Genomic DNA, 70,814 nt, shown 5'->3' with positions numbered 1-70,814 from the left:
ATAGCAAAACAGGGCCAAAAATAACTTCTCATCCAAGGAGCAAAAATGGGAGAGCTGTGCGAGTGACGGAGCCGCGCGGGAGCCTCCAGCCAGCCCCAGCGAGCAGCCCTCAGCGGAGCCGCCTCTGCTGGCAACCCGCAGAGATCGTGGCGCTTCCCGTGAGTGCCAGCTGTTGGGGCAGTGACTGAAGTTCCCAGCTGTCGGCTTGTCCACCTTCGTCCCTCGCAGCGCCGATTTAACAGCGCACACAGGAATCTGAGCAGCAGGCACAAGTGGCATGCGTGGAGAGCAAGCAGTGTCCAGCACAGCTAACGGGGAGCCTCGTGGCTCGGAGCAGCTCAGTAAGTGAAGCATGAAACCAACTGTTCAGCTAAATTGTTCACTTTAGCTTGGATGATTAAACTTTCACCAGCAGCCAAAGTATCCTGTAGCCCTAGCAGGGATACGGACACATTAACGTTTCACGAGCTTCGCTTTAAATGAGCAATTTGCCATATAGCCTTAAACCATTAACATTCTTGTGAGTGGAAAATGTTCCAGCCTCCAAGGGGCTGGCGGGTTTCAAACGCTTTCTAGAGTTTGCTTTCTTACCCCCTACCCTAAAAGGAAGAATAGGAGAGGAAAGAACAGATGTGGAGGAATAAAACCCAGTACATCCCCAGCATTACTGAGCATGCAATGCGCAGCCTCTACCAGAGAGCAGGACTTGCTCTTAGTGGAAGAGCTGAGAGGAATGGGGTGGGGATAGGTGCCAGCCAGGAGCTGCTGTCCTGTTTCAGTTTCCTGCTCTGTTCTTGAGAGCTGGGTTCCTTGAGAGATGGGCTGATGTCCAAGCTGACCCTCCAGCCATGGACACATCCCTGTGCACGGCCAAAGTAGCTGCAACAGCAAATAAACAAGTACATGGCCAAAATGTGGGACCTACTTGTCTCTGCTGATTGAAGAGTTGGCGTCTGACAGCCAGGGCTCTGTTAGCTGTTGTAGCTGTAGCTGTATCCCCCCTCCAGTTTCTCTTCCAGCTTTCTCTGGGACTGAGCTCCTGGCCATCCTTCCCTTTGCAGGAGTTGATGTTCCCTTCATGGCACAGCCTGAATTAGGTGAGCCAGGTCAGCTTGGCAATGCTCTGCTGCTTTAAACTAACTCAGCTGCTCTTAATAACACAGAAGATGCTCAGCTCTCAGACAGCAATAATCTCTAAAAGGCAGGAGGAGGCTGTGGAGATGAGAAGTGAGGGCAAACCAGGAGAGCTGCCTCTCAGCACAATGCTGCTGGCTGGAAGCGGGCGAGTGCCCACAGCCTGGCCCTGCTGCAGATCGGAGTCCACAGGCTTGATGGGAGAAGAAAAGGAGAAGCAAAGCAGCTGGGACTGCTGGTCCAGCCCCTTCCTGCCTGACAGGAGTAGGTAGAAGAGGGCGATCATAGCAGCGGTTCTTGTACAAGTCAGCAGTCGCCTCCAAAACTCGTCCCACTGGTATTTCTCAAGTGCCAGATCCTGGCTGGGTTAGCACAGGTCACAGCTGACCTGTGCGGAGCTGTACTGCCATGCTGCCTGCTCTTATACATGGGGCTTCTATGGTTTATTTGATATTCCTTTCAAAAGCTTTACTTGTAGCTAGTTGGTTAAATCAACATCTCTGTTAGCACCTAGGATGGGTGAGGAGCTTCAGACTCGGCCCTGGCTTGCTTTCTTGCCTCTGCAAGGAGGGTGGGGTTGGGATGAGCACTGTGCTAAGCATGGTTGCTGCTGCCTTTCGAGGCCTTCGTGGTACTCTTCTGCTTTTCTCTTGTGGTGTCATTGCTCTGCAGTTCCCTATACTGTGGTAATTTTTGAGTTTTATTTTGGTACTTGTTAAATCAGTGATGATATTTTGTTCTACTCAAAGCCTTGTGCAGTGCGTGCCAGGGTCGTGTTAGCAATGTCTCCTCATCTGACTGCCACTTGCTCCAGGGAAACTCAGGGCTGCAAGGCAGTTTGCAAAGGGCTGTGCATATGGGGCCAGTGCAGCCATGGGCTGGTTTTTGGTGTTGTTTCAGGCAACAACCATAAGTGCAAACTCTAGACCAAAATGAATTATGTGATTCCTTCTGTATGATGCTAATGGTGAAGCTGATCTGGTTTGGAGACACAGAAGATGTAGACAAGAATGTTAATAAGGACTGGACTTGTAGGCTGCGGCAGAGCAGTTGCGCTGGATCTTAGACCAGAGTTACCTGCTTGGTTCTGCACACTCAGCTCCCTGTTGGAGAGGAAGAACATCCTCACACAGAGGAGCTAGAGCTGGTGACAGTGCGGAAAGCATTTGTCTCATGGGTATCTTTGGAGTCACTGCAAGGTAAAACCAAAGTATTTGAGGACAGAGTGTGAAGGTCTCTTAGAGAAGGACATAGCATGAAATGCATCTGCTAGCCAGCCCTGGGATTTGACATACAACCGGGCTGCCGGCAGGGCAGCCTCTGCATAGGCCTTCCTTTCTGCAACTTCTGTTGCATTTTGATGGTGTTTGCAGCTTTTAGAGCATACACCAAGGCTTGGGATTTCACTTCACAGGATGTGTTTGTGACTACGGGCCTTGAGGTTTGGTTGGGTTTTTGATGGTTTGTTTTGCCCTTGAATTGATTCAAGAGAGACACTATGTCTTTGGGCATGTTGAGTCTGAAGGTGGCAGCATGTGTTTCAAGGACCTGGAGCACAGAGGTACGGTAAACTCAGGACTAAGTCACCTTGAAAGGGCAGCTGTAAATGTGTTCAGGGTGATGCAGTTCCGAGCAGGATAAATGGTCTGGCAGCAGAGGTATGCCCAACATCAGAACGGTATGGAGGGAAAGGCACCGTGTCCCTTGGGCTGTAAGTGAAGGGCACTGGGTGACCTGCCTGATCCCCCTCCATGGCTTTGTATGCTGGGTGAGGTGGCTGCTGGATTGCAGATAGAGTGGTTGTATCTGCTGTGTGGCCTCATGGACCAGAGGAACGTGAGGCTGGGGTCAGATAAGTAAGTCTCACTGGTACAGGGAGTTTTATCCCACTTTTACACCAGTGGGTCCTCAGCTGACGTCTGCTCTGCCAGTAGGTAAGCGGGGAACAAAAAGGAATCTGGTTTGCGTGGGCACTTCTGCAACAGTTTCTGTGGTTTTAAATATCGTGTTGTATTACATCAGTCAGATGTGGGGTTAGAGCAGAAGGGAGGGGGGAAGAAAAGTGAGCAAAAATGAAGAGAAATGCCATCGTGTTCAGTACAAATGATTATACCTGGGGCTGAAGGGGGCAGGAGGAAAGAATGACAGACAAGTTTTTGACCAGCAGTTGAAAGGCAAACCCTAAAAAGAGCTGAGAGGAAACAGGAGGGAGTGATTCTGTAGTAAAGGGAAAAAAAGATTAAGATCTGACCTAGATACAAAGATCCCACCATTTGCTAGGTCAGGAGAGGTAACAAGGAGAGCAAGATGTTCCAAGGATCACTACAGAATTCCTCCTGGGCTTTGAGCCCCCCTCTGTGAGGCTCAGCGGGACACAAGGTATCTGCTGCACCACCTGGGTGCCGGTGGTGTCGAGCTCTGGGGAAGTGCCTTGTTCGCTGTGTCCCCATTCCTTGGCTCCTCACAGCATTGGATAAAAGCTGAGAGGTGGAGGATGATGTGTGTGAAGCGATAGGTGAGCATTAGATTCACCCACAAAAGACATGGTTTTGCTCAGCGTTCAGCTTAGCAGCAGCGTCTCAGCTTCCCCCGTGTGCAGGATTTGACCTCCTCAATTCTTTCTGGACACTTTTCCCCTGCCCTGTGAAGGGTCAGCTCTTGCTGTTGTCCTGAAACAGAGGTATGGAGCTCAGCCAAACAATGTAATCCAATGATAACCTGCCAGTAGGTGAAGGGTTTAAAAATATCGAGGCTGTTTTAGGAGAAATGGCAGAAGAATAGAACTAGGAGTAATAAAATGAAGTTGATAAAGGAAGAGTCACCCGAAAAGTCTCTTGGGAGGTCTGCTATGCTGAGGCATGGCCTTTTAGGATAAATGTGAGCCTTCCTATGAAACCATTCATAAATTATGTGAGCTGTTTGCTTTTAAAAGCTTTGTAGCAGAGACAGCCATCCATATCAAGTCACCTGTTAACTCCCAATATTTCCAGCCTCTTTTCTTTGCCTGCTGTGCCCGTACCCTGATTACAAGGCTTTCTTACACTGATGAGTTAAGCCTGGTTCCCCACGCGATCTGTGCCGGCAAGGCTTGCTCTCTGTGGAGTTTATTCACAAGAAATTTGACAAAAATATTTCTTGCTCTAAATTGAAGCTCTTTTACCTGAAGGTTGATGTCCTGTATTTGTATGTTGGACTTGAAGTAAATTTTAAAAAGTGCCCTAAAATACTGCCAAGTACTGATTTAATTTTTGAAAGCGACTTGGGCACCTCACTCGTGGGCAATTTGACCCATTTGAATTCGGGTCCATTTAAATTCTGAGCAAGGTTTGGATCATACATTCCTCCAGCCAGGCTTGGATCCCTGATTGTAACTGAATCCAGACCTTTGTACTGAAGCTCTCCAGTGTGAACTGTGAAGGAAGAACACCCACGTGGACTCTGTTGATAAAACCTTTGGGTACTTGTGTGAGATAATTAAGTAATGTTAGGTTTTTTTTTTTTTTTTTGTGTAAAAACGTATTTGACATTTGTTTTTTACTGGTCTTTAGAGACTGGCATTGAACACAAAAAACCCCACATGCAACATGAAAATAAATCTTTTATCTGTTGGCTTTCATAAACAAGGCACACAATGCTTTTTTCCACTCCACAATTTGAGAAAACATTGATTTGATCCATTTAAGTGATGAATGCCCACAGAATAAAACCTTTTTTTTTGTGGAATGATGACCTTGGGCAGATTAGAGCAGCTAGGTAAGAAATCCAGCAAGTATTTATCAAAAGCTTCTAAGACAGTGCAAACTCTAGCGAGTTCAAAAGCGAGAGACTTTTAGTCTTCATACAACTGACAGGGTCATAACGTTTCAAGAATGCCAGGAATCCGTGTGGCTGTTCCATTAAACACCCCTGATTAGTGAACGTGCTGATAAACTTCGAGAGTCAGAGGTCAACACTGTGGAGCCGAAGGTACCCCAGGTATCTGAAAATGTCTCCAGGATTCACGATCCTCTTGCCCGGTTAACCCCTTCCATCACTCCACCCATGGAGGCTCAAAATGGAGAGTGAGTGTCCTCGGCAGTGTCTTCCAGGCAATTCTGCAGAGATGTTAAGAGTTATTTTGAAAACGATGGAAAAATGACCTCAGGCACCTCCCATGGAAACGTTCTCGACAGCTGGCTGTTCTTTGATTTCAGCTCCAGCTCATAGTTAATATATGTCTAAAATACCATGTTGCCACTGGCTCATCCAGCCTCTCTCCCATCAACTTCAGGTGATACAATGATGGCAGCAGGCTGTGCATTAAAATACCTCCAGAGCTATCAAATTGCAAAGAGGAATGCAATTTCAAAATACTCAGACAGGAACAGTCGCACCACCCCGTCACCATGTAAAGCTCTCTGCTTTGTTCGGGTTTCCTTGTAAGAGCTGCAGCTATACTCCCGCCAAGTGCCTGCAATGAGAAATTGGGAAACCCGGCAAATACAGGCTCTGTGCCCGACTGTCGCTTTCCAGGACATTGGTTTATCTGCAGCACAGTCAGGAGGGTCCCAGGAAGGCTGAATTATCCCAGCAGGGTCCCAGTCCATTTTTCAGGCTATTGCCCTAACTGGCAAGCCCACCCCGATGCAGTGTGGATGTTGCTTCTGTCTCAATCTCCCAGCCAGCAGCACAGGGCTCAGAGTTTAACCAATCCTGCAATATATGGCTTTTCATTCCACGCTCTGATTATGAGCTGCTGGAGGTACTGAGGATTCATCTCCTCCGCTGAGGGCCACAGCGTGACCCCATCAGTTTCTTTGAAAATCAATAGGAAAATGTCGAGGAATGCAAAGGAAGCAGGAACAGTCAAAGTAAAGACAAGTGATGTCCTGTAATGGCAGTAATGATTCTGAAACACGCAAGGTCACAGATAATTAGGAACCTAATTCTCCTTTGAAAGAATCTGTCAAGTTACTTCCCTACCTCAAAAACAATTGCTGATTGATGTTATTTCTGGGCTAACAAACTCATTGAAGGTACTCTGAATGGAGGTTGTATGGCTCTTACTATCCAGGTGGGGTTAGGTAGTTGCAGCTGGAGAATAAAACCCAAGTAAGAGATTTTCATTGTTGTAGTAATGGTCTTAATGGGACCTGTTTCACAACGATGCTAACTCTGTTGCAAGTGAGAGCCACAGCACAGCAGTTCTGTTAATCAAATCCTGAAAGGTTTCTGTGGGAGAGATCTCCACATTTAAATTCTCCACTGTGCCGCAGATGTGAAGTGGGGAGAAAAGACAGGAGAACGGTGAAGCTGCACTGGGACCAGGCAAAGGCCTGCAGAAAGCCTAGGGCAGGTGGGGAAGCTGTGCAGGCATGAGCTCAAGCTTTAACAGACAAAAGCAAAATCTGGGGTCTCGTTCTCAGGGCTCTCAGTGTGTATCACAGCTAACCCATCAGGAAGGGTGTACGCTGCTCTCTAGGCTGCATCTGGTAGGACTTTGAAGCCAGTTTGTACCAATGTAGGCTCCACTGGGCTGTTCGGAGACACAGAGCCGGCGAGTTGGTAACTAACGCTGTCAGACTTCTTCTCTGCCACGTTTCTACCCTATTGCATCTTTTTGTTTGCTTTTTCACCTGTAATTGTAAAGAGTGAGGGAAGTGCTGGTCTCCTGGAGGAGAGAGGGAAAGGGTCTTATAATGCCCAGAGCGAGTGAGTTGACTGAGACGTGAGGCTCCTTTCCCCAGTCTCTGTGTGTGCCCGGTGCTGGCAGGACGGTCGATGGAGCTTGCGGCGAGGGAGCTGTGGCGTGGGTCCAGAGCCAAAGCAACTTCCAAACAGCAGAGATGCAAGGCAAATGTGGACTTCGGCACAAGCGTGGGTGTTAGCTCCAAATATATAACAAAATTGACTCACGGCTCAAAGGCCAGGGCCACAACCAGTGAAATAGCAACCCCACAACTCAAAGGCAAAAATTTGTTATTAGGGTAGGTGATGGACACAGGCAGAGCAAGGAAGAGGCTCTCATCGAAGTGTAATTTTAAGAACACAGTAATTCTGAACTAAGTTCTGAGAACTTTCTGGTTATAAGGTGTCTTCATTTTTTTCCAAGGTTCATTCTTCTGCTTTTCACAGCTGCTTCAATCTCAGCAAGGTCCTAGACTTGAGGGGAGATAGGAGGTTATCCCTGAGCAAAGAGCAGCCCAGCTATGGTTCTTTAGGTCATTTTAACTTCAGAGACGTGGAACAGAGAAAAGCTATAAGAAAGGACAGAACATAAAAATGCAATTAAGTGTTCAAGATCCTGAATTCGGCCCCATCCTGGTTTGAGTGAGATGTGAAATTCAGGCAAAGATGAGCTTTTGGCTGGTTCCATAGGGGATCAGCTGGCAGAGCCCTTGGCAGTGAGGGTTAAACCCAACTCAGAGCAGAAATCTCGATTTCCAAACCCAGTAAAAACTGATTCAACAGCCAGCTGAGATTTCTGCAAAGTGACAGCAAAGAATTTACCTCACCCCTAATTTACACAGCTCAGACACTTGGAAAGCAGACATGAGTAATTAGGTATACAGTAAACTTTACAAGACTGTCTAAACATGCCTCTATGGTTCTGAATAATAAAACACATATTTCCTCACATCCAGGTATCAATTTTAGCATTTTTCCCCCCAAGTTCTTTTATTATCTGTGTATCATTTGAACAAGAATTTAAAAACTGCAAACATTATTTATAAACATAATTATAACCAATACCCAGTGTAGGCATGGTCAGGGCGCATGCCAGCCTGTTCTGCCAGAACATTGTTGGGTTTCTGACAGGCCAGCTTGCATGTCTCTGTGTTGCCATATTATAGTTGGGAGAATAGTGTAGGTATAGGTGGGGGACATGGAGCAGAGACTCCACGAGTACCTTCACGTGATCTAGCTCATCTGGGCATTTATGAGCTTGGTCTTGGTGCCAGCACCACTTGAGGCAGTTTATAGGAGGGTAGGCAGCAGTAGCAGGTCCTCAGAGTGGAAAATGAGAAGCAGGACACAGTGCAGGGCAAGAGCAAAGCCAGGTCTCTCAGGTGAAATTCAACCACAGCTGGGAAAAACGTGCAGGAGTTGGGGAGCTAGCTCAGCTCTCAGAAAACTTGCGCATCAGCGTCCCTGTGGCAGTGACTTCCCTGACATGGTGTGAAGACAGCATTACCTCCCCGGGAGGACAAGCTTTCCAGGGATGCTGAAGCATGCTGAGTCTGCTGATGGTTGGTGATCTTAGGGTATGTCTACACCGAAGTGGTGAGATTGCAACTTATGCAGATCTTTCTGCTCAGATAGGCTCCCACATGGGCTGCACTACCCAGATCTCAGCTACTTGCTTGGAGACTGGGGCCTTGTGCGGCCACGGGTGGGTTGCTGTTAATTTGCAAGTAACCCCATGAAAGCAGCTGGGGTCTGTTCTCCTCCAGCCATACCCTCAGGCCTGCAGTACAATTACATGCGTGTGGGGCACAGGTTTCAGATGGTCAGCATCATGTTGCCTTTTTTTTTCCTGCTGTTTTGTTCTGTTATTGCAGACTGCATTTGGAGAGGAGCCATGTTAGCCTACCTGGACTGTGAATTGTTGTCCATGCCAAAACTGGGCTGGGTTATACAGCGGCTGGTACAAGACCAAACCTGAACACAATATGTGTGTTTAGATTCTCTTGTTCTGTCCCTGTGGATCAATGCCCATTCACACTGATCCCTTCTGCAAACCCTTCATCAATTTTAAGAAAGCCTTAAAGTGAGAAGAAGTGCTGCAAATGATAAATGGGCACTTTTAGCTCCACAGTCTCTTTACTCTAGTGTTTTTTCCCTATCATTTTAGTAGGTGAGCCTTTGTCCCTAACCAGTACTGCGTGGATTGGCAGATGTACGTTGGATATATATGGGACTGAAGCCTGGATATTTTCTGATATAGAGCTTTGGTTATCTGTAACTTTTCAATTTCTCTTTGATTAAGGGGCTGCTACCTAAGGGGAAAATTAAAGCCAAGATCGTATGGTATGTCATGTGTGTCCCCAACACCAGCAACTAATAATATCCCATTTCAGTCAGCATTCACATTCTTCTGTCCCTTCTGTTATTCAAATATATTTATTTTTAGTGCCTTATAAGGAGCACAAGCATGACTTGAACTGCAGCACAAAATACCGAGTGCTGTTATTTCTCTGTATGCGATCGACTCTATCTCCTGCTTCCCAGCACTGAAGTATCTGGAGCCCAGATTTGTAGTCATGATTTCAGGCACATTTTTGTGGCCTCATAGTTCTTGCTTAGTTTCAGAAGACAAGAAAAACTATTTTAACAATTCGACTTGCATTTTCATCATTTCTAATGTCTGTGGCATCCTTCCAGATGTGTTTCTGCCTGCCTGACCCTCCTGTCAATACTTATTAATTTCACGGCTATCTTTTCAAGTGTGTTTGGAAACAAACAGGAAAAAGTTACTCTAGGGTCAAGAATGAACCCAAGGAAGCGGAATAGGAATGATCACGCTCCCTGCACAATCATTTGTATTTCTGTAGGTTTTCCTATCTTGCTCTTACAAATACGGATCTGTCGACCATCCCTGCTTTAGCTGCTTAAATAACTGTACCCTGAAATAACCCAGGTGTTGAAAAACTTGGGGCTCCACAACCAGCAGCATCAGCGTACAGATGCTTTCCCAGCATTGTAGCATCCTTGGTTAAAGATGCTTATCAAGTCAGCGTAAAACAAAATCTAACTGCTGCTTTAAACCTAGAAACAAAACTTGCTTTTCTCTGAGAAAACCACAGAAGAGTCTCCTGGCTTTATTTAATATAAATATGTTTAATTTTGCCCCCGTCCACGCGTCCGCAGAGCAGCGTACGCGGCCTTCCGCGCTTCCAGACGGGAGCCTGAAGGAGCAGCGGGCAGGCCTGAGGAGAGCCGGGCGCGGGGAGCGGGGACGCGGCGCGGCTGAGGTGCGGGCCCGGGGCCAGGCCCCGCGCGGCCCCGGCCTGGCGCAGCCACCGCCGCCGTCCCGCCCGCGGGCCCCGCCGGGCGCCGCCTGCCCGCGCCGCCACTGCTCCCTAGCGGGGAGCTGCTGGGGCTGCGGGGCCTGGCTGGCGCCGGCAGGCTGCTCTGCTCGCCGACGGGCTGTATAAAAAAAAAAAAAAATAAAAAAAAAGGTAGCTAGTGGCACAGAAGGGCTGAGGGTGGCAGAGACCTCTGGTCCAACCGCTGCTCCAGTAGGGGCACCCAGAGCAGGGTGCCCAGCGCCGTGCCCAGGCAGCTCTGGGAGGTCTCAGAGGAAGGAGGTTCCGCAGCCTCTCTGGGCAGCCTGTGCCAGGGCTCTGGTACCCGCGTGGCACAGATGTGCTGCTGGTGGTCAGGTGGAACCTCACACCTTCCAGTTCATGCCCATCGCCTCTGCCCATCGTTATCGTCTGAGTAACATGCTGTAGGTGACCCTGCTTGAGCAAGGGGGGTTGGACCAGAGGATCTCTGGAGGTCCCTTCCAACATCAACCATTCTGTGATCTGGGTCTGCTCAGCGTTGACCTTGGAGACAGTGATGGGGCAGCCCAGCACACAGGCCTCCTGCTGCTGTGGTGGGAGCGGCCTCAGCACGGGAGGTGGAGAGGCAGAGTGAGAGGCCATGAGTGTGAGTGCCCAGGGCAGCACCAGAAGTCTCATACCTATGCTGATCTGTGGTTTGACCCTAAATGAGCAATAACGTGTTAATTCCCCACATTTGGCGTGCAGGCCACCTGTGTGTTGCACACGCATCTGGTTTGGCAGCGTGTGTCTCCTCAGCATGAAGGAGGCCAAACTGCTCGCATCTTGCAAAGCACCCAGGCTCCCGCAAGATGCCCTGTTCAGTGCAAGTCTGGTGACAAAACTGCTCAAAAAGTGTGGTAGCACTCTTTGGCTCCAAATCTGTGGCAATTAGCTGTTACAGAGATGTCACAGGAACCAGTGCCTGCCTGTTTGTGTGCGTACCCAGCTGGCATGGGGAGGTCTGCAAGGAGTGTTCACATCGAGCGTGTGCAGGTGGGAGACTGTGGAGCCGCAGTGTTTGCTTCTGGGGAGCGTGAGGGGGCTGGTACGTAGGTGTCTCTTAAAATAGCACATGGGCCAAGGAGAGCTGTGTACGTGGACTGCCTGGTCAGCAGGACTCCTTTGGCAGGGACGGTCTTGGTGTGTTTCGTTAAACCAGCTACACACGTGTGTGTACAGGGAAAGTGGAGCGCAGGGACCCTGAGCACCCAGTCCCTCAGCCCCGCTCAGGAGAGCCCCAGCTGCCCCTCACAGGTAAGCACAGGTTGGAGTTTGCACGTGGCATTGCGTGTTAAAGAAGAAAAGAGGCGTTGGATTTTGTACAGGGCTTTTAGTAGAGGAAAATGAAAAATATGTATCTGACATATCTGAAGACTCGGTTCCAACTCGCATCCTGATTATTCCAGCTGCTCCCCAGATGTCAAAGGGAACCAGGCACTGAAACAGACGAAGACATTTGTTTTAACAGGTTCTAACTTCAGTCATGGCAAAGAACAAAGAGCCTTGAGTTTGTCTCGACTTTTCTTCCACTAGTACCTTGCACATCTATTAACCGCCCACCAATCTATCCGCAGGTGAGCCGGTTCCTTTCACTCAGGGCGGCGATGGGCTGGCTGGGACCGGGCTCGGGGCCGCCGGGCCCCGCTGATCCCCCGCTCCGCCAGGAGTCGCTGCCGCGGGGGGCGGCCCTTTCCCTTCCTTCCCTTCCCCTTCCATCCCTTCCCTTCTCCTTCCCTTCCGGAGCCGTGCCCCGGCAGCGCAAGGGGGCTGTGGCCTCCCGTCCAGGTGCGGGGCGGCCCTCACGGTGCCTCAGCGCCCCCCGGGCCCTCAGCGCCCGCCGCCGCCATTTCCTGGCCCCGCTGCGTTCCCCGGCCCGGGGCACCGGAGCCCCGCGGAGCTGCGAGGTCCGTGTGAGTGGCCTTCGCGGTTATTTGTTGCTGGGCATGGTTTTGCAGCACACCCGCCCTGTGTTTTCTCCCCGCAGGCCGAGAGCGGGTTTCCCCCGTGAGCTGCGGGCTGTGGCTGCAGGAGGCTGCACCGAACCGCTGAGCGGTGTGGGGCTCGCCAGCCGAAGATGAAGACCGTGCTGATGGTCGCGGAGAAGCCTTCTCTGGCTCAGTCCATCGCCAAGATCCTCTCGAGGGGTAGGAGAGAAAATAAGTTGATTTCAGGCCTTCTGTTCTGCCAGATTTCACGGGAGGTGAAGTGAGGTTGAGAAGTACCCAGGTCGGCTACTTGGTTTTCTCTGGGGCAGCGCTCACCTGGGAACGGTGGCTTAGCACAGGTTGAGGTTCTGGAAATAACCCTATGGTGCTCTATTCTCTTTATTTTATTCTTTTTATTTTAACGTGCTAATGCCTGTTCAATTTGAGTAATGGAATCTTTGTAGCTGTAGCGTATGGTAGTGCACGTGCTTTCTGGAAAGTGCCAATCAAGCACCTAGTTTCTTTTCAGGGATTTTGAAGCTATGGTAAATGTGTTATAAATCATGTGGAGAACATAATGATTTAATTATTAACTGCGGTGATCGAGAAAACTGACTGTATTTGCATAAGGATTTCCTGGTGGGAGGGAAAAGTTAAAGGAGATTCTGAATAGTTTCAGTTAAAAATGAAGATCCCTAGAGAAGTTCTAAAGTGATAATTGACTAGAAAAAAGCCTTGATCAAAGAGTAGAATTTTGTGATCAGGAAGACCCTAGCTGTCAGACCTAGACAAAAGGGGATGTCGTTTCACAAGAAACAATGGCTATTTCAATAGGTTATTTTTGTTTGCATGTTTTAAATCCCATTGATAATTACCTTATTCTTACAGGAAACATGTCCTCTCGCAAAGGACTGAATGGTGCATGCTCTGTGCATGAGTACACTGGATCATTTATTGGACAGAGCGCCCATTTCAAGATGACATCTGTGTGTGGTCATGTCATGACTTTGGATTTCATAGGTATTTGTTCATGAAATGTTCTAACTGATATGATTTGTAAAATTGTTAAGGACTTAACTGTTTCCACGATCGCTGTTTTCTTCAGGAAGAGCATTAAAGAAAACTAGAGAGGAAGGGAGGGTGACAAGGTTGCTTGTGGTCAGCAGTTCCTGGCTTGTTTCTAGTTCTCTGGCTGACTTCTTGCATGACTGTAGGCATGCAATTTATCTCTTCAGTACCTGAATAACATTATTGGAAAAAGAAGGCAGATGAGGTCAGTTTATTAAGCATTAAAAATTTGCTACTGTCAATGAAAAGTAATTCAGGAATAGAGTCCAAAAGCATAATCTCTAAAGCACCATAGTGAGCTAGTACAAAATAGAAATGTGGTAAGGATCACGTGCAAGGAATCCTGTCACTAACTTGCTTTGAAGTGTTGAATTAATCACGTGAGTACTCTATTTCCTCTGATCCTAACTACCTCACAAGTTTTAAGGACTAAGTTCTGAGTTATTTACACAGTGCTTTAAAGAGGTACGGTGTCATGTAATTGCTAACCATTATCACCAACAAGTACTTTGGGAAATGGAAATGAACAAATGCAGCGATATGAGAAGGTGATGACACAGGATGCTCCATAGCATAACAAGGCTGAGACATAATAACTGGCCAAAAGTAATGAGTGGTAAAACAGTCTGCAGTGCGCACGTTTTATGTGTGCTGTGAAAACAAGGAAAAATAGACCCCCCCTCCACCCCCATCACGACCGGTTAATTGTACAAAGAGTTTTTTTAATAGCTCATGTTAAAATTTCTGAAAGGTGAATAGTATTTTGTTTTTCCTTCTATCATGTCTCAAAATTAGAGCTGCAATTCACACAAAAAGTTAAGGGGTCCCTAGATAACCAGTAAAGCAAGATGTATTAGGGCAGAAAGCTTTCCAAGACAAATTTTGAAAGCCGAGTGTTTTATGAAGTAATGTTTTGTTTTGCTTTTTTAAATATGTTTATAACTCAACTTAGCACACTTCTGCTTTTCAGGAAAATACAACAGTTGGGACAAGGTGGATCCAGCAGAACTTTTTAGTAAAGCTCCCACAGAAAAGAAGGAAGCTAATCCCAAACTGACAATGGTGAAGTTTTTACAGGTATGCTTTCTTATGAGGTGTATTTGAGATGCATCTTTCAGTTTTGTCATTCTTTTGTTTTATTTCCTCTGGAGCATATTTTCTTCACGGATATGTTGTCCTTATTCTTCCTCTGTTGAACACAAAGCGGTGAGATCTATTTTTATGATTCCAAGAAAAGTGAAATAAGTGAAACTATTCTGTGGTTCTGGAAAGCAATAAAAATTACTACTAATTTCCAAAAAATGGTGTAGCATTTTGCTGTGAATTAGCCTGGCTTTATTAAAAAAAAATCTTACAGTTTAGCTAGCACTATTTAAGAACTAGAAATGTAATCTTCTCCCAGCTCTTAGAGTGGATCAGTTACCTTCACTAATATAAGAAAGAGAGTCTGTTTTCACCATAGATAGTTTTCTATTGGAGGGTAATGTCAAAGGATTCCCTGTAGTTCAAAATACTTGCTACATACCTTCCCTCTACTAAGGTAAACAGGCCATCAGAAGGTACTGTTCCTCACATTGTAGGCTGTTGAATGTTTGATTTATTTATATTCTCCTACTTCCCTGAAGTGGGCAGCGTTTGGCAGTATGTTATACAATATTCTAGAGTTGTTCTAGAGTCAAAGGTAAACGAGTACATTCCCAAATGAGAGCTTTCTTCCCTGCAGAGAGCGGCTTTTTGTTAAAGATTAGATCTTTTTTTTAATTTCATTGTTCTTTATGCCTTCTGAAATCTTTGCCTTGTTGAATTGACACATGCCTTTGCTCTGTTTTCTTTTTTTTTTTGGCTGTCAGTATCTTGCTTCTCAAAATTTGGGATGTTGGATACATGTTTGGCTCGTAGCAGCACATGCAAGACCTAGCTTGTAAATGCTTTAAAATGTCTCTGATTATTGATCACTTCTCACATGTGCCTCTGAGAGGAAAGTGGCCATTTGGATGCCTTTTCAAAATAATAGTCTTTCTGGAAAGAGGTATTTGTAGTATAAGACTGATTTCTGTAAGATAAGTTTAGACTTCATGGTACCTTTACAAGCTAGGAAAAGGATTCTTGGGATTTTTATAGATATATATATATAGTAATATATATAATATAATAAATATATAGAATATGTATTTTTATATATATATATATATAACAAAAATAAAAATATATGTATTTTTAAATTATCTGGGAATTAAGACGCAGAAAGAGTAAGGAACTGTGCCCGAAGTTGCACACACAGACTGGGCCAGGAGTTTAGGAGACTTCCACTGTTGTAGAGCTGTGCTGATTTTTGTTCATATTCTGCAGAAAAGTATCTTGTAGGCAGGCTTCTGGTCCCATGAACCACAGCTTGCTTCTCTCTTCAACCACTGTTTAAGTACAACAGACTTCTTGTCACTTCTAATATATTCTTCCAACCCTTTTTGCACCAAATAATTTACCTTTAAAATAGAAATAAAAGCTATACAGTTAGTGAGAATTTTTTGAATTGCTGAAGAGCTGTGCTAATTTCTTTCACAGGTGGAGGGAAGAGGCTGTGATTGCATTGTCTTGTGGTTGGACTGTGATAAGGAAGGAGAAAACATCTGTTTTGAAGTAAGGTTTCTTTCTAAGATTCATAATACTGTAATATATTCGTTTGTGGCATACGGTACTACCATTATGTTCTGATGTACTGATATACAGTAAAATTTAAACTAAGTTGAATAAAGATTTAAAGGCATGGAGGGCCTTGGTGGAAATAAATGTTTTTGAGCTCTAATTTGTCAGTTAAAAAGTATAAACAATTTCATAGGTGTTGCTCATCTGAGGTGAATAAGAAGGTCTCTTAAATGTTCAAACATTCCAGTGCTTTAAGAATCAGACTGTTTCAAAGCTGGAGTAGTTATTTTGCCATCCTTATAAAACTTAATTTCTATCATACTTGGTTCATTAGGTGATTAAGACTCTTTTGAGCTTAGAGGCTGCTTTTAAGCAGCAAGAGTTTAAGCAGCTTAGTGGCTGCTTACAGCAGCAAGAGTTTGGACTCTGCCCACAAAAAGTATAGAACTAAAATTTTGCACAATGATTATTTTTTAAACATCCTATTCCCAGAAGTCTAAATGAAAGCTATTTTTTTGTCTTTTTTTTTTTTTTTAAAGAACCTCATTTTATCAAGTATTTAAGTTCTTTAAATACCACCGTTTCATAACTGTGCCCTGGTAATACATAGAAGTAAACTGGGATAGAAGCAGATACATACTTACCAAAAGATGCTGCAGCTGCACTGGTGGATTTATTTGCCCATAGTTAAGAATAGTGCTTCACTTCCGGCAGTTGCTGTTTAATAAATAAATCCTTCAATTTTGCTCATTCTTAATACACTTCTGAGAGTATGACAAATACTGTTCTTATCGGTTAATGTATTGCCATGACATCTTCCGAATGAAGAAAATAATTGTGTCAGCAAGCATTTTGTGGGGAGTGTGTGGGTTTTTTCTCCTCTAAAGAGAAGAAAATGACTTAAGCCCTTAGCTTTCAATTACTTACAAAATATGCTTCTGATCTTCGTTAGGTTCTTGATGCTGTTCTTCCTGTTATGAACAAACCTCGTAGCAGCGAAAGGACGATTTATAGAGCTAAATTCAGTTCCATTACTGACACAGACATCTGCAATGCCATGAATCATTTGGGAGAACCCAATCGCAATGAAGCTCTGTCAGTGGATGCCCGCCAGGAGCTGGACCTTAGAATTGGCTGTGCATTTACAAGGTGACAGCATAGATTACAGACGGTTTTGTGAAAGGTTCAGCAATACAGCACTGTCCACAAAATATGCCTTAGACCTGTAGTGGCTAATTCTGCTGAGCACCAAACCAAACAATTTTATGCATGGACAAATAAAAAGAAATTTAAAGAAAGTGTTATGGCTTTAACTGAGCTAAGATAAAGTACATCAGCAGCTATTATATACTCTTCCTTTATGACTTGCTCCCACATTTCTTTGTGAATAAACAAGATTCTGTGAGGCAAATGACTTCTTTAGCTTTAAGACTTGATGTTTCTGAGATTGTTTTTTTTTTTTTGACAAATACCTGAATGACTTAATAGATTATTCATTTATGTCTATAAAAGTTTGTGATTTTTTTTGCTTTTCGTGGGAATGAGGATAGTAATGTACTTGTTCCTGTATTTTTTTTCTTAGATTTCAGACTAAGTATTTTCAGGGGAAATATGGAAATTTAGACAGCTCTCTCATCTCCTTTGGGCCATGTCAGACGCCAACACTTGGATTCTGTGTTGAAAGGCATGACAAAATCCAGTCATTTAAGCCTGAGACTTACTGGGTGCTGCAAGCTAAAGTAAGCTTTACAATACTTGTTTGGTAAAAATATGTGTTCCTCATATACAAAGAAATGTGCTTATTTCCATTTTGTCCATTCATAAATTTGTAGCTGCTGACAAGAATTCACAATGCTTACAATTTACTTGTGTGCTTTTATTCAGTTCACGTGTGTCACCACTCTCTCTAGAACAGATTCCAGGATGTCAGTTTTTTGTATTAAAGTGGTTATTGTGTGCTGCTTATAAGAATTCTTCAGTGTTAACCAGCTAAGCTTAGACTCAGCCAGAAAGACTACTTGAAACGGTTTGCTTTTGTTCCCTGGGGTCCTTGGACTGACTGTGGTGTTAATTTGAATCCAAGAATTAATTAGGCTGCCAGCAAACATTGGCATTGCTGAGTATTGGAATTTTAAAGCAAATAAAATGCTCATTGTGTTAATTGGCAATTGAGTCCTCTGAATACTTTGGCAGCTTATGGCAGTTTTATAGCCTTACTGCTGTCCAAGCTCTCAGAGCAAACTAACATGATTTTACTGCTTGTGATGACAAGGATTGTTTAAACAAATAAAAGATAGATGGTAAAAAGTTGCCATTTTTAGATTTTAAAATAATAATAATAGAAAAGAAATCTAGCATCTACTCTCATCTGTTTTCTGATACATCTCATTCATGTGTGTCATGCCAGGAAGTATTTGGTGCCTGTTTTCAGAGTTTCATGCTCTCATATTGTCTGGTTCATATTTATTTTTGTATGTGGGACTTGAAACATGACCTAGTTACACTTTACTTTTAATACAAAGAATTAGTTTTGCTAGATCAAAATGATAAACTTTAAATTTCTGCCTGCTTTACCTCTTGCTATTCCTAGCACTAAAATAAGTGTGGTATTTCAATTAACTGCAAGAATAATTCTAGTCATTCTCATGGCTCCTGAACTCAACAAACTCTATCTTTCTCAGAAGTCCCTGGGAAAAAGAGTATAACTGCATGTTTGGAGCACTTGTGTTGCAGAATGGGTATTATTAGGGTTTACTTGCTGGATTGTTGTTGGAAATGTGCATTCTCACACTTTCGTTAATAGTGTTGGTGGCAATTAAATTTTTTTTGACCATTAGGTGAATCCTGAAAAAGAAAGTTCTCTCACTTTGGATTGGGATAGAGTGAGGGTGTTTGATCGTGAGATTGCTCAAATGTTCCTCAATATAACGAAGATGGCAAAAGAAGCAAAGGTACAAATTTGTATGAAGTGTTGATAGAGCACGTTTCACATTAATGAAATACTATTTAATATCTCATCTACTGCATTTTGTTTTCTGTTAAAGAGGGGTGTAGAATATCATCTGTATCTTCTTTTTTATTATTATTTATTCCATTCAACTTTATATAAGATAGAATAAAAGTCAAGAGATTCTTGATTGTAGTTCATATTATGCTACTGTGGTCATCTCAACAGAAAGCCCATTCTTAATATTGACTTTGGAAATGGTCATCATTCATGATAGGAAGTCTTCATTACTAAACCTGCTGAGAAATACAGTTCAGAACTCTCCAAGCAGACCTCTTATTTCCCATGAGACACTGTATAAATCAGAATTTAATTACTTATATGGCAATATTCCTGCAGTTAAATTTTTAATCATGTGTATGGTACAGTCTTTATAGCCAATTAACTTGTAATTCTGTTCTGTTCAATACTTGTTTGGCAGTGTGTTTGGATTTAAGTGTTTACAGCCATCAAGGTTCAAAGACTGCATGATGCTTTTAAAAATCTGGATCCTTATAGTTAGGACCATTACTTGGATTAAGCATTAAATCCTTGTAGCACCGACATATGTGCTGCTTAGTTAAATGAGAAGTAAAGATAGCAATAAGCTACCTTGCTGCATTTCCAGTTGCAGGTCTAATCACATAGCACAAAGGGACCTCAGGACTATAACTTTACAATTTGGTAAAACTGTCTCCAGTCAGATTTCCTAAAGTAGAAATATATTGGTGGTACTGCTCTAAGAAAAAACCCACAGATATGATGGCAACAGGTAATGTTAGGTATACCATGTGGTTCTAGTCACAGTGGAAATGATATATTAATCAGTTACCAAACTTCAAAACTTTTACTGGAAAAATACTATTTTCTAGGTAGAATCTGTGAGTAAAAAAGAGAAGGTGAAGCAGAGACCACTGGCTCTGAACACGGTAGAAATGCTACGAGTGGCCAGTGCTGCTTTAGGTATGTGTACAAGTTCAGATTTTCACACTGATATAAAGCAAAATACCTTGGCTTCTCAGCTGAAATAATCAAGCATATACATGTTTTGATAGCCTCGTTTCCCTATATTGTATCATTTTTGGGGAAGGAACAAGTTTAGAAAGCTTGTCAGAAGCGAAGTGCTGGGTAAGATCAAGGTGACAGAAGCCTTATAGAAAGGCCAAACTGATTTATTTAAATGCTTTGATAATGAATACTTTTGGACACAGCAAACAAAATGATCTACACATCACTCTGATTATGATTTCATTCTCTCCTATTCCATCTCAGGAATGGGTCCGCAACATGCCATGCAAATAGCAGAGCGTCTTTATATGCAGGGTTATATTAGCTACCCTCGAACAGAAACTACCCATTATCCAGAAAACTTTGACTTGAAAGGATGTTTGAGACAGCAAGCCAATAATCCCTACTGGGCAGAAACTGTGAGTATATGAAGCAAAACCTGTACTGTTCAACAGATTGTTCTCTAGTCAGTGTTTCAGAAATGTCTTACCTGGTATGTCTTAATCTAGATTTTTGCAAACAATAAATGTCTGTAATTGCTTTTATTTATGGACATTGTATTGTTACAAATTTGATCTGAAAAGTTTCTTAACCTGATGGTAGAGACCTGTTATCCACTTCAGTCAATTTTCTTTCTTGTCCTTCACCAGGTAAAAGCATTGCTATCAGAAGGCATTAATCGTCCAAGGAAAGGCCATGATGCAGGGGACCATCCTCCCATCACTCCAATGAAAGCTGCAACAGAAGCAGAATTGGGTATAGACAAATTGAATAGCATTAGAACACTATGATGAAACTGGTTCCTTGAGTTACAGGGGCTGGGTTGAAAATCCCTCGGTTTTAACATAAAATATAATTATCTGAATTTCAGGAACTGGAGAGAAAGCAGACTTAGTCTTAACTTTAATTTCTGATGACAATGAAGATCAGAGCTGGTCTGCTCTTCAGTAATTGATTCTCAGCACCCTAAAACTGTTGAGAACAAGGAGTAGTCAACACAGTATTTCTTACTTTCCTTTAGAGAAATTTGACCCACCGTAGTAGCTTCTAAGTATTGAAATTTGATTGTATGTTTTTGTTTGTAAATCAGACTTTAACTGCATTTTAAATTGGTCTGTATGGTTTGTGTTACTTATATTAAAATGTAAGATTTGATTCTATGCTGTAATCTCTGAAAAGAATTTAAAACTTAAAGTATAGTAAATGGATTGTGCTGTTCATTAGGAATAACTAATTGTTGTAGAAAACGGGTAAATTCTGATTTTCAGGAATCAGTGAAATAATCTCTGATAGAAAAACAAAGTACGTTAAAAGTTTGAGTAACTGTAAAGGTTATTAAATGGCCATGTAAGACTTTTATTATACACAGCAAGATGGAATATTGAAAGCACAAGAGTAAGAATTAGTTTCTGTTCGTAGCAGGATAACCTCCCTACTATTAGATTTTGATGGACTTTTAAATTTTATTTTCTTTCACGTACCAGTTTCTCCTGTGATAGCCACGGAAATCTGGTGCAAGTTTTAGTGCAAATTTTATGTAGAGCTGCAGGACTTGGTTTGTGGGACTAAGATTTTGTTTACCTTCAGGTGGAGATGGATGGCGACTATATGAGTATATAACTAGGCATTTTATTGCCACTGTGAGTGCTGATTGCAAGTACCTACAAACCACCATTTCTTTCAGTATCGGCCCTGAACGGTTTACCTGTATTGGAAAAGTGGTAACTTCACCAGGTAAGACTAACCAGGAAGAAAGTAGTCAGCTACAGATTATTATTTTTTCCCATATATTCATTGGATGGATATAAAAGTGAAGTTTTGGGGACAAGTAGAATTTTGAAGACTTTTTATTTTTTGGAGCTATTGAAGTCACAAGGACCAAACCTTTGTCTTCATTTCCATACTTCAATTACAGTAGAAAAAGTCTTATTTTTCATGTAGTAGTTTCAAGAGTTAATGCGACACTCGCCAGTGTAAAGACGGGTTTTTTTTGGACAGCAAATGTCTTTTGTGGTTTAGATTATGCAAAGATGGATTTCTTTTTTTCCACAAGTGTAAGAAACTCAGTTTCCAGTCAGTAGGAAGAGTGTAGTACCTCACCACTGAGATCTTCATGGCAAGCAGTCCCAGTAGTCTTTATTGCATTAATACAACTTCCTATTTGCATTTTCTTAACAAGCTCTTCCCATCCATTTGGTGAGACTTCTGGAACTGTGCTTTCATTCAAGGAAAGTTTTTTTGTTTTTTTTGTTTTTTTTACTCTCCATACATCATCGTGACGCAAGTCACCCACAAAACAGATTTGATGCGGTGTCGTGGGACATCTTGTCTTTTGATATAGTATTTCAAATATTGTCTGCGTGGTATGGCAAACAGTCTGTATGTATGGCAGTGTATGGCAAACTTTGATCTGTATAATGTAGCCCACGTTAAAATTAGAAACATATATCTTGACCTTTTGAAAGCTGTGAAGATAATCTCTCATTACTTTGTTTACCTCCAGGGTTCACAGAAATTATGCCTTGGCACAGCATACCATTAGAAGAGAGCCTTCCGCACTGTGAGAGAGGAGATCTTTTCCCAATTGGTGAAATAAAATTGCTGGAAAAGCAAACCAGTCCTCCTGATTACCTAACAGAAGCAGAACTTATCACTCTGATGGAAAAGCATGGCATTGGTACGAACTCACTTAAGTTACTTTATCCTGTAATGCGTCTATCAAGAGAGCAAAGGGTCTGAATCATTTCTCTGAGCTCTCTCTTGTCAGCAGTGACCTTTCAGTGTTCATTTGAATAGGTTCAGTAATGATCTTTTTCCCCTCGAACCACAGTAGCACCTCTTAGTGGATATTGGATTCTCTATTCCCCAATATTCCTTTCCCCTTCTTAATTCTTATGCCTAGTTTCTGGCCAAAGCAACGTTCTTTCATAATCCATCATTGTTACTTCTTTGTTAGAAAGAGCTGGTGTTGTGTGGAAGGATGCAACTCCTATTCTTAGGAATGATTTCCTGTCAGAACAGTGTGCTTCAGCTTTGCTGGCTCCAGTAGTCCTTCTGTATCTTATTACACAATTTATCACAATATTATTTTTCTTTTTCGATCTGACTTGCTTCCTTCAATACATTTTCATAAACAAGTCCAGTCGAGAAGAACATAGTCTAGAACTCCCATGTATTTTTCCAGAACAAGTGATTGTGAGAATAGCTATCTTTCTGTCACTAATTCCTTGGAAGAAATGAAAGGATTAAGGTTAAAATACATGTTTCAGACTTTCCAGAACTGCAAAGGAACATATGTGTTACTAGGTAGAGAAATTATCCGCTGGAAACAGGGTAGCAGTAAGAAAGTATATGCATTTTAAGCTAAGAAGTGCTGTAATATGATACAAAACCAGAGAAGTCAGAAATAAGTAACTTCTTGAAAGCTTCAATGGATGTATTGTCTTCCTTTGTGTGGCAGGAACTGATGCAAGTATTCCAGTCCACATCAACAACATTTGCCAGCGAAACTATGTCACAGTAGAGAGTGGTCGGAGACTAAAGCCTACAAATCTTGGAATTGTTCTGGTTCATGGTTATTACAAAATAGGTCAGTCAAATAGTCCTCCCCCCAAACCCATCCTCTTATATTTTGTCCCCTTCAATATGTCAAAGGCGGTTGTTGCTGTATAAGTAATGTTTCTGTCTGAAATGATGCATCTAGGAAAATATCACTGATTTGAAAAGCTATAATAGTTAAAACTTGTTTGTTTATTTTGATGTCACTTTAGTTTGGGCAGTTTCCTACTGTTTTTGGTATTTCATTACTGCTTCTCTGTTGCTGATATCTCTGTTTTTCTGGTAGATGCAGAATTAGTTCTTCCTACAATTCGCAGTGCTGTGGAAAAGCAACTCAACTTAATAGCTCTGGGTAAAGCAAATTACCATCAGGTCCTGGAGCACACCCTTGACATCTTCAAAAGAAAATTTCACTATTTTGTGGATTCTATTGCAGGTAAAAGTTGTTTTACATGTAAATTCTATGCAACTACTTAATTGTTGTAAAGACGCTGTTAGAAAGTACTTAAGTATTAGGTTGCTTTTTCAGAGGTTTAGGCTCACTGAAAATTGTGCTGTGACTGGGAGTTTCCAGTCATATGAATTTGCTCTCCAGAGGGAAATAATCATGTCTCTAAAATTCCATTTCAAATTTATTTGTGACTGTGTAGTGTTGAGTTCTGAAAAGCAGCAGACTAGCTGAAGCACTTACCCTAGTGTGTTCGTGTGTGCTTATTACAAAACTCTTTAAATAAAAAGTCATCTTAAACAGAGAAGAGAATTGTGAACAAACTGTTCACAATAACTATTTGAAATAAGCTGTTGACTATTCTCATTACTTCTTCACAGGTCCTGTAGATGAGTTTGTGAGAGGTTTCCTCCTAGGAATTAGAATTCTGACATAAGTGTGATAATCTTTTCTGCAGGTATGGATGAGCTGATGGAAGTGTCTTTTTCACCCTTAGCTGCCACGGGTAAACCTCTTTCCCGCTGTGGCAAATGCCATCGTTTCATGAAGTATATTCAGGTAAGTTCATGTCACACTTGTATTTTAAACTTCACTTGCTAGGCGACGTTGAGTAGAAACCCTTTTTCCATTACTGAATTTGGATTCAAATGTGGTTGTCAATAATGAATTTCTTGGGTAGGGGTGGAAAGGCAGGAAGCCTGATGGAGCTTTTCCATGGGTAACAAACCAGAAAGTGGTCGCAGTTGGATTTCCTGTGGGTTTTGAACCCTACTGACATTACAGATGTTCTGGAGATTTATATTCTCTTTCCAGGCGAAACCAAGTCGTCTGCACTGCTCTCATTGTGATGACACCTACAGTCTCCCACAGAATGGTACAATTAAACTCTACAAAGAGTTGCGTTGCCCCCTGGATGACTTTGAGCTGGTGCTCTGGTCTTCTGGATCCAGAGGAAAGAGCTACCCTCTCTGTCCATACTGTTACAACCATCCTCCCTTCAGGGACATGAAAAAAGGTAGGAATTTTGTGAACATGCAGGCATCACCTTCACTTGAAATAAGTTAGGTGCAGTCTTATCGACTGTGCTTTTTTAATAGTTTTTAATGAGGGTTGCCTAGTATAAAGTGCTACTCAAATTATATTAGATACCTAAAATTCATATCAAAATGGGTGAACAAAATGTGTTAGTTAACTCACTTCTGAACACTATTATTTTTTGCTTTAATCACCACTAGCAAAGATGTTAGCATCTTTGCAGAAGTTTCCTGTGTATTTTATTGAATACAAGAGAGGCTACTCTTACTACATTTGCTGTAAGACAGAAGAGAGAGGCTAGTATTTTTTAAACTATTCTTGTTATTTCAGTAGCCCTAGAATTTACTGAAGCTGTTTTCACTGAAATAGCTGTGTTTTGTGCATGAATTCAAATATTTCAAGATTGGCTATTTTTGAAGTGATTTTCTAAAATGGCTTATGTGGAGTGGCTAGAGAAACACTTTACTGTTAGTCATATAGCCATGTCTTAAAATTTTTAGAGAAATGCTCAGAATGTTGAATGGACCACAACAGGTTTTATAAAAGCAAATAAGAAATTAACTTATTTGTATGTACGTGACTTTTCTAATGCATAATATATGGACGGGATATAGTTTAAGGCCCTCTCTGAGAGTAGGGGGATTGTATTTTGATGCAGAGATATGTCTTCCAACAACTTGTAACACACTAAGAAGGGAAAAAAGTAGCAGTTAGTATGATAAACGTGAGCTCAAAACTTATTTAAGGTAGCACTTGGAAGCTCTGACTGCATATCAGGAGCTTTTTGGCATCATTTTATTACCATCTTTTAATTAAAAATGTGTTATGCTACTAGCATACAGTGCAAGTATTAAATGAAGTAGCTAGGAGCCATATGTTTCACTGAAAACAATTTCTTTTAATCGCTAATATATCCAAGCTTTATGTACTGTACAGTGGCATTGTCTAGGAATTCTGAAAGCCATTAATAAAAAAATTTAGAGCAAGGGTTTATTCTGAGTATCTGAAAAGGCAGATTGCCTTTTGGGAATATGTTCCTTTGTGCAGTGGTTTAGAAAACCTGTAATGTACTAAGCTGTCTTTCAGTTCTGTGTTTCTCTTCCTGCAAACTGAGCAGTGGTGATGTAAAGGGTTCATTGTGGTATAGTTTTACTCTTCTTCCACCAGGAATGGGCTGTAATGAATGCACCCACCCCACATGCCAGCATTCTCTTAGCATGCTTGGAATTGGGCAGTGCGTTGAATGTGAGAATGGGGTTCTGGTGCTAGACTCGACATCAGGTCCCAAGTGGAAGATGGCCTGCAACAAATGCAATGTGATTGTGCACTTCTTCGAGAATGCCCACAAAGTCCGAGTGTCACCAGAGACGTGTGATTTGTGTGATGCAGCCCTTGTGGATGTAGATTTTAACAAAGCCAAATCTCCTCTGCCTGGTGATGAGACCCAGCATTCAGGCTGCGTATTCTGTGACCCTGTGTTTCAAGACCTGGTGGAGCTGAAACACGCAGCCATGAGGCACCCCATGCACCGTGGGGGACAAGGAAGAAGGCAAGGTCGAGGAAGAGGTAAAGGCCGGAGGCCTGGGGGAAGACCCAATCCAAAGAAACCCAAGGACAAAATGGCAGCTCTGGCTGCTTACTTTGTATAACGGCTGCACAATACAAAAAAAAAATAAACTTCTTATACAAAAATTGTTTCTCTTTAAGTTCATTTTAAGTATTTCTGATCTTTATCACTTTCCTGTTCTTAGAAAAGTTAAAGCGGTATAACAATCCAAGATTTAATCATGGTTTAATCAGCAAACAAATTGTTCTGGATGATCAGTTAGTGACTAAGCCTTTAAGCTTTTAATTGGAATTCAATTGTCCAAGTGGACTTCACAAACAGGAAGGAGACTGAGAAAGTCTACCTACACTGTTACTTGTGGCTAATTGAAAGGAAATGAAATTTTCCTCTTCTGTCATTTCCAAAGCCTTTGTCAGCAATACAAATGCCAGGAGTATAATAGATGATTAAGATCGGTGTTATGCTGCTGTAGCTTTTAGATGTGGAATGGGCTTTGTTTTCTCTGACTTCTCATCTTCTAGTAAATGATTAGTAGCCTCAGATTTTTAAATTAGGTCTGCAATAATAAGAGCACTACAAATCTGCCTCTCTGCTGCATGTAATAATATATGAGAATAATGCCAATAGACATACAAATTGGAAATTCCAAATATGAAGGGGAATATCTGTCTTGAGCAGTGATTCCCAAATAATGGTCCATGCAGCCAAGTATCTTTAGGTCAGTGAGTCACAGTTAAGTGAGACCTCCTCCCACTGCTGGAGGACAGGTAGAGCTCTCATGCTCTTCTTTTCCTCTGTTCACATAGCTGATCATACCTGATCAAATACAGTTTGTAATGTCTGCACCCCACATTGTCATTTCAGTGTTGAATAATTAGAGGAGTGTCCTCGTGGTTCATTATATGGAGCTGTATCTAACCACTGGGTTCCACACTACAAAATCTAGTGCTGTGCAAATATGTAATGCTCTCTCCTTTCCTTCCATGTGCACATAGCCGGTCCATCTGATCAAGTACAGTTTGTATCATCTGTATCCCCAAAACAGTTTCAGTGCTAGTTGTGGTTGGATGAGAGGATCCCATCGGTTTTACTTACTGCAAAGGCTGCTGCATTTGAACGCAGAATATGCAGAGCAACGTGACACGTGATTGACTCAGAATGGAAAGATGAGTCCCTGCAAAAGGTATTGTACAACCCTGCTGTTCTAATTGGCACTGTGTGCAGTTACTGAACAAGAAAAAACACAAAACACTGCAGCCCCCTGTTTCTTTGATCAAATGTTTATATAGTTACAGCTCAAACATGACCTATATTTTAACAGTATTACTTAAAAGACACTGATTTAGGTAGAAGCTTTTTTTCTGTAGTTTCTGTTTGTTTTTATCCCAAGTACTAAATCATCTTTCTGGTAAAAACAAACAGTTTGTATCTCCCTTAGCATAGACTGAGTAGTTTATTCTCTTGAAGTTCATCTTGCTGTAACATCTTAGGCCATAAAGCTTAGCATAAGCTATAGTAGTTTTCAGAGGGGATTGTATTGATTCTGTTGTTCAAGCCCTTTCTTAACTCCTGTAGCCTGCTTGGATACGCTAGGATACTGCTTTAAAAATACCTGTGTGTTCAGCTAGCTTCTGCTGCTGTGTATGCCTGGCTGGGATTTCTGCAATACTTACTGTGGGAAAAAAGTGTGGGAAGCCTGTCATTAGTCATTCCATGTGGCATTTGACCTGTGTGGGAACCATTTCTTTTTTATTTTAAAAAATATATTTATTTATTATGTTTTTATTTTGGCCATTTTCAGGCAAACATTTCCTTGTAAAATCTCTTTGCTGAATTAGCCCCAGTAGAAATTAAGTGCTGGGAACTTTCTGTCATGCATAGAACGAGCCTCTTAAGTGTTCTGGTGGAAGGTTTGAGTAGCTGCCTTTTAACTACCACAAATGGCAAAGGTCTTCTTTCTGCCTGTGCCTGAGGAATGAAGGCATTGCAGGATGTGCCTCAGCAGGCTCTCAGTGCTGTGACCTGGCGCACAGGCTGGTGGTGACGATTGTCTTCAGAGTGGAGCGGAAAGAAGGTGGAGATGACAAGTGCTTCCAGTTTCTGTTTAAAACTTAAGAGGCGCATTCCTGGGATTGCTGTATGAGGTGTGAGAGAGCAAGAATTTTCTTAAAATGCTGAAGTTGCTGGAGATGTTTCTAACAGTAAGGTGAGCACTGTGTGTATCATGTCTGTGGTTCTTACTGGAGAAACAGGTGTTACAGCTTATGAAATAAATCTCTTCTACTTTTGGTTTACGTTCCATGGAAAAGACTCAGGAGAAAGCTTTTACAATTTAGGAAAGTTGCTTCATGAAGTAGCGTTAGTCACTTTTGAAGAGAGGAGATTGTTTTGGCTCCCATAGGTGATGAAACAAAAATGAATTGATCTGTGCTATATGGCTGCATGCTTGTCCATGTCTGAGATGGCACTAGCACCTCCTAGGATGCTTGCTTTTGTCAGCTTGGGGCGAGAGAAGTAGCAGGTCTCCCTGGAAAGTTGATGCCAAAAAATGGACAGATGGTGCTCGGGAATATAGAGAGTATCAAAATACAGATTTTGATCTAATGATTATATGGAAAGGAATTAAAAAAAGAGGGTCAGGTCTGATAGAAACAGGGAAAGGGTACAATGCAGACAAAAAACGTTTGTCTGAAAGTGATCAGTGGCGACTTTGGGGCTAGTAATACTGAAGGGGTGACTTCATCCCGTACCTATGGTTGCTCATTTAAATCATTCAACTTTTAAAAACTTTTTTTTTTCTTGGAAGTGCCAGTAAGGAGTGGTCATAAGGATGCTGCAGCTTTCCCTCTTGGCTGGTTTCCCAGCAGTCTTTGAAAGTACTTTTTGGTCTTTCCTATGTGAAGCCACTGTAGGTCTGCACAGTATGTACTTGTTTTTCCAAAGATAATTGTATGTGGGATACATCTTGAACAAGACTCATGCTCATGAATGAATTTTGGGAGGAATGAAGTTGGAAGTTGTTTTGAACCTCGATAGATTTTCTTCTGCCAAATCCACTGGGGCCGATGCTCAAACAGTATATGTTTGGTAAAACCTGCTGTGGCTTTCAGGGACTCAGTTGGGAACATTTTGTTGTGTTCAAGTTGTTATGTCAGGTTGTGACAAACTCCTCAGTGATTTTTGTCATCCAGATCTAGTCTGGATCTGGGCATCAGGACATCAACCCATGTGGGGGAAAAAAAAACATCTTGATTCACCCAGGAAGCAAAGGGAAGAGCAATGTTTAGATGCCCATCCTGCCAACTGCTTTTGAGGAAGGCTGCTGTTGGCTTCAGCAAAGCTTTGCCTGCTTTCCTGGAACTGGTAATAGGATACAGACCACTGCAGTTTAGCACGGGAATACAAAGGGAAAGGGTGGGATAAGAATCTCCATGACAGTAATGACTTAGGAATCTCTAAAAAACCTCAGCAGTCTCTGTTGCTGAACACAGTTAACTTAGTGCCAGACCAGATGCTTCAGCCTGGCATGAGTGCTAAATACTTAGCAGTTTCAGCAGGAATTCAAAACACTCAGATCCTTCACAAAACTGACCTTCCAATCACTGAATTAAAAGCCCACTCTAAAAAAAAAAAAAAGTTTAATAATGGCTCTCTTTTTCAAAGTTGATGATTTTTTTTTGCAGGATCCCCTCTGCAGTGTCTCGTTACAAAAAGAATAAGAAAGTTTTAAAAGCACTAACTGTGCTGCTTCTTTCTTTTCACAGCTCTCTGGCAATTAAAAAAAAAAGTGGGAGGTACATTGCTTACTAGCTTTTTCAATAGAATGGTGAAGAAAGAACATGTGTCAATGCTCTGAAATAGAGATGTCAGAGAAGGAGAGAACAAGAAATTGAGGTAGTGCAAATGCTTGCAGCAATACTTCACTGAATGTGAACTAGCACTTCTGCTTAATCCCTTCCTCCTGTGAAAGTGTTCTGTTATAACCAGTGACCACTGGAGGCTGTTTTAATACCAGGTGAGAAGTCTTACTGCTCTTAATATCTGAAGTAAAAAACTGTTTCTAATTGTACCTGCTGGAAACTGCTGCTGTTTGGAAGGTTTGTCACCTGTGCACATCTGGATGTTTGAGTATCAAGGAGGGGATGGGGGATACAAAGTGTTAAAGACATTGATGCAGTGCAAGGAGGGGAGTGGGTTCTGAAGTGTGTTTTTTTTCCCAAACGAGTATCTGGGTTAATGTCTTGATAAAACACTTTGAACGTGTTTAACACAAACGAAAGTCGTGAAAAGCCCCTGTATGTCTTATGGTATTAAAAATCAGTCGGTAGATGAAGTAACAAACTACAGTTCTGTTTCAGTTGGTACGCTGTAAATACCCAAAAGGCCCCGGAAGGTGTAGGGCAGAGGTAAGGCAGTATTCCAGACCGACTTCCTTGGGGTTTTTGACGCTACTACCTTTGTGGGTTTAGGATTCGGGGCTTTCTCTCACCGTGTGCTTGGGATATTCCGGCTAGGGACGAATATGGTCCCATGGGGTTTATTGACGCTGTCTGTTCTTTGCCAGAGGTGCTCTTATGTGAGTAAGGAAGGGTCCCAGGGGATAAGTGGACGCAATTAGCAGCAGCCACTTTGAGAGACGTGTAACGGGTGCACCCCGCCTCCCCCCGCCTCAGAGCCCCGCTCTGAGCCTGGGCCCGCGCTGGGTCCTAGTGCCCCCCCCCCCCCCCCCTCCCCCGCCCCGTCCGGCCACGTGCCCGCGAGGCCCCTCCCCTCCGCGAAGCCCCGCCCCCTCCCCGCTTAAAGGAGCCGTCACGGCGCCCTTTCCCCCTCCCCCCCTCCCGCCGCCCCTCAGCGCGGCGCCGCCATGGCGCTGGGAGCGGAGGCGGCCGCGGCTCCCCTCGGCGCCTTCCTGCGGGACTTCCCCGCGCCGCTGGGCCCGGGGGAGCCGCCGCCGTGGGGCGCGGCGGGGAGCGGCGCCCTGAGCCGGGCCGAGGTGCCGGGGGCGCTGGCCGAGCTGGCGAGGAGCCTCCTGGGCGGCAGGTGAGGGCCGGGACCCGGCGGGGGGTCGGGGGCGAGGAGGCTCCGGGCCCCGGGGGGCTGCCCCCGGCCGCGGGCCCTGCGCGGCTCCTGCCCGGCGAGGTCACGGGGGAGACCCGGGGAGAGGCGGCGGGGAGCCTCGGGAGAGGGCTGGATTCGTGAGGGGTGCGGGGGGGCAGCGTTGGTGGGCTGAGTTGGCTAATTGTTAGAGCAGTGCCACGAGGTAGGGCTTGTCTGCAGTCCCAGCTACGCTCTGGTTTTATGGACGGTCAGTAGGTTTTGTTGTCGCTGAAGGTGCAGGTGATCTTCAGGTTCTTAAATTGCCTTGAAAAAAATCAAATCGCTTCTGTGCATGTCAATGCTCCAGGCATAACGTTAATTATGTCGTTCGCTACTTAATTACGCGGTGCGCCTAGACCTAAAGATGAGAAATGCGTTAAAAAGGGCATTTTTAGGTTGTAAAAGCCAAGTGATCCGTCTGTTACTTGTGCTCTGACTAAACTGCTCCCAAACAAAACACAGCTGCTGCGTTCCTAAAAGAGCCTGCACACGCGTCGTGTGCGCTGAGGTTTTGAGCTCTCTGGAGCTAGAGGGGTTCTGGGTGAGCGCTTTAAAGAACAGCGATGCCAGGCTTGAACACACACTTATATGGCAGCCCACCTGCCACGTGGACCAAGGTGGTGCTTTCCAAAGTTATTTTAGAGGAAGGCATGAAGCTGTAGAGGTACAGGATAGATTCTTCAAACTGTAGTGATTTTTAAAATAGCATTTATGAGTTACCTACCTGTAATACTGCGTTGTTCTCTGGCATGCACGTTAACAAGTTAACGCTGCTTTTGCAATGCTTTCATCTCACCTGTCACTTCTGGTGTTTACCCAGAAAGGGGCCTGCCCTGTCAGAAGCTGCATTTTTCACATACCTGCCCTGCAGCCAGTTCTGATTAGACAGCCTGCTTTGTGGGGCTTCTGAATTCCTAAGCTGGAAAAAAAAAAAAATACAAACAAAGGGGAAGGCAGCAAAAGAAAGCAACCCAGAGTAAAAATGCAAAAATCTACTTTATGCTTCTTTTCACAAACTGGACTTGGAAAACAGCAGTATGTCAGGTTAGTGTTTTTACATGTTTTCTTGGCTGCCAGTAGGCAAAACAGAATCAGCCATTTGTGCAGCTATGTGCTTGGCCATAGTACAGCATGCATGAAGTGTCAAATGTAGGCATCCCAACAGGGTTGCAGCTCAGTTCTGGACTTCTGATGCAGACAGAGCTTGTCTTACAATCGCAGAAAGGCTGCAGTGTCATCCTGGGTCAACTAAGTTCTTGCACGTGGAGGAAGAGCATGGTAGAGACCAAGGCCAAGACAGGAATGTAGTAATTTGGAAGTGCAGACCCTCTTATAATTCACGTAACTAAGAACCAAAACTGAAGTCTGTGACTGTGCGAGAAATTGCCAAATGTAAACTCAAATGCAGCTTAAGGCTAAATAAACTTTGCAGTTAATCTGACTCCCCCAAATCTTTGACAAAAAAATAGGTGAGGAAATGTAAACAAATCAGAGAAAGAAGATTGCTAAAAGTTTTAAGAAAAGAAAGAGAAAAAAAAAAAGGTGTGGTGGTGGATGCCTTAGGGGAGGCATTTAAATGTTTGTGTAAAACGTGTTGAAGATGCACAGGTGATGCCAGATTAGGAAGCAAGTTCCAAAGAGGTCACTGTAGCTTAGGTCCAGGGTTGTGCTGTTGCAGGCTATCATGGTAATATCCCTAACCCACAGATGGCAGCTCAGTGGAAAACATGCATGCTGAGATACTTCAGCGTCAATATCGCCAGGTCTCTCACACTGCAGATGCTGTTAGGTGTACCTTGCCGACTTCTTGCATTGAAGCTTGTTCTGAATTTGCTCAGTTTGAGAGTTCTGTAACACTCCAGCATTGCAGAATGTGTTTTATGTGATGATTAGCAATGATGAAGGATTTGTCTATAGATCAGTGTTACTGGGAGTTGAATTTGGTGCACAGTTCTGCTGCTTATTCCTGCATTGTCAGATACTTTGTTCACACCCGCACGGATGTGTGGAGTGTGCCTTGAGCAGCCCGAGCTAATAACGATCCGGCAATATCCTTAGCTTGTGAAACAGCATGTGGTGATGTTTAGCTCATCTTCTTGTTGCTCGGAGGCATAAAGCTTTGTGTCTTTACAAGGAGAAACATTCTTCCTCGGCCACCGATCAGGATTGCATTTGAGAAGAGAACAGGGTAAGGAATAACAGTTGTGTCCAACGACAAGTTTCTGAACGCTGTTATTCCTCTAAGGCTGCACATGACACTTGTGTGGAAGGAGTTGGATGTGTCCAACTAACCCCTTGGATGTCTTTACGAATCTAAAATGAGTTATTTTAACTACCTTCTGCAAATGTAGCTAGCGCTCCGAGACAGCCACGTTTCTTCCTCACAGGGCTTGGGTTAAATTGCCAATACAATGAAGCTTTGCAGATGCTTCTACTTCGAATAATTAATTTAAATCAGTGGAACTGCCTGCCTTGTATAGAATTAAATACTTGCATAAAACTCTGAAGAATTGGGGCAGGCTTAAGTAATCTTGCTTTGCAGAATTTTAATTAATGCACTTTTGGATAAGAGCTGTGTTTTACAACAATCTGAAAATGGATCAGCATGAGTGAAAAGTCCATTAATTATTTCCAAAACTTCAGAAATTAACCTGAAATTTTACTTTTACTGAAACAGAACACAAGGTGAAGTCAGAGCTCCAATACAGAACTTTCTTCTTTGCCTTGATAGGAGCTGAAACTTGTAAGACCATCCTGTCACATAGCCAAAGAACAATACGAAATTCCAGCAGGCTTCCTGTTTGAGGAGACTTTACTACAATAACAGTTGTGAGCTGTGGCTTCCTGTTGTGACCCCTCCCAAACGAGTGTTTCATCTTTTAGTTGCCTCAGCATCCTGTTTTGTGTCTTTGTTTTACACTGTAATGTGTGCACCCAAGGTGTTGCCCTGGTGTCTTTATTTTCAGCATTTCCCTGCTTTTAGAATAGTTAATTTTGCAATTCTGATGGTTTTTTATGTGATGCCCACATGGAGTGGGATTGGGACGGGACTTACCTTGCCTCTGATTTATCCAATCTCTTCTAAAAACTCCCTTTAGTGCTATCCTCTCTGGAAACTACTAATAACCCAGCTACCATGACCTCTGCTTGTAAAAAGTTGCCTAAAATTTTCTTCCTTACTCCTAATTTTTACCATTTAGCATATGTTACTGTAATGTACCAATACTTCTTTTTGCTAGGAACTTGTTTACAGTGTCAGTGATCTGTTTGTTTCAGGAAAGTGAATTTCATCTGCCAATGCCTCCAGACAAACTTCCTGCTTTTTGTGGGACCGGTTGTGCTTGGTGGTGGAAGGGTACATGCATCAGCCTTCGTGAAAGAGAAGGCCATTCCTGCCGGAGTTCTCGTTAGCTTATGATTAATCATGTTAGAATTGGAAGCCTTGATAAAGTTAATGCACAAGAAGAATGTAGCACTTTTGCTGTTTACTAGTTAATTTAGTCAATGATTAACAAATTGGCTCTGGTAATTTTGGGTGATGGTCAAAACCAGCTTGATTTCTGTTGCAGCTGGTTTGCCCACTGCTGCTTCAGAAGCTCCTGTCAGGCTGTATGTCGTCCTGCCAGGAAAGATGTGGAGCTCACGCTGGATGTGTGTATGCATAATAACATTTTTGGCAGTTCTGACCTGCCTCCAACAATATATAGAGGCTGGACAAACTCTTAATTTTGTGCCTAGTAAATTGGCTTTCAGAATGCAGTTCTTAATTTAAAACTGACAAGGAGATTTCCCTCTTAGAAGATACTCTTAGCAGTAATTTTGCAAAAAAGAAAATTAAAAAAAATACCTTGCCTTCAAAAAGAAAGCATGTGTATGGGGAAGTCTGCAATGCAATACAGAAAAAAACTTGAGTAAATGCTGAAGAAAAAAAAAGATCAAATCTATGATGATGAGGAAACTTTTTGGTGACTTGTGGGTGTTTAAATCAATTTATTTTGCTCTGCTTGAAAAAGTGAAATTGTCTTTCCCTTGAATTTGCATGTTTGCTCATTGCTCATGCATTTTTATTATATTTGTTTGGTTTTATTTTAATTCCATCAGTGTTCATCTACTAAAGACCTGGTGTCGTTAATGCAAGAAATGACTTCCCATTCATTTTGGGATTTTAGATGTTCTCTCGTTTACAGGAGACAAAAATTTTATACATATATATATATATCCTGATACATAATCTGGGGGAGAGAAACAAAAGCAGCAGATAAGGGAGAAAACAGTGAATACAAGCAGCTTTTGTTTATTAGGAAACTTGTGACCTGGTATTATTTCAGCATTGTGAGAGACTTGATAGAGAACTGCTAGCATCTGCAGACCTGCGTTAAAACGGCTTTGCTGATGTGGCTGCAGTGTTCTGCAAACACACACTGAGCCCACAGTGATGAGCTTTTGCTTTAGTGGCAAAGCTGTAGTGTATCTGCTTTTCTGGTGTTACAGACCCTGTGTAGCAAAAAGGAGCAAGAATAAATCTTCCCTGTGCTCCTGCTACAGCTGACTTAACTAGAAGTGTTTGTTAGCAGATACAGCATCTCTTGATCGCACAGCCTGTACATACCTCTCTCTGTATGTCTGCGTGTGTATATAGCTATATATACGTAATACCCTGAAAGGGAGAGAGAATTGTGCAGTGGTGCTGTGGCTGCACTTTAAATATCTCAAAAGAATGTCATGCAATTTTTTTTTCTTTCAAAGGTGGCGGGCGATCATCCAACGTAGGCAGCACAGTCGGTAATCTCTTATGCTTGTCCTTGTACACACAGAGACTTCCTGGCTTCGCCGTGGAAGAGTGTGTGTTAGGGAGCATGAATTATTTTCCTTCCAAGAAAAGTAAATAATTCAGCAGGCTTTGTGTAAACATTGGGTGTTTGGTAGGTTCTCCTGGGGCTTCGTACCACCCTCCACCAGGTTACACAGAGCTTGCTTCTCTGCTGGAAGTGCTTAAGAGCAGCTGTTTGGAGTCTGCCGCCTGTTGCAGTACTCCCTGCTTCCTCAAAGGTGCCGCAAGCTGTTGGCACAGCACAACAGAAAGCCTGTTGTGTTTTCAAGCCTTTGAAAGAAGCGCAGCCGTAGCTGAGGCTCTGGGTGAGATGGAGGGGCCTGACCCCTTGAAAACGCAGCTGTGTCCTGCAGGCTACTGAACGGGCTCACTTATATTTTTGGGTACTTTTGGGTAGACCTGTGCGGTATCAAGAGTTGGACTTGATGATCCTTAAGGGTCCCTTCCAACTCAGGATATTCTATGATTCTATGATTCTATGATATTGGTGGGGCAGAATGGAACTGGTTGCAACGCTCACTGCAGGTGTTCTGGGGTATTTGAAGACCCAAATAAAGTGATCTTACTAGGGTTTCTGGTTCCTGAAGAAGCCTGCGTGCGTTGTCTTTTATTTCCGAAGGACAATACGTATGGGTCAGAGACAGTTGCTCTTTTCATGTGATATAAAATAGAGAACTAAATTGTGCTGCAGTAGAAAAACAAAGTGAACGAGGAGAAAAGTAAGTTCACTTCTGTAACTCATGCCAAGCTGAGGCTATGCAAAATGTCATAATTGCTTTCTGCTTCCGTGTGTAACTTTATTTTGGCCGGAAGGTATGGATATCGAGAGAAGCTTTGCAAACCTTCACATAGGTCCTTTTAACAGTACAGTATGTGTCCAGTTGTCCAGAATCTTTCAAGGAGGAGGATGGCATATAAATTTGTGTTATTTATTAGCAGAAGCATGACTTTACTCTTTAACCTAATGCTTTTATATGTGCTCAAGTCTTTAAAACGAGGCTTATGCTTTACCATGGAGTACCTGGAGGATACGAGCTCTCTGCCCCAGCCACTGGTGTTCTGACTTAAGCCTGTGTTGAAGCTACAATGCCTCATCTCCACTGTTACAACATGTATTATTTTTCTTTTACATTTTTGCTGTGGTCAAAACACACCCTTTTTGTTAACAAAGAGCCTGTAGCAAAGAAATTCTGAGGCTGTTTACTGCTAGCCTGTGTGGGCTGAGGCTAGTTAGCATTGCATGTGTCATAGAAATGGGGCTGACATGTTTCTTCTGGGACTCTTGCAGGAGAAGGTAATTTCCTTTCCATGTAACACACCCTGCCAGCTTCCCTCTTCCTCCCAACACCGGTGTTTTCCCACTTAGGAAGCAGTTACAGTATTTCTTCTGATTCATGAAAATTAAGTTATGCTTGGCTCAGCCCATCAGCAGGGAGTCTTGGGCTTCCTGGGCTAGGGTCACGTTTTTTAAACTTTTATTTTACCTCGTGTCAGTCTGTCAGAACCAGCTGCCCACCGTTCTTGCTGGCTGCGCAACAAAATCCCAGTAAGCAGCCATTCTTCTTCCTTGTTTGCATTTGTAAAACTTTAAAGGAGGATAGGGAGGAAATGCATAGGAAGCAAAGCTGAATGAAGCATATCAGTACTGAGGAATCTTGGATTTCCTCCTTAGGAACTGGGTGGCAACTGGACAAAGTTGAAGGATGTGACCTAATAACTTGTAAACCTGTTCCTAGTTACAAGCTTCCTGTAAGTAGAGGTTTACATGGGACTCGTGAATTATGGCATTTAGCACGATGCCTCTTGTTTAAGGTTCTTGCTAGGGACCTCGTTCAGCAAACTGGGGTTTTGTAAAGCAGAAGCCTACAAAGTGACAATCAGTTCTGGTGCTGAACTGGAAACCAAGGCTAGATTTGAATTTCGTCTCCCATAGAGCAGAAGAGTTCTGTAGGTGGCTGAAGCTGTTGCTTTCTATGCATTTAAATGCATAGCTACTTCTCTTAATACTTTTGTCTCTGTTCTTGGAGCTGGAACCTGCTTTAACTAATGCTTCTGACTTACAGGAACATCATCTATGCATCTGCTCACGTTTGTGTGGCTTGTATTCTCATATTTGTTTCTTTTCCACCTATACTAGGGAAAACGGGACTTTGTTAGCCATCTCCATTTCAGACGTATTTCTTGCCTGACCTTTTAAAAGATTGTCTGTTGGTGTCATGGTGATTGTATTGCGTTGTTACTTTTAAGTAGGAAGGGAACTGACTGCTAAATGCATTAGTCTTTAAAGAAAAAAAAAGTCAAATAATGCCAATTTCTGGTTTCCTGTGATGATATGACTGCAGCTAGCGCTGAAAGGACTGCAAACACGTTGCCATCCATTTGAAGTACTGAAATGAGTCATTAAAGTAGGCCATCACCACTACCGAATGCGGAGCATAAAACACGCTTCTGTTAGCAGCCTGCTGACTAACACAATGCTTTTTGTTTGCTGCCACAGGAGGTACTCGTACATGGCTCTGAGGATATTACAAGGCCTCTCTTTCAGAAGCACAATGGTAAAATGCATTTCAGATTGTTGTCACTGGGATCTAGCGGCTCACAGTCTTCCCCTCCTCTCTTCTGTGCACACAAAACCAGTTATCTTTGTTCAGCCTTTTCAGAGACCATTTGCTTCCACCATTTCTTACTCTATAGCCTGCCAGTTTTATGCAGGAATTTTTAAATGTTTCCCTGCAAAACAGCTTGTCCTTGACTCGCTGCAGGTGCCTTAATGTGTTATTTGCTTTGGTTGCATAATTTGGTGCTTTGTGGGCATCAAACACTCCATGAACAACAGATAAAATTCTTTTTATGGATGTCCACGCTTATTCTTCATTGTGCTCATGGAAAATGTCTGGAATGTGTGTCGCATACTGTAATTGTTAGTGCCTGCCATGGGAATATAGTGCACATAAAAGACTCATTTTTCTAGCAGTCCCATTTTAAAGTTGAATGGAGCTTATTTTTTCACAGATTCAGAAGCACTGTAACAAGTATGTGTTTCGATAAAGCAGATAGCTTGTGTAAAACATTGAGTAAAAAGGAGAGTTTGTAGGTTGTGTAGTGTTACTGTCTTCTAGAAGCTCACCTGAAAGCTTCAGTTGAATATCAGGTCTTGGAGTCTCTTCGTAGCCTAGTCCCCGGTGCCAACCCTTTGCGCTTTCTTCCCAGGCGATTTCTTTGGAGAACTTTTCAGGAGAAACCGAGCGTGACGGGTTTGTGGGTTAGTACTGAGCATGACTTTTTTGTGGAGGGAAGGGAATTGCAGTCCTAAGTAAACGTTTTGGAGATGCACGTGTGCCACAGTGCAGAGATCTCTACACTGCCTGTGGTGAGACAGTTGGCTGCAAGTGAGCTGTGTTCTGTAGTGAATAGAAAGAAAACGTTGCATTCAGAGACTGGAATTGGAGGTAGCCATTCCCATCGGAGAGCTGAACGTACCATCTGTGGCTGAAGTGGGAGGCAACAGTTTGAAAACATGATTCATGTACTTCTCCGCATTCTTGAGAAAGCACTTGTCTAAGTGAAGATCACACCGAACATTTCTATGAATAAATATCAAACATATGGTTTCTTCTACAAGTTTACTAATAAAGTTGGAATTATTGATTGTGTTTAATGCTTTCTAATTCTGAGCTGAGGTCAGCAGTCATAAACAGTGAGGTTGTAGCTCAATTTAAACTAATGGTAGTTTGTCTTTTCCTTCCTTTTCTTACCAGCAGAGGTTTTTCACCACTTCTTGCAGCATCGTTGGTCCATGCTGCAGTTGATGAAGTTCTCCGAACAGACTTGACTGAATTTAAGAAGCAAAGTGTGGAAACAGAGGGAGAAGGAGATGAGGAAAGGTTCACCTGTAAGTATACTTTTTCCTTCTGTGGTTTTCCCAGAGGCTGTCTGTTGGAAGACTTCAGTGTTTTGAAATGTTTCCCAGAATATTTGGTTAGGTGTGTTGCAAACAGTAGTGAACAGAACTTGATTTGCTCTTGCTGGGTATCTGTGGAATAAAAGATAGCTGTGCAAATGTGTCACGAGCCCCAGACTGATTACGTGGGTTGGTTTTCTGGAAAGGGAAGAGCGTTTCTCTTCCCAAAAATAATTAAGGACTGAGTATGTCCACAGTGCTTCCTGAATTGAACTAGTTAAGAACTTTTCCTCAATGAACTACCACAACTTGCAACTGGAGTTGATAACCTTGTATTTTCTAAGTGCCCCATCTCCTTTGGTAGACTGACTTTAGCTAGTTATACACTGATGTTGGCATCATCGCAATTGCTATTGTGCAGCCATAGTAACACCTTAAATTCATCCATGTATTCCGTGTTGCTTTTGTCTGTTCTTGGAAACTAGAGTTTGGGCCCTCCAGAACCTGAATATCTTAAAACTAAAGGTCTTTTTCTTGGCAAGTTTCTCAAGTCTCTGTGTTTTATCAATTATTCCCTCTTCTCTCCCTGCCCTCTCCCATGAAGATGGGATTATGAAGAATTTGAATCATGTATCTTTTACCTGAGGCTTGCATTTTCTCCTATCTGACTAAATCAGGGAGAGAACAGACTGTGGTGATTGAGTACTGGGTTTGAGCCTTCTCTAACAGATGGTCATATTGCATTTACACACTGAAGTACTTAACATTAGGCTTCACTAAACCTTCAGTCCCAATGACAAGAATATAAACGGAGCAGGATGCAGCTGAAGATTAAAAAATGGAGAAGAGAGATGTCTTTGAGAACAAGTCTATCCTGTAAGGGGAAATCCTCGTCCTTACATTGCCCTAGGATGACTTCAAAGGCAGTTCAGTGTGCCACAGAGGGTGCATCTCCAAACAGAGCTCTGGTAATGGCCAGGACACAATGCTTTTGAGAAGCCTGCTTCATTATGCATTTACAAACCTGAAACGGGGTGGGAAAACACAATTAAATCCTGCTGCACCCTGAATATTTCTTCCCTTGCCTGATGTTGTAGCCTTTCTATGTCTGGAGAGATTTAGCGAGTTTCTAGCACGAGAAGAGTTGGCTTCGTATCAACTTGGCTGGGGTCTAAACAACATGCACTGTCTCTCTTCCTCCGGAGATTCCCAGGGAGAGCAGGATTGGGCTGGGGGCGGTGGGATCGCACCCTCTGCTGCCCCCCAGTGGGGCTGGACCCTCAGCATGCCTGACTGCCACCCATACGCTTGTGGGTATGTTCTGCAAGCCTTCAGAGATTCTCCTGGGTGCCTTTTGTAATCACTTTGAGGTTAGTCTTACGGGCCCAATATCTGTGCTCTGTGGTCTACATGTTGGTCTGCGAGCGATCGCCCCAACTTCAGTGCTAAGCTCACCTGGAGGAGAGGATGCTGCCTGAGATGAGGAGCGGACAAAAGAAGAGCTTTGTGCAACTAAATCGTTGCAATTGTTAGAAAATAAAAAGGTAGTGCTAGTGCAGCAGTGCTAGAGCACACCTTTGGGCAGGGGAAACTGAAGGACGTTGAAGTACTGATCTTCCATAAACAGAAGTTCTATATTGTGGTTGCAGCAACAACCATAAGGCACAGTAAGATCTTCCCTTGTCAAAAGTGATATAAAACTACCTTCTTTACTGTTCTCCTTACATCAGGGGGAATTGTGCACATTGTGACTATGTGCTTCAGTAGTGTGTCTTTTTTTTGTACTATGCAACCTATATAGGAAAATACAAAATAGCATATTGTAACCCATGTGTAATAATTCTGTAGTTTTTCAGCACAAATATTTCACAGAGCAGCTGGAAACTGGTCATCAGAGCATCTTGCATTCTGTTGAGCCTCATTATTGACTCCCATGTAATTATATTTGATGTGAACTGCAGCAGTAATACGTTATTGCACACATGAACTGGTGTGCATTTGTACAGCTAGGAAGAAAGATGTTCCTAGTGCTACAGCACACTATGGACTCTCTTCCTGCATTGCAGTAACAACTCTGGCAAAAAGCATTCTTGGAATGAAAGAGAAGTGACTATATATGAGTAAGGTATGTATGTGTACCTATATGAATACTACTGTTTGATGTGGTGCACCACAGAAAAATTTCTGGCATTAAGGTACTAAAGTCTATGTCAAATTTCACAAGCTTGGTATTTAAACAGCAGTATATGTTTGAATCTTCTGGTCAGTATTAGTATACATCTGTAAATGTCTTGACTAATAGCTGTAGACAAGGCTGTTTAGGGTACTGTCCTATTGAATTATATTTGTATATGGGATGACTTAATATTTACAAGTTTTTATGCCAGCTCGTGTCTGTATATTGAGCAAATCAAAAGTAATTTTGGATAACGTTTAGTGACTGCTAATCAAAGATCTGTGCTTAAACTTAAGCTTGCAATTCTCCAGGCCCAGAGATGCATCTGAAGATGGCCATCCAGCATTGCTGAGGAAAAGAAATGCTTGAGAGCTAGGAGTTATAAAATAAATTCTGAGGAAGCTTTAATGCTAGCAGTGTTAGTAGGAGTAAGGATAAAACAGAAATAGAAAAGATAGTTCATGCACTGCAGTTCTTCAGGAAATGCTTTAGTGGCCAGCATATTATTTTTGCTGTATAGGTGATTTTTTCAATGTTTTTTGGAGTTAGTTGATTTAGCATTGAGGCAGGGTTCATAAATAACAGAACTTCAAATTATTATCTGTTCTGAGAGATGCTACATTGCAAAGCTAGATACAATGCCAAAAACCAAATCATTCAGTCTGATGAAGAATAAGTTTGGATTAATTGATCTTTGGGACCTATCCAGAAAAGGATTTGAGTGTCTGGCTGGAGCTTTTCACACTATGCTCAGTAGGTCTTTATGGTTCTGCTCTGTCATGACAAAGCAGGAAAGTTGCAGAGGTGTTCTTCTGTCTTTCTGTTCTTCTACAGCCCTGTGTGTTTAAAAAGATACGGACAACAGATTAAAATTTGATTCTGTTCTGTCCAACTAAGAGTTGAGCTATTGACCTCAATAAAATATTCTCAGACTTCCTTGATGCTTCAGTGGAAGTGGTTCAATAGGACATAACCTGACCCAAAGCCTGGCTAATATTTTTTCAACCCTTGTGTCGAAGAGAACAGCAATCTGTTACTGAGTTGGAATTTCTGCCCACTTGATCTTTTTTTTTTTCGTAGGGATGTACTCCTACCACTATACCTTGTGCATTTTACTTACATAATAATCACATTTATGTCTAGCTTGCCAGACTGATTTTTGGATCCATGTTATGATTGTTTTTTGATGTAGTTACCTATTTGATGAGCCTCTTTTTGAAAGACAACCAGTAAGTACAAGAAGCTTTTCTTGTCCTTAATGGTACCCTGTTCTCCATTATTGCCACTTTCTTTCCACATGATTCTCAGGAGCCTATTTTAATTCTTGCAGCGCTTGTAAAGGCAGAGTGGTGGATATGGGTATGCAGCTGTAAGGAGAAAAACTTGAAGGAAAGATGGGGTAAATGATGAAACACAACTTACTGTTTTGTCTTTGTTCTGTCAGTGCTGGATGGAGAGTCACTGCAACGCTGCTTCTTTAACAAGCTTCGGGATGTCTGCTTTGAATGGCAGAAGCAGTTGCCACCGCTGAGACCACTGAAGCGGTTCCTGCTTGTTTCCATCCATGCCATCCGTAACATTCGACGGAAAATGGAGGACCGACATGTTTTGCTCCCAGAGTTCAATCAGCTCTTTGGTTTATCAGTAAGTCTGGACAAAACTGGGGAGGTCAATTTGTTAGCTTTTCAATGTTCCTATAAACAGAGTGATCTAGTGATGGATGATCTGGGAAATGGTAAGAATTTGTAGCCACAACATGTGTATCATGTCTGCTGAAGTAAGTGCTTACTAGCCCCATTTGCTAGGGGCTAACTAATGCCCTGAAAAAGAAAGATCTTGGGACTGGGTTTCATGTTATAAGTGATGTAGAGAGATGGGAAGTTACCTATTGCTATGTTGCTGGAGTTGTAATGTTCTTGTGACTCGGGTAACTTTAGGTAGTTTTAACTAAAAATAAAAAAAAAAAGACTGGGAACAGAACAGCAGTTGAACAAGGACAAGTGACAATGAATGAAGTGGCAGTGGAACTACATAACTAACTGCCTGCTGTTTCAATTCCAAAATATTCAAGGATATTAAATGACAAGCAACAAAGAAAAGTAATGCCCCTGTAAATTACCCGTTTTATCCATTTAGCACATGGGTAAACTGATTTAAATTGCCTTTACCTATGCAACATCATATGGAAGAAAGCCCAGAATAGAGAATCTTTGCTTACTTGCTGGTACTGCTTTAGGAACTATTTTATTTTTAACACTTGTATTTCTTCTCCCTCCCTCCCCACAAAAGGATGACATCGATCGCGCTTACTTTGCGGTATTTGATGGACATGGTGGAGTGGATGCTGCCAATTATTCAGCAACCCATTTACATGTAAATGTTGGGCTACATGAAGAGATTGTTAAGAATCCAGCAAAGGCCTTGAAATGCTCTTTCCAGAAGACAGATGAAATGTTTCTTTTCAAAGCCAAAAGAGAGGTGAGTGGGTAGAGATTAATTCCGTTGTATTTAAATAACAGCAAGAACTGTTGGACAACACGGTATTACCCAGAAAATTCTGGCAGTATAGCTTCTTTGAATTGCTGACTTCTTTATGAAATTATGCTACATGAAAAGGTTTTATTTTGATCAAATTATTTCTTTCTTTGAGGAAAACCAAAATGACAGTGCTTGGAAGTTTGAGATGAGTGATTGAAAAGAAGTGTTATGTGGTTTAAGTGATCCTGACATACCAATTATTTGAGAGAACACTGCTGCCTCTTTGCCGGAATTAGTCTCTAGGTGTTCTGTTGTCCTACTCCCTACCTCCAAATGAGGTTTCTGTTTTTCTGATGCTGTGGTCACCATCTTCTTCCTCTTTCTTCATATCTTTAATGTGTGTAGCAAGTGGTAGCAAGATGAAAATGTATTCTATAGTTATAAAAATGATCTAGAACAGACTCTTCAGTTCTTCAGTGTTATCTGTCTGCTTTGAATCAAGTTGGTATGATGAATGTTCTTTCTTCAAATCTGTACAATGGAAGGATGGTTTATAGTAACAGTAATTGTAACAGTATTGTAACAGTGCTTGTAATGTGAACTCTTCTGTTATCTTTTGTTTAGCAGTAACTGATCAGTCTGGGAACTAAGAGCAGAGAGGGAAGAACGTAACAGTCGGTATCAGCTATCTGTATGCTAGAATAAATAGTTTATTTCAGATCTGTCTGATATCATGTACCTTTTTCAGGTACTTGAGTTATGATCACAGGTCTACTGCACTGCATTTCAGTTTAATTAAGCTTAAGTTTGTAATTTTGCCAACAAGCAGAGCTTGTTGAGTATTCACCTAACACGCCTGCTTTCTTCTGCAGAGGCTGCGGAGTGGTACAACAGGTGTATCTGCATTGATTGTAGGGAACAAGCTACACATAGCATGGCTGGGGGACTCGCAGGTAATGCTTGTCCAGCAAGGAAATGCCGTGACATTAATGGAACCTCACAAACCAGAGAGAGAAGTAAGTCTTTTTGTGTGTTTGCTGTCAGAATCTCTCTTGAAACCTTTTGGAATTGAGCCTGCTCAAATGTTTTGTGCTTTATATACTTCTGTGTAGTGTGGTAGGATTTACAGAATGACTTTTTTTTTTTCCATCCACTCCTGTGTTTTGAAAAGCTGTTTCCTACAAAGTACTAATGGTACTGGCAGGCTTGACTTCAGTTCCTACTCAGACTGTCTTTTCAAAATTTATAGTAATTAGAAAACTTTCACAGGATTTTTTTGTGAATGTGTAACTGCCTGTTACAAATGGACTTTGAGATTAATAGCTATTTAAAATGTTAACATAACTAGCACGTAAGGCTTCCGTAATATGCTATACTGTCATCCAAAAGCTAATGATAATCTGCTAGCCTAACCAGTTTGAAGTATATTGAAGTTCCTATAAATTTTAAATAGCCAGGAATTTTATTACACAAAATTTGGTGGGGATCCTGTGAGTTTAGATAGCATTGGGTGACCATCTGCCTTCATAGCATGAATATCTGTAGTAACTGAAGTAGTTAAAGTAGTATCAATGCAAACACAACATTTAATTGTGACATAGCCTAGCTGTCTTGTCTTTTATTCTAAATGTGTATATTTACCCAGCTGTATGGGATAGAAGAAAGTGACAGGAAGGGTACTCTTTCATATGGTACACGATGATACAGAAACTTAATATTTATGATTTTTTTTTTCTGGACAAGCTGTGACATGTTTGGGAAGTAGGTGGATTGTTTCCAATAATTGGAATAAGTTAATTAATTAAGTAATTAATAAATAATTGTATTAAGTGCATGTTTCTGAAGTAGATTCTGATATGTATTTATTTGCTCTATTCATGCTATAAATACAGAAGCTAAGGCAGTGCTTGGTTTTGGGTTTTGTCTTTTTTACTTGAATAAATAACAATAAGGTCAGTAAACCACAAGTAGACTCTCAGTATAAAATTTGTATTCTACTGTTTTTCAGGATGAGAGAGCACGTATTGAGGCTCTGGGTGGCTGTGTAACCTATATGGACTGCTGGCGGGTTAATGGTACTTTAGCTGTCTCCAGAGCAATTGGTAAGATTAAACCATCAGAATTAGTACAGTTCAGGTTAAATTTGATCAAAATGCATCATCTGAGACTGTATGACTATAAATAACACTTTGCTTGGCATCAATCAAACAGTAAACCACTCTTACCATCTCTCTTGCATGCTAGCCTTGACAGTTCAAATTTTATACTTCTAAGGCTTTTGCTCCTTGGAATGTCTCTGACACTGTGTTGTTCTCCAGTAGCTTAACAAACTTGGAGAATTTCACATGTAAAAGTGGAGAAAGTAGGAAAAATAAATAAATAAATAAATAAAGTTCATCTAGCTTTCTTTATATTTGTGTGTAAATGTCTGTTGTGGTTTTTTGGTCCACTTTATCTTTCTCCTGACTGCAGCTCTTAAATCAGATTACCACATCCTCCTTCAAATAGCATATATCCATCAATGTAGGGCACTTCAATTGTAGTATTCCAGAATCTTATTAAACGAGGTTGCTTTGCTACTCACAAGATACGGCAAAAAGAGAACAGACCTTGGACAAGTACAGTAGATAACTGTAATATATGACTAGAAGCAAATCAGTATAAATTTGTATAATATTATTTGGATCAATAGCAACCCATATTTGATTACTGTGTCTACGAAACTGATGAACTAAGCACAACAAACAGATTCTTGTGGCAATTTGCTGTATATCTGGATAGCTAAGAAATATCTTATTTTCATAGCATTCTGGATGGAAGAGCTGTGCAAGAAGTGCGCTTGTAAAATGAAGACCTGAGTATCTCCTTCCATAAATATATTTCAAAGAGAATAAACTTTGAAAGAATTTCCTTTGTTTCCCTGCAAAATTAGGAAGACGTGAATTAGAGTAACTCTTTAGAAATTACTGGATTTAGGTAGGCCCCAAGAGTTCTCAAAGGAAACAAAACCCTTCTATGCTTATTATTCCATAGCTTTTTACTACTCTGGTCCTGCATCAGGTATCTCTGGAATATGATCCATCTGTCCTTTAGGATGGTGAAAGCAGGTGTGGATGAAGAACCATTTACATTTGAAGTAACAAAGTCTTTGTTTTGATTGTTTGTCTTAGGTGATGTGTGTCAGAAACCCTACATCTCTGGCGATGCAGATGGAGATTCATTTGAGCTGACTGGTTCTGAAGATTACTTGCTCCTAGCCTGTGATGGATTCTTTGATGCTATCAAGCCATATGAGGTTGTAGACTTGGTCCTAGATCATTTAATGCAAACCAAAGGAGTGGGTCTCAAAGCGGCAGAAAGACTGGTGGCTGCTGCAAAGGAAAACGGATCCAATGACAACATCACTGTTTTAGTGGTGTTCTTGAGGGATCCACAGGACATCTTGGCAGACTGTCTCAGAGACACTAAGAGCCTTGGGGCTGGTGATGATGCTCAGGGCTCACCTTTTAATTTCCTCAGCTGTGAGGCGGCAGCCACACAGTGACAAAATCCACAACGTTCAAAAAAGTTCTGTTAAGGAACTGCTTTCCACTGAAGAAGCCTCTAATACAATAGGCAAAACGTGTCAGGAAGAAATGACAAATGGACAAACATTTAACAAAAAGTCAAGACTCCTTTTACTGAGTTCCCATTTGTCTTTTCCTTCTCTTCCCCTCCCTTCAAAAACCACTGAGCAGACATGGAGATTGATACAGCTATTTTGTCTCTGGGAGCAGAATTGTAAAGTGTGTCCCAGGGCTGCTGGTCATTTCCCTCTGCCCTGGAGGTGATAAGAAACATATATATATATATAAGCTAGTGGGTGAGAATACCCATTTGTGAATTTTGAGTGAAAGTTTGAATTAGTGCTTAAGAAGAATGCTATATGTTATATTTAATTGTGATGTTACTTTGGGAATTGGGAGGAGGGAAGCTGTCACTATCAAAGAAAAGCTTGTTACTGTGTGTGTGGTCTGTAGGAATGGGCTTGGTGCGTGAGAGAACTAGGTGACCAGAAGTAGCACACCATTGTGCTGTGTAAGTTACTTCTGTTTTGTACCAAAGATGATATTAAGAGAATGATGTGGCCTCTTTCTTCAGAGACATTTAATTTTGTCTGTATGGAGAGGGGAAAATAAAACTGAATGCTCCAGAGAAAGAGCAAGAAAGCTAACTAGAAATATCCCAAGCAAGAATGGTAGAAAATCATACGCTTTCTGGGATGCTCTGGTTTATAAACTGGAATCCAACATTTAACTGCACTGGATTATTTCTCTCTAACAAACACACTTTTTTTGCTATATAGCTTATTTGCTATCTGGCAACCTGAAAAGAAAGGACTGTTTTATAATAGAGAGATCCTTACAGTGTGTATGCTCTAGCAGTTAAATATGCTCTATTTCTGCCACTCTTTTGTGTGTGTGTGCGTACTATAACAAATGAGAATTTTAATTTTAATTGTTTATTTGTTTACTGAACTTTATGGATGGAGCAATTTTTTGCAGTGTTACTTTATTTTATTGTGGTTTTTATTTAAAGTAGAAGTTTAAAGTGGGTGTATCTTTATTACATGGTTTTAAAAACTGACTACCCTCAAGTGCCTTAAATATTTCACCCAAGGATTGCTGGCTTCCTGTCGTACTCTGGTGAGCCAGCTTATCGTGATTTTAAAATGTGACTTTTCTATTTCGTTAATATTAATGCGTAATGCACTTAACTCTTTCACTTCTGTGAATGATTTTAGTGGGAACTAGTTTTCAAGAAAACATCTTGTTCATTGTTGCCAAGTTGGGTGGCTTATAGTAAAAGCCTCACAGTGCTTACTGTAATTTGCCCCTGCCACATGCAAGAAGCCCTAGCAAGTTGATCATAAAGTAACAATCTGATTTATCACAACTTTCATTTAAAAATAAATACACTTCCAACCTTCACAAGAAAATTTAATAACACAAACTAGAAACATTTTAGTAATCGTTTTTGATTAATATATGGTTGATTTGACCATATTTTGTAAATTTTCAGGGTCTAAACTTTCTAAGGAGATGTGAATCTAAGGTAAGGATGAAAGAGTCTTAATGAATGTGTATTTTGTTTTGCAACTGTTAGATCCATTACATGCTAGAGCCCCTGGTTGTGTTTTATCCTGCTTTGCTAGCCTGGCTAGCAGAACTCAACAAGATCTGAAGGCTCAATGGCAAATGTGTTAGTAATTTCTGCATCTAAACAAGAAATGTTTTACATCTGGCAGCAAGATTGTATGCCTAATTTAGAAGCACATGGCATTGCAATATGTCAGTCCTGTTGATCAAAATGTGTTGAAATGTAGCGTTGCTTAGGGAGGTAGAAGAGTTGAGACAACTAAACAAAGGCAAGAACAGCAGTGTGCTTATGTCCATACTGTCTCTGAACCGTCAGCTGGTGTGGGCAGTGCAGTTACCCGGGTGACTTGAGCCTTTTGCCAGATTATTGTTGGTGATCTTACAGTGTAATGCAGCGTCCCTTCTGTGAGCTACCATCTCATTGCATAGCAACCCAGACAATGACTTTGTTGTTTTGCTGAACAACAGTTGCTTTTCCACTGAGAAGGTTGTAACCACTTTTCCATCCTATGTTTTACTGTCCTATACTACGTGGTGAAAGCCTTCTGTGAGGGTAACCTGGTAGGGTAGGTGTTCATTTTTGCAGTGAACCTACTTCAGTTAAAGAAGCCTTCAGTCCTGCATAATAATCCCTTTGGATTAATCTCCCATTACTATGATTTCTAACCCAGATATTCAGTCGTGCTAAATTCTGATGACCACTAGTGCCTCTTGGTGTCTTGGAAATAGAGTTCTCATTGTTAGTATAGTAAGATTCATACAGAATTGTTTGATTTCACAGCTATCTGAGGTTTATCAGGAGAGGGGGAAGCTATTGTATTCATGAAGGGAGGTATGTAATGTCAGTAAGTTCATAGTATAGTTTAGTTTCTGAAATTTGCCAAGTTTCCTGAAGTATGGAAGGAATTGAACAAGTCAAATTCTTTGTAATGAGCCTTTTATTTTAATCTCTTTGGGCAGATTTGCAATACAGAAGAAACAGTCTTTCAGTGTGGGTTTACAGCCATGTGAGAATGTCCTATCAAATTTGGAATTATTTTTTTTAATGGGAGAAAAGTAAAATACACCTTTACAAAGCTGTCTGTGGTAATCATAATCTTAAGCTTAGAATGCAGAATTTCTCCTCTAAAGCACAGAAGTTGTTTTCGTTCTGAATAACCAAGTACATCATTTCTTTGATCCTTGTGAGCAGGAATAACCTTTGCAAATTAGTACAGATTTCAGAAGGGGTAGAAAGTATTTCTCCAATTTTCAGTGACTTCTTACTAGCTTTAAAAAGACTGGTCAGATCTGTAGGAGATGTAACCAGGGTGAAAATAGCAGTTTGTATTTTACCAGTGGAATAAATAAGTCTTAGCATGTCATCTGCAGTAAAATTTGATTTAATATACTATTTGGGGGGGAGAATTGCTTTTGGAGATGTCTTATCTGTTCTTGACAGTCTGATTAAAAACTATGGAAATTTTTTTATAACTGAAAAAATATTTCAAAGTTTTGACTTGTAAATCAGTAAGGAAGGTATGAGAAAGGACACAACTATAGATTTTGGAAGAGAGCTTTCAAAATGTTATTGAAAATCACAATGGATGGTCTTACCCTCCTTGGGTTGGCATGAAAGCTCCAATATTTGTTTCACTTGTGACATTATCATCACTTTTAGTAGCTAGCAGCTATAATGCATAATACTGTTAAAAGAAGCCTCACTAGTATGGGTGGTGAGGAGACGGGTAAGAGCTCTAGCAGAAGATTATGAAGTTGAACTAAATATTCCGAAATATGGAATGGTGCTATGTTTAGTATTTTAGTTTATTAATTTGCAGTACTAATCTGCTACGTTAGCTTTTTTTATCGTTCCTCTTAAAATTTCCTGGATTTCAGGTGTTGGGTGTTGTTTTCTTCTGTTGTTCTCTCTCCCTTGGGTTTCAGCAGCATGTAGTTGTGGTGAGAGAATGATCTCATCTCTCCAGGCCTTCCCAGCATCATCTACAGTATATTAAGACTTGCCTACCAGTGTTCAATTGACTAATTTGCCTGTCTCCTTGTTGTCTTTCTAATGGGCATGAGCCTTCATCAAAACCAATGCTTGAGCCTAGTCAAAATCTATGAAGCTGCAGAAGTTAGCTGAAGGATTCAAGACAAACGTTCAATGAAAAAGTATTTTCATATTTTACTAGACTTCAGTTAGATGTCTGTTGCTGTATTTTAGCACTCAGCACCAGAAAAATTACCTTTTAAAGGAGCCTGCATTTTTGAAACATAGCATTGTTAAATTCTCACATTGTGCTTGATTGAAAACCAGCTTTAGTCATGCTGCTTAGCGGGTATACAACATCTCTTGTGGTTCTGGGTAATTCATACTTCTACCTTTCTTTCCTTCCTTGCCCCACCCTCTCCTGCAAAGAAATATGCCTAAGACAGTAAAGTCTTCTGGGTGTGACATAGATGAGATTACAGTTCTACAAATTAATTTTGTATGTTTTTTTTTTCTAATACAGAGGATAGAAAGGCAGGAAAAATTTTAGAACAGAGGGAGATTAAGCAAAATCCACCCTCTAAGTGATGGAGGAGTGAAAGAGAGAGACAGGAGTGCATTTAAGTATTATTAATGCCTATTTTAAAAAGGAAGTGGGCTGGAAAATAGAGCTACAAATGTCAGTTCTTTAGAGTGAAATACCAGTGCTTGAAAGAATTAGAAACACACCCATTAAAAAGGCAACACTCAGATGCGGTAACTCTGTCTTCAAACAGCCAGGGAAGAAATCACAATAAAAGCATCCTAGGTGACTTACGCTGACCCCTCGGCACTGTCTTGGATGTTAATGGATTTTTTTAAAACGTCTTTACGTGTAAGGGAGTGCTAAGAGGGAGCATTCGGTATATGCAGTCACTGGTCACTATGCAACTGCTGCCATGAGTAAATGCCATGAAGTGTGTTAATGAATTGGTGCTGCTGGTAAGCTCTCACGAGATGAGTAATTGGGCACAGAGTAGTTACATCAGAGCTGGCAGTTGAATAGTGTTAATCACAGTGATGACTTTAATAGCATTTAATAGACACTTATCTGAATTCAAAGTCAGATGAGATACTGCTCTTTTTAAAAGCATTTCCAGTGCTATTAGCTTTCTGTCACGAAAAGCCACTAAAATTTCAATTTTTTTGTTGGATGTTGGGAAAAGTGCTTCTCTTGCTTTCTGTATTCTGGAGATAAGTTGGCTGTCTGCATTGGAGAGCCCATTCTCAGTTGATAGATTAAAGCAGCTGTTTGGGGTTGAAACTTCCCTTCTAGCAGTCCTTTAAAAACAAGCAAAAATGTGCTTCCAGAACAAGTGGCTGAGGAGCATATGTGTTTCTAAAGGGTGTTGCACAAAAAGCTGTAGCTTTAAGGAAACAGCAAATGCCCTCAATATGTAAAGGAGAGAATCAGTTAATTGAGGTGCTTAAAGCCTAAATTAAGATTGCAGCTCCACTCTTTGTATGATTACTTGGGTTCTCGTGGACACAGACACTTAATGCATAGCACCAGCTGTGGTATATTTCTGTTCTTAAGAGTATTGAAGTAGCAAGCAAATGCTTTAGGGAGAAGGTGGGGGGAATGTTAGCCACAACAGAGCAGATTGCAGATGATTCATATGTAATTTATCTCTAGTTAAGCCTGAATTAAATTTCCCTACTTAGTTCTGTTACTGTCCGTTTTACAACTGGGCCTGTGCTGTCAGACAAAATCCTACTGGGAGGTAATGGTCTGTTCCCCGTTTTTGAGGAGCAAACAACTGATGGCTGGAATGTCTTTCAGGAAAGGTTGGAGAGGGAGAAAAAAGTTTTCAAATGAGTGCAAAACTTCCTAATCTATGCAAAGTTGCGTGTTCTCTCTAAAGGCATGTGTAGCATGGCTGCAGTTGTGCTGGAAAGGCACTGATTTTCTGCCAAGCCCGTCATAACCTTTAAAACTGACAGCACCAAAGCCACGAGGCTGGTCCTCCCTGCTTTCCTGAATCCTGCCACTAAAACAGCCGGCCCTGCTGAGTATTTGTTTTGTAGTGGTGACAGCTCTAAGAGCTAAGCCTGTCACTTTCTGCATACGTTTTGTTTGGTTTTAATATATTTAATGGATTTCACTTTAGATAAAGTTATTTTGATTGATTTCAGTCATCTCAGCTGAAAAGTAATCAAATGGAGGGAGACAGGAGGGAGCGAATCTGCACACATATCTGTCACAGACACTTCTTAAAATACCCTAAAATAAGCCGATAGGCTCTTGTCATAACCTTATCTCTCCAAATAGAACAGGAAGCCAAAACCTTTCGAGAGAAAAATCACTTAAACCTTAATTTTGGTGTGACCCACCAGAGCCCGAGCAGGCATGAGCCCTCCCTGCAAGCTGTTCAGTGCTGCCAGTTAATGTGTTTTCCAAGCTGTGCATGCTGCTGCTGGTGCACACAAAAATAAACAAAAGACAGCTGTGTTGGCAGCACAGAAATTTAGCAAGACACAGCTTTTGTCAAATAGAAGAGGACAAAATCAATAGGGAAAGAAATGTTTTCAAGCTTCTTGGAATGCAAACAATGGAATAAAAAAATGCATCCTAGAAGAGTTGGCAGTGTGCTGTCAGTTTAAAACCACTGTTTTAAGCAAATAAATTTGGCTGCTTTGTAATGTTTGCTCTATTTTGTTAACAAACTCCTCTCAGTCAGGGTTTCATGTCTTGTTGATATGTGCTTTTTAGTCTGAAGAGAGAAGATACATTCAGCTCCTTAGAAAGTTAAATTTATGTGGGTTTTGTGACTACTCTAGTTGAAAGAAAATTCTGTAATCATACTCTAAGCTATTAACCTGATTACTAATTCCCAGGAGATATTCATGTATCAAGCACTGAACTTACAAATGACTAAGTGGTTCTGGATATCCATGCACAAGAACATCAGTCTTTACTAATCTAGTCGATCACTTCTTGGTTTGTTATCATTTGTGTGGCAGTACATTTGGCACATGAAGGGTTTGTCACCTCGGCAGGTGGACCTGGAGGGTTTGATGATCACTCCCTGAAGGAAGTACTTATCCTTTTATCTAAGGAATGATTATACCTTTTGGATATCTAAGGCTAAAGAGATAATAGCTAGGAAACTGGGGAGATCTTAGAGGGACCTTCTCAGGACAATTAGATACTGTGGCTTCTCTTTCTCATGTTGCCCTTTCTAACTTTGTTAAAAGGCATTCTGCTTAATACTGGATGATTAATACTACTGTCGTTTTTTTTTCTTCAGTGTGTTTGAAGGAATGTCGGGTTTAATAATAGCCAGATGTTAGTTTTGTTGAGGGTTAAAACTTTACACCTTTTTTTTTTGCCAGTATAGCATTTCTTACTTCCTCTTCTTAAAGTCAGTCTTGCTCTCTCTCCTCATTCTCTTCCCAATTTTCTTTTTCTTCTACTTTTTATGGCCTTTTACACTGTCAGCCTCCTTCTGCTACCCCTGCCCCCACAAAAAAATCACTGCTTAAACAGTAAACCCTGTTGGCTGTTAAGTCAGTTTAGTTGCCTCTGTATAATTCTAATTTCATCTGTGTTCATAGTGAAGCAGTCTGATCTTTGGAGGCCTGCAACACCAGGAGTGTAGAAAGTACCAGGTCAGCTAGGAAGATAAAAGACTAGAGCAACTGTTCTATTATTGGCATAGCCAAGTATTGGATGGTTAAGAAGAAAATCCTGTTACTTGCATGCTATTACATAGGAGTACTTGAGCTTTTTTCAGGTAAGAGTAGCTCTCACTGTGGATACAGGACTCGAGAAGTATTCTTGTCTCTATTTTCTTGTTCCTGCAGACTGTCTGTGGTTTCAAACATTTGCACTGTTTGCTGGGGGGGAGTGGGTGGGAGGGGGGAAGCTTTCTAAGTTTCTTCAGTGCTTCATTTCTCTCTCTTTCCTGCGCTAGTTGACTGAACAGACAGGCTGCAGCATACCGCGTGGCTAACCAGCCTCTCAGCCAGTGTACCTCTTCAGTGTCTGCTCTATATAACAACTTCAGTCCTTTGCTTGTTTAGTGGTAAGTTAGACTTCTGTAACTACTCCTGCTGACATAAAAATGTGTCCTTATCAGTATTAAAATAGTCTAAGAGCAGAACTGTTGCTTTAGGCACATTTCTTGCCACTGTGTTGGCTAATGAACCTTGAATAAAAGTAAGAATGGCCAGTGACTTTGAAGTAGGAGCTGTTAGCCAAGTGTTGTAGAACTGTAGTCTTTATTTATTTTGTATGTTAATCTGCACTTGTGACTCTGAGCAGAAAAGCTGTAACACAGCAGGTTTTATAAGCTGTGGCTTAACCAGTTTCTAGTATCTTAAAACTCTTTATTTAAACTGACTGGTTCTGCTCACAGCTCAGAAACCTGTTGTCATTGATCATTACATGCTATGCATATTGTATGTTCATTTATATGGATTGTTCTAATAGTGCTTGTGTGTATTATCCTACATTACCATATTATATATATATATGTATGTCTGTATTGCATGAGGTTTAATTTTTTTTGTATTGTCACTTTTGTATTCACACGGTGCCTCATGTATCTATTTGCATATTGCAAGAAATTGTTTCAAAGCAGTGATTGGAAACAAGTGGGGATAAGAATTCTTCACTGTAGGATCTGATGTTTCCGAAGTATTAATAAAGCATAGTGATTTGAAGTGTTGTTTGTTTCTTTTCTTCAATGTATTTATCTTTGTAATCCTTCAAGTACCTGGATGTGTTGCATTATCTTTGAGGGGGTTCCCTGTCATACTAACGAATGTCACCAAATCCTCCTTTCTTCCATAGGGTCTTTCTGGTAGGAGAGACCAGTGGAAGCGCTAAAAGGAAACAATCCTTGGGATTACAGAGCATGCTTACTTGAAAAGGTGGTGTTGCTAAAGCCATGTTAGAAATGGCCTGTGTATCTCTAATTAATTGATCTGAGCTAAGTTTTCTTTCATCCTTCTTACCAGCTACCAACAATAATAATGCAGGGTAAGTTATGGGGTAATGATCAGAAAATCCCTGTTTCAGAAGAGGTGGTGAAAATTTGTTGTTTACTTGCCTACTTGTTAAAGAAATGGTCTGGAAGCACGTAGGGATAATTTACTACAGAGCGTAGAGAAAGTTTTGAGAAGGATGGTAACTTTCAAAATATAACGATGGGCTTGGAAGCTAAGCTGATCTGTGATGGTTTCTGCAGTGCTGCTATTCATTTGCTCAGGAAAGGAAGTTGTAAAGACAGCAGGACAGAGATAACAGTTAAGATGCAAGCTCTAACAGACTTGGGAATCTGAGATAGGCAGTTTGTCTAAATGCTGTTGCATTTATCCTAGGGAAGAAGAAAAATAAAGTCTAGTAAAAGACCAGGATGCTGTGTCAGAGGGAAGCAGATAAGGTATTTCTTGAAATACAAAAATAAGGATCACGATATTTGAACATCAGACCAGATCTCAAATCTCCTGAAAATATCTTCCTTTTCATGGTTCTAACTGTTGTTGCTTTTTAAATTTTATTTCAACTTTTTAAATAAGAATGCCAGGGGTGAAAATTCGCTTGTAAGAATTTCTAAAGTAGTAGTAAATTCTCAGGAAAGCATAAGTTGGGGATTTGCTTGACTAGCTTTAGAAGCAGTTTCCTAACAGGTGATTTTCTTAGCTCACCAGGGAACATACGCAACAGTTAGCTGCTGCTGTTCTTTCATGGGTATGCAAAGCAACTATGGGAATCCATCATCCAGGTGGATCCACAATCCAAAGGCAGCTACAGCTATTCTTTACTGATAACAACACAGAGCTGAACTAAATCACTCCAGTGTGTTGTAGGCATACTTGGTACTTCCTATAGATCTGAGGCTCATTCCAACTGCAGTTAGGTAGTATTTGAAGAGAAAAAAGTGAACATGACTGTTCTTTCTCCTTGCTGGTGTCCAACATTGGCTTTTCTGTCTCCTTTTGATTAGTAGAAGGTGAAAGCCAGACATCGCTGAATCTTTTTGGCTGTGCTATCTTACTTATGAATGTTTTCTTTCCCATCTAACAAACCTCCAATAGACCATGTGCCCAAAATGGCGCTCAGCCAACCTTCTGCTCTGTGCTATCAGTCATCCACAGTTCTCTGGTGGATTTGAGCAAGAAGCAATCAATAAGCCCATGGAAACAAATATAAAACTTTGATTTAAAACTACATGAGGCTGGACTTGGATGCCGTTGATAAGGTTCAATGTGTCTAACCATACAGTTAATGACATAGAAGCATTATCTGCCTCAATTGTTTGATGAGCAATAACAAATCTTCATGTCCTGTTTAACCACCTCCATTTAATGTATGTTTCTTTGCAGACAATGTGCAGTAAAATCTGCTGCCGCTCGTTTCCCAGGCTGTAGAAAGTAATGAAGTAACGGTGGTGATGAGGCAGATGTTTCTGCTTCAGCCCGAATTAGTGATTATTACAACACAAATGAAGACCATTTAATTCTCATAGAGCTGCTCAGTTTGCCTTAACTAGTATTTGCTGGTTTCATCCAGGTTCTCTAGGAAACGTTACTGAGGGTAGTTAATCAGAAATCAATTCTTCAAGTCTGCCAGATCAGTGTGGAAATGTCTGTCCCCTGTACCTGGGAAACAGTGAGCAGCAGTGCTTCGTCAGAGACGAGAAGAACTTTAAGAAATAAGGGCTTTCCTGTAGGAATGCAGGCGATTTCACAGGTCTCTCTACTCACTGGCCAGGGCCAGATGAAGTATTTTCTACATCTAGATCAAGACTGCTAATCAACTAGCCCTGATACAAATTACAGGCTTTCATGTTAATATCTCTTTTTTTTTTTTTAAGAAATCAAGTGTAAGCTTGAATATGTCATGCAGAAAGTCACTTGTAAATTGTGTAGAGACTGTAATAAGTACTAACCACTCATTTCAACAAACTGGTAGTGCAGTTTTATATATGCAACCAATGTCTTATGGTGGACATCCCTTATATAATCTGTTTTTTCAATGTGTTAAACTGTTCTTGAACTTTTTTGTGTTGGATATCTTACAGAATCTATTACCTGTTGCACTATAGCTAATTCTTTATGTTTTGTTAGATGCTTTCTATACTTTCTGACTCCAGTAAAAAAAAAAAAATGTTTTGAAGTTTGGATTTGCCACATTCTCATGTTGTTATGTTGAGCTGTTTGGAAAGAATCTTAAGTTCTCATTAGAATGAGAAAATATTTAAATGTTTAAATGGTGCAGCTGTTATCAAGCCTTGAGATATAAGTAGCTCTTGGAAGGAAATATTTTGAACATGCCTTGACAAATGTAAACCTGCTCACTTCATGCAAGAGTTCACCATATGCTTGAGGCATATTATAAGGCAAAAACAAGTCCTTTGCATAGCCTAAAAGAAAAATTGTAGCTATGCTGTGGTGGGCCAGACTAGCTATAGTACTTGAGTCTGCAGTTTGGTGATCTGTCTTTTCTGAAAAAGATTGCACAAACAGTAGAAAAAGACTTTCCCACGTCATGTTCTAGGCTGTAGAGTAAGCATTCCAGGAGCCAGCCTGTGACCTTCTCCTCCTCGACCTGACTTTTCTGTGTAGATCTACGTTTCTCAGTCCTTGCAAGTGACAGGAAACTGCTCCTATCTCGAGGTAAGGCAGGAAGGACTCGCTGTGGAAAAAGCCGGCTGTTCTGCTGGTGTCTGAATGCTTTCAGGTTTTTTTGTTTCTGCCCCTAGAGGGCTCCCTCCTTCCTTTGGCCAAAGCAAAACAAGGGCAATAGGAAAAGATACCTGATGTTGCCTTCACCACAAGTTGTTCCCAAGAGCCCTCTGAGTGCTGTGTCATTCCCATAATATTTTTACCTTGCAGTTAACCACTGGAAAGCTGAGTCAGAAAAATGTGTTTGCATGGTAATACCTTCTTTCCTACTCCATATCTTTTAAGAAGTTGCAGTGGTTCTGGCACTAATGCTGTGTTTTCTTACTGGCTAAATTTCAACTAGTTGGTTCAGGATGGGATGCAGCTTGTACAACAACAGAGCTCTGATAATGGCCAACAGCAGCAATCTGGGGAGAGTGCAAGGAGCCTCTTACGTGGGAGGCAGGAGAGTGGTAATTCATAAAGAATGGGACAAAGACATCATGGGTTAGAAGTAATGTTCCTTTTTGCATCTCTTAGACAAAATAATAATAATAAAAATCTGAAGTCTTGTTTCTCTTTACATAAGATATAAAAGACATTTCTCTGTGTGTGTTTATCTGCCTACCCAAGAGACCTCACTTTTAGTCTAGAGCACAGCTTCTTTACAGAATGAAGTTCTGGTGTCAGTGTGGGGAAAGGAGGGGGGAAAAAAAAAAAAAAACAAAACACAAAACCAACAATGGAACAGAAGACACTTCAGATTTTCTGTATAATTAATTATAGTCATTTAAAAATCTTGTGCACAGTCTTTGCTTGAAGAAGTTCTAAGTTATAATTAAGCCAAGCTGCTAACGATGGATCTAATTGTTGGGTTACAGACAGGCGCAGGTAATGCGAGTTGGGCCACTGACATCAGATATTTCACCCAATTGCCTTCTGTTGATGCAGCTAATTCCACACAACTGTTCCAGCAGCTGGAATGATTGGCATGAGGTGAAGCCTGGACGCCTGTCAAGAGTTTTCCCTGGCAGACTTAACTGGCCAAATGTCATTGGTCTTTAAAGGTACCGTGTCCTTGGTGTTGGCTCTGCAAAGGTTTCTGGGAGCAAAGTTGCTTTAGCACTGCTCCTCTTAAACCCCCGATATCGAGGGACTTGAGATGGGAGAATGAATTAGATGCTGAAATGGCTCTGCAAACTCTCCCTTTTTTATTGTATCAGTCACGTGAAGTCGCACGTGTTTCTGAAGAAACGTGCAGTTGAGGCAAAGGTCAAGTTCAACGGTGTAGTCAGATACTGCTGTGGCATTGGCAAGTCAGCTTTTAATAATAAAAAGAAATCCTTGCTTCCATCTCTCTGTCCCATCCTTCAACGGATTTTCACCTCCAAGATGTGGAGAACATCACATCATACATGGAAAGAACTTTCTTTTACCGCAGAACTAAAGCTGCGTGCCTGTATTGGTAGTTGATAAGAATACTGTGTAAATATCCAACTCAGACATCCACTATTAAGGTTACATTTAAAAGCCTAAATACAGGGTGCTTGGAAGTTACCAGCTGAACCATTGAGACAACCTTCCTGCTACGCAGTGCAGTGTATATTTATTAGGGGATTTTGAGGAAAGTGTTTCACATTCTTATTTTTCAGCTGACATTAAAACCTGTGAAAAATATTTTCATCTAAATTTATTTTCCCATTATGTTCTTTCTCACAACAATGTTTAAAAGGCTGTTTTTTGCCTTAATTGTGGCATCTCAATTTGTTTTGGTTTTGTCTGCTGTCTAAAGTAAAAGAATTATGGATCTGTATTCTCAATGTTAAACCCATTTTGTAACTGCTGGCTGTTACTTAATCATTTATTTGATAGTGCTAGAAAGAAATTAGGAAATGGCTAACTTCTGCAGGGTTAAAAAGAGAGGGTATCCAAGCAATTTAGTATCTTTAAAGTAGTTTAAGAAAAGGCTAATGATTAAATTGTAGTAGAAATACTAATGCAAACCGTTCATTTATTCCCCCTACTAATAATCACTTTTTGTAATGGGAAGATATGTTGCAAAGGCCTGCCCTTACCCTCAGAAAATTGTCTTCTAATATTTTCTTGTTAATGAAATTTTAAGTCAATGAGCTCTTCCCAAATAGTAATAGGCCAAGCCAGGATGTGCATTAGCAGGCTAATGGCAGGCATCCTGCCTCGCTGAAGGCAGTGCGGCTCACAGCAATCCTCTAGGAGTTGGCTGCACCACTTGGAGCACTTAATCCTGGCTCTGCTAAAGCACTTCTTGTCCTCCCATTGTCTCCTTTGGGAGACTACTCCATTGACTAATAGATCTCACTGTCAGGATGTCTTTCCTCTTCTTCAGTCTTCCTGATCTCAGTTCCAATGCATATAACTGTAACTTCTTTGACTACTCTTTAATGAAATATTAATAAAGACAAAAAGCCATCACATTTATATTCATATCAAAAATGGAAACTAATCTGGTTTTCAGTCTTCATTGTAAAGCTTGTAGAACTAACTGTTCTACAGATTTTAGTTAAATGCTGCCTGCATACATTTCGGGCTGATGGCAGCAGGATCTGGAAATCGGCTAGCATAAATCCACTCGTAAATAAAAGTACTGGGATTTGGAATCTGTCGGTGACTGATGTGTGCCTGTGACATGTAGAAAAGCTGGCAGCTAATGAAATCAGAGCTGAGCTGCTCAGGACTCAAGGGAAGTTTGTGAAGTTGCACAACGCACTAGTTGAGGTGTCACAGGGATGCCAAGGGCTAGGGGTGTGGAAAGATGACCACCGGGGCTGCATTTTGCAAGGAAAATGGTGTCAGTGTGACAGCAGCCTGCAAAGCTCTCTGGCTTGTGCAGTGCGAGCTGCTTGCAGTCATTGCTGGCTGCTGAGAGAGGCTGGTGTGCAGGAAGTAGCCGGGGAGAGGTTTTCACAAGGACCTGTTGTTTGGTTGCTCAGATTATATCAGTGTTCTGGCTATTGAGAGGGATTTGGCCTTTTTGCTTGCAGCTTTATTTATTTTTTGCCTGTTCTCAATTCTCTTTGTGAATACCAATATTCTGAGTCACCCAGAACGATTTCTGCCTTCATTAGAGATTCCTTCCAGCTCCCCTTCAACTGCCTGTAGGCTGCTGCCTGCCCCTGCCTCCCCCTATGCACTTTGCTGCACGGATTTAGCTCTCAGTATTCCATCAGTCATCCCTTCCTGCAGCTCTGGCAGTTGAATACCTTCATCCATATTAAACTGGATTGTACCCTTGGTTCTTTGCACAACTTGCTTTCTTCACCTGACCTCTTCTGTACTGTCCTTGCTACTACTGGAGTGTTTTCAAGCGTTTGAGATGTGGTATAAGGCCACAGTTTATCCTTGGCCTACAGCAGCTGTGCTTGGAGCTAATCAAGTGAAATGGTTAGACCAGGGAACTGGGCATCCAAACCCTTTAACCCATTCCTGTTACACTGTGTCATCCTGGAATAAAACAGCATGTTTCTTGATATACTTTGGTGTTTTAATTGCCTACAGTATCTACACCACACAAACAGGATTGCGTTTCTAAAGACCTAAATTAAAAGATCCAATATAAATTAGAAGTAATTGTATAGTTCTTTAATGGATATTCCTACATGAGTTGCTGACCTCTGTGGTACTCAAAAGCTTGAGTATAAGAAATCTACAAATCAATAAGAAAAATAACCTGGAATGGAGGAGGGGTCTCATTACAGCGCTAAGTGTCGATACAGTAGATGTCTTAATGCTAGTTAATGACTGTCCCTAATGGTATTCAAACAATGTACATTTGCTTTAGCTTTTTTCAAAGTCCAGATAAGCTGCTCTGAGCTCTCTTAATGATGCGAATTATTTAACGCTCATTTGTATGCAGTATGCTCCTGCTTTGAAAGTACTTCACAGAATTCAAGCCAAATTCAGCCGTGCAGCTCCACTGAAGTCAGTTGTTGTCTGTGCATCTGCTGGTAGCTTTTCTTTTTGCTTTTGCTTGAAGAGTTAACTTCTTGTTGCACTGAGTTTATTTTATTTTTTTAAGTTAATATCTGCAAGGGTTTTTAGTCACCCTTCTCCCCTCCCTGGTAGAGTGGCTGTAAATACAAATGCGGTTTTGTTGATTCTCTCATCTCCCTCTTTTGATTCTCTCATCTCTCTCTTAAGCCCTGCAAAAGGAGGACAAGCTAAGCAGAAAATATTTTTCTGTGTTCTTTCCTTTCCACTACTTTGCGCTTCCTAAGCACGGTTCTGCTGATATATGGAACTTCTCCTAAAAATCATCCTGCATAGAATCTCTGCCTGCCATCAGATGTATGCAAGAAGCTGAGTTCCTGTCTGTGGCCCATTTCTGGGTTAACACGACGTGAACTGATGGAGGCCAAGTCACGTACAATTCTGCAGGTTAGTTCTGCTCAGTATAGCAATGTAAGGATGCGTTTTCTTGTGGCTGATAGCAATATGGTGTGGGAGCCTGGGTTAATACTTTGAATAGAAGTAGCTGCTGGAAGGTGGAACAGGTATTCTTAGTTCAGACACATATTTTTGTGTTTGACATTATAACTGCAATATTCTTTTAATGTAATTTTTAACTCAGCCCCACTATGTTTTTAGCATGCACAGTAAAAGAAAAAAAATCATCTGCAATCATATCATTCACTCCCCCTGGGTAATGGGTAGGGGTGTGATTTTGAGCTTACAGCACAGACCTACAACTCTACTGCCTGCACAGAGTAAGTAGGAGTAATGGAAAAGCATCCTTTCTAAATGTACGTGTCACTAGAATGGGCAGAGATGTTTCTTGTCAGCTGTTAAGATATTTGCTGGCAGCACAGGGATGAGTGTTGAGATGTGGGAATAATGGGTTCATTTCCAAGTTCTACAGCGGATGAATCTAAATGTCCTGCTGCCTTATTCCGTATAACATTACAGTGTATGACTGCTTCCCCTCTCCCTGTCCTGTAGCAGAGCTCTCCAGCTTCTGGCCTGTGTTCATCTTGATCTCCACAACATGGTTCCTTACCCCCCAGCTCCTCCCTCCTTGCTGCTTGCCCATCCCTTTTGGCCTGCATCTCTCTTCCCTCTCTCCTGCTGGGGATGGCTGTAATCCCCGGAGGAATGTGGCCCACAGGCCTCTGCAGGACCTGGGCGTGTGACTCCAGAGAGCCTGCGATGGGGAATGCAAAGCTGGAAAAAGCAATCTCGTGTCACCTGGCAGCACGGGGTGGGGGGGAGAGCTGGGGATCTGCGGGCTGCTCAGTGTGCTTGGCTCTCCAGTCGTCTCATCAGACAGAAAAATAGAGGCTAGACTTTTCGGCTGCATGTATTATTTCCCTATTCATTGTGTCTGGGTGATGTATTCTCTGCCTGTGGTTTTAATAAATGTCTTTCTAAGCTACTTTCTGCTTCAGTCCCCCTTGGGATAGCTCTTTCCAACTCAGCTGCATCAGTATGCTGAAGATGTTAAGTTGAACGTGTGGAACGGGAAAAAGGAGAACTTCCCATAGAGCATCTAAGGCAGCTTTAACTTTAATAATATCTCTATGAAGCTGTTGTATATTACAAACCTCACCTGAATTTTAAGTTGCACAAAGCTCTCTCAATCATATTAACTCCTCCTCCCTTTCCTTTTTGTATTTATATGTCCGCAGAGCACTCAAAAGCGTTTGCAAGGAGAATCCCAAACTACTGTTAGGACACAAACTTGTGCTGGGTTCTAATAAGGCCTTGCAGGTAGGATGTTGCTGTGTTTTAGAGCATCCTGAACATTTCAACAGGGACATAGGGGGAAAAAAATAAATCATTGTTCTGTGTTTGGAAACTAAGTTTTGTTCTATGTAGTAAGCACCCATCTTAACCCTGCTAGAGCAGAACAACACCCCTTTTCTAGCAGAAACCAGAGTTGTTGTTAATTAATGTCTTGCTGAAAACTAAGTCTTTGCCATCTGTTCCGCCCCCTCACTACGAATGCCACTCTCATTATGTTGATTATGTAATTAAAAATGAAAATATATTTTGGTAGAGTGCTGCATAGGCATCTGTGCTGATTCTTCTGTTCCTATTCACTGCCCCTGCCCCCAGCACATACAAAAAGGAAAAGACAACAATTGTTTGGCTCGCCAGGAGCTTTATGCTGAAGCTGTGGCACTGGCTGCCAGACTGGTGCACGTCATGGGAGCAGCCACTTGAACCCTGCTGTGTTTGAGCTGCTAGTCCTTCGGAAACCCTGGTTATTAGGTTCATGAGAAATCCGTGGCAGGAAGCTGCCCCTTAAACTGAAGCGGCTTTAAGTTCTTGTGATGGGTTAACTTGAATCCAGATCAAGAAAAGTGAAAAGAAAAAAGGCCTGGCTACTTTATAAGTGATAGCGTGACCTCTGAGATCAGCGAGGCTGCTCGTGTTACAAATATGGTCTATGTCTAAGGGTGGAGGAAGAGAAAAAGAGGAGGGGTAGCTTTCCTGTAAGTGGGTTAGAGCAATTACTGAGGTCTCTTACAGCAAATGAAGTTGTCAGTGTGAGTCACATTCCCTTTTTTTCCTCTCCCTGCCAAGTTTTAAGCAGTAACCAGACGGAGAAAAAAAAAAAAAACAGGGAAAAGTAACAATGGAGAAAACTTGAACTGAAACAACCCTTCATTCAGGGTATTGTTTGACATTTTAGTTCTGATTGTACATAGAGATAAAGGGTCTATAAATATCCTGTCTGCTGAAATTCCTTATCACAACATCGCCTGTCAGCTGAACAAATAGGTTAGGTTCTCCAAATACTACCTAATTACATATGTAAATACAAAATTACTGATTATATCCTTGCACCACGTGGAATGAAGGCCTGATCACTGGAAGGGACGTTAACCTTTTCTGTTTTGCTGGGAGATGCCCCAGTCTCAGGAGAGCAAACAGCAAGTACAGCTGTTGCTGCTGAATTGGTGCAAGCTCCAAGACCAGACTGAACGAAGCAACAAGATATTTATCTGGCTAACGAGACTAGATGAAAGCATCTTCTGATGCTTTTGAAACTATCTTAGCATTTAGTTCTGTTTAACAAATGGCTGGAAGCTTTTCTACTCTGCTTTAGAGCTTTTAATGAAGCATTGTGATTCCCATTGTGGTTGATTGTTTGACACTTTTATTATTACTGGTATGCATAGCGTTTTTTAATGTTTGACAGCTGGAGAAAGAAGTATTTTGTGCATTCAAACTTTTAGTACAAAGCTGCTGTTTTCCATTCTGCCTTTGTCTTTTATTCTTGCTGATGCAAATCAACGAAAGACAGAACTGATGAAATTACGTTTGTTTACTTTTTACTTGATAATAAGACACAGCCAGCCTTTTATAAAAGACAGAAATAGGGGATGTGAATGTTTCTACAGTATTTCTAGAAAGGTTTTTTTTTCTTACAATATAAAGGCATTTATTTGTTTCATATGTTTTGATTTATAAGATAATGTGCACTTCCTAATGCATGTGGAATAAGAATGGAGCAATGAATGACAGTTAGCAATGGATTCCATTTGAAAAGCTCATAGCTTGTTGTTTTTCTTAATTCAACAGTATAAATGATCACAGCACATCACAAGATAAACACACCAAGATACCTCTGTCCTTCACAGTAGGACTGCCTCTGATCATTATTGCATATTTGTATATAGCTGTACAAAAAATCCACTCCATCAGCTTTGGCTTTATACACATGTAATTGATATTGGGTACTGGCTTTGATACATTGGTATGATATTGGAAAGAAACAATCACTGAGAGGCAGGGCTGCAGAAATCGGATACCCGTGATTGTTTTGGTGAGTAATGCGCATGTCTTGTGGATTGTGTAATACTTTTTTTTTTTTAAATGCTTGTCCTGAGAAAGAAGGCCTGCATTTATCTATCTGGTTTGTGAGTGTGCATGCAAGCAAAAAGGTCCTGGATTGGGAGTACATTTCTAGATGTCAGTAGCTGCAGCAGAAAGATTTTGGAAGGAGTAAAAGGCAGAAACAGGAGAGGAAGATGATGAATGGAAAGGAGGTAGTAAGAAAGGCACTATAAAACTGCTGTCATGATCACTGTTTCCTGCATTTTGGCCAAAAAGGGCAAAAGGGCGGCAAAGGCAACAGAGGTGTCTGAAGGCTTTCCAGTAGTGTAGCCAAATCTCCCTGTTACACAGACAAAATAGACTGACAGAGTGATATCACATGGCAGCTGAGCCAGACCTAATGAATTGCTCGTAACAAAAAGGGCAGTTCTGCTCCCGGCCTTGCTGCTTTCTTTATACAGGTCTGGTGTTTGTCTGGACCCTTTGAGTTTATGCAGCTTGATAAACTGTAAGAAAATGAATTCAGCAAAAATTAGTGAAGTACCAGCCCAGGAGGGAAGAAGGGTTAGACACTGTGAGAAGCAAAACTGGAACTGCAATGAGTGGGAGAAGCATGGATGTCAGATTTTTGCTGCAGATGTGGGGTGTTCTGGAGGATGCCTTGCTGCTACCCTACGCCTAACCTCCCACTTCATCTCCTAGGTGGTGCCTCACTAAAAAGGGCATGAAATGAGCATGGACTGATCAAGAAAGATGCCTGGACAGGTGAAGGGAGGCAATCCAGCAATGCTAGTCCACGTGGCAGAGAAGGGAATGAACTGCTGCGGGACTGCAGGAGCCCAGGAGGGTGTTGTCATGGGTAAGAGTAGTGAACAGGAACCAAGAAGGAAACAGGACGTGTTCAGAATGACTGCAGAATGCTGCTGCAACAGCACTGAGAAAATGCTGGAATATGGGGCAATGGTCCCATTTTGCTAATCCAGCTCTCAAACGGTTTTTCTAATGTATCCAGGTAGCAGGCCTGGAAGGGGGAGTCCTGTTTATCACCATTATTTAGGTATACATTTCTCCAAATTGGGATTTGATAAGAGGACAGCTGCTGCATTTTTATTATTTGAGACAAGCGGCAGTAAAAGCTATTCAGAGTTCACGATGGAAATGTATCCGCATATTGGCATTTATCCAGCTGCATTTCACAAAGGTAAATGGGACGTGAGAGTGGTATGCTGCCCCCTTTTAATCCATTTTCTGTAGAAGGGGGTACTTTGCTTCTCTGCGGGAAAGGCCAGCACAGCTACAGTGCTAATAAACGCTCATTTCTCACTGCAGCATATGGGCTTCCCAGACAATTGCTTCCAAGCAATTTGTAGTTGAATTACAATTAAATATCCACGCACATTTTCATACCATGGTCTGGTGCGCAAGGCATAGGCCTAAGTGGCTGGACATCTGCTGTCTGCTCTCCCATACATAGTGTTTGGCAGAGCCTAATTGCTTAATCTTACCCTACCTCCATTAACGGTACCTGTAAAATTGGATGCAGAGCATCATTCTACAGATGTTTTGGCATATTCTTCAAGAAGAGCAGCATTTTCTTTCTTGCTCTTTTTTCTTCCCCTCCCCCCCCTTTTTTTTAAAGCATCCCTTATTGTCAAATAGTCAAAAATACTTTTCAATGCTGTTGATCTTTCAGTCAAAGGATATCCAGGTCAGGGGTTCACTTTGGCTCTGTTAATGACAGTGGGAAATAAGACATCATATTAAAAAGTTGGTTGAGATGCAGGACACTCATAGATCCTCTCAACAATTTTGTGTCATTTGTACAAGACCCAGAGACTCAGTAATGCAATAAGATAAATGTAGTGCTTGATTACAGTGGATGTATTGCACTTAAAAAGGTATTTTATTGTTAGGCTCTGCATATCTAAAGTAATAACCACTGTATGTCAGGCAAGACAATGGTAAAGTAAGCCAGATAATTTTCCCATTGTTAAAACTTTCAAAATCCAAAAAGCTATAAATGTCTTAATTATGTTCAATTTAGCTAGATCTAGTGCTGGTGGCTGGAGGGAACATCTTTCTGAGGTTCAGTCTTTCCCCTGGTCTAACTGATAACACTTAAAATTCTGTCACTTACACTGTTACAGCTATTTAAAGAAGAATTATATGTAGTCATTACCCATCCTGAGTTTCCATGCAGCAGGGTTACCATATGAAACTGCAGTTTAGTTGTTCTCATTTGTCCCAGAAAGCTTGAACAAAGATGTACAGTCTGCTCTGAACGTAACCAGCATCCTTCGGTGCTGAAGCTCTATGAGGCACGTGGGCTGTCTTCTGCACTGTTGTATAGTTACCTAACAAAATGCTTATTACCTGTGGGTTTGGTAGAAACTTTGAATTTTGCCCCCTTGACTCCAACCCCATGTGCATGTCAGCTTCAGACAAAGTTCTAGCCACGATCACAAGAACATCCTAAATCAGTCTCAGTAGTTTGTATTTCCTTGCCAAAGATCTTATCTGCTCTGGGTGCAAGTTGCACCATAAAGAGTGCTGGTGTTGAAAATTTTTCACCCTTCTGTTTCACAACTCTACCTTTTCAGGCTAGGTTAATTTATCTAGAAGAATTGAGACAAAGCTGTCAAGTGAGAAAGGCTGCACAGCAAGACAGCACTGCTCCGAGCATCTGCACAATTTGTATATTTGATTAGGTACCTCAGCACTTGCAGATTATTGTTGTTACAAGCAAATCCTACTTTTGCCATTTTCTTATAAGGCTCTATGCTGCATTTCAGTGGATGTTCATTCTCTGTATACCTGTGTTCTTTACAAAAATGACAAATGCTGATAGTAAAAATTACATTTGCTCATTAAAACATATTGCTATTTATATATCACATATATATATATATATATATATATATATATATATATATATATGCTGTGGTCCAATGACCTAATGAGAGATGTGTCATGGATTTCAGTGGGACATGAGCTGGGCCTCGAAATCTGCTTCTCACATGAGTAGTCCCCTGATACATATCATGAAAACCTTCTTTTGTTTATAAGGACAGATGCCACAGGGGGTTGTATATTTGGATATATATATTTTTTTCTTAGTGTTTATTATCAAATGCTTGCAAGTTCTATGATGTGGTAAAAACTCTCTCTGTGGATAAACAGGAAGCACTCAGAGGTATTGCATTACCCACGTAACGCAACACAGATTCCAACAGCTTGGCTCTTTTTTTCAACATACTGTGACACCACTTCCTTCAGGAAATCTCTTGTCTGTAGAGCTCATTTCTGCTATAGATATGCAAAACTGCAAAAGAATTGGTTGTTTTAA

The 70,814-nt window shown here is 41.5% G+C and overlaps 2 protein-coding genes across 15 annotated transcripts in view; both read left to right on the top strand.

The window, feature by feature from the left end:
* TOP3B (DNA topoisomerase III beta) overlaps positions 1-26,529 on the top strand; it is an 82,995-nt gene extending 56,466 nt beyond the window's left edge. For 2 of the 6 annotated variants that reach the window (XM_080559851.1, XM_080559852.1), the window contains exons 2-18: positions 12,151-12,310; positions 12,980-13,111; positions 14,130-14,236; positions 15,722-15,796; positions 16,755-16,951; positions 17,385-17,541; positions 18,640-18,753; positions 19,661-19,751; positions 20,061-20,215; positions 20,447-20,552; positions 21,384-21,530; positions 22,300-22,473; positions 23,257-23,385; positions 23,641-23,790; positions 24,260-24,360; positions 24,616-24,817; positions 26,005-26,529. In XM_080559851.1, the coding sequence (XP_080415977.1) occupies positions 12,241-12,310; positions 12,980-13,111; positions 14,130-14,236; positions 15,722-15,796; positions 16,755-16,951; positions 17,385-17,541; positions 18,640-18,753; positions 19,661-19,751; positions 20,061-20,215; positions 20,447-20,552; positions 21,384-21,530; positions 22,300-22,473; positions 23,257-23,385; positions 23,641-23,790; positions 24,260-24,360; positions 24,616-24,817; positions 26,005-26,486 (2,589 nt within the window). In that variant the 5' untranslated portion in view covers positions 12,151-12,240 and the 3' untranslated portion in view covers positions 26,487-26,529. Of the gene's footprint in view, positions 1-11,892; positions 12,077-12,150; positions 12,311-12,979; positions 13,112-14,129; positions 14,237-15,721; positions 15,797-16,754; positions 16,952-17,384; positions 17,542-18,639; positions 18,754-19,660; positions 19,752-20,060; positions 20,216-20,446; positions 20,553-21,383; positions 21,531-22,299; positions 22,474-23,256; positions 23,386-23,640; positions 23,791-24,259; positions 24,361-24,615; positions 24,818-25,984 lie in introns of those variants that run through there. The other 4 variants (XM_080559849.1, XM_080559854.1, XM_080559850.1 and 1 more) reach the window with 4 other exon arrangements.
* A 4,682-nt stretch (positions 26,530-31,211) lies between these two features.
* Positions 31,212-70,340, top strand: PPM1F (protein phosphatase, Mg2+/Mn2+ dependent 1F). 9 transcript variants are annotated; one of them, XM_080559873.1, is made up of 9 exons: positions 31,212-31,444; positions 40,091-40,224; positions 43,854-44,053; positions 44,699-44,887; positions 45,760-45,903; positions 46,896-46,989; positions 48,058-48,182; positions 49,949-49,981; positions 68,171-70,340. In XM_080559873.1, exons 1-9 carry the CDS (start codon positions 31,269-31,271, stop codon positions 68,183-68,185), a joined length of 1,110 nt encoding a protein of 369 aa, XP_080415999.1. In that variant the 5' UTR covers positions 31,212-31,268; the 3' UTR covers positions 68,186-70,340. The 9 variants fall into 9 exon arrangements, with proteins under 9 accessions (XP_080415999.1, XP_080415998.1, XP_080415996.1 ...); XM_080559872.1 differs by lacking the exon at positions 68,171-70,340 and adding an exon at positions 56,835-59,528; XM_080559870.1 differs by lacking the exon at positions 68,171-70,340 and adding an exon at positions 55,954-56,704.
* Positions 70,341-70,814: the final 474 nt, after the last annotated feature.

This window comes from Anser brachyrhynchus (assembly GCF_964034855.1).
Source record: "Anser brachyrhynchus genome assembly, chromosome: 17".
Taxonomy (NCBI): domain Eukaryota; kingdom Metazoa; phylum Chordata; class Aves; order Anseriformes; family Anatidae; genus Anser; species Anser brachyrhynchus.
The sequence above is the reverse complement of the archived record's forward strand: the minus strand, read 5'-3'. Positions and strand labels throughout refer to the sequence as shown.

Bases quoted from the DNA above. Each gene is read 5' to 3' on its own strand.
- PPM1F (XM_080559868.1), top strand. From the start codon at position 31,269: ATGGCGCTGGGAGCGGAGGCGGCCGCGGCTCCCCTCGGCGCCTTCCTG. The intron at 31,445-40,090 runs GTGAGGGCCGGG...TTTTCTTACCAG, and splicing joins AGGAGCCTCCTGGGCGGCAG to CAGAGGTTTTTCACCACTTC. The intron at 44,054-44,698 runs GTAAGTCTGGAC...TCCCCACAAAAG, and splicing joins ATCAGCTCTTTGGTTTATCA to GATGACATCGATCGCGCTTA.